Source organism: Raphanus sativus, chromosome 2, assembly GCF_000801105.2.
Source record: "Raphanus sativus cultivar WK10039 chromosome 2, ASM80110v3, whole genome shotgun sequence".
NCBI lineage: Eukaryota > Viridiplantae > Streptophyta > Magnoliopsida > Brassicales > Brassicaceae > Raphanus > Raphanus sativus.
The window spans coordinates 13,491,760-13,558,536 of NC_079512.1; the positions used below are offsets into that span (position 1 = coordinate 13,491,760).

Here is a 66,777-nt window from a genome sequence, read left to right on the forward strand (position 1 = left end):
AGATAACCATCACTGTTTCGCACGAAGAATCTAAGATATTCCTTCCCGTTGATATCTTACGAGTTTCCGAAGTGTTTCCGACGATCTTAGTTTGGAGTAAGAGCGGGAGTTTTGTACGCGGAATCTCAACGATTCGTTCCGCGAAAACTTGGAAAAGACGCAAAGTACAGACTTCTGACGGCAGGGGCCTAGAACTTATGCACGGAAGCTTGTCATCCGCCGACTCGAGCCAGCACGGGGCTAGCCGCCCGGCGGCCATGGCCAGAACGGGCGCTAGCCGCCAGCGGCCATGGCCAGCACGGGGCTAGCCGCCCGGCGGCCACGGCCAGCACGGGGCTAGCCGCCCGGCGGCCACGGCCAGCACGGGCGCTAGCCGCCGGCGGCCACGGCCAGCACGGGGCTAGCCGCCCGGCGGCCACGGCCAGCACTTGGCTAGCCGCCGGCGGCCACGGCCAGCACGGGGCTAGCCGCCCGGCGGCCACGGCCAGCACGGGGTTAGCCGCCCGGCGGCCACGGCCAGCACGGGCGCTAGCCGCCGGAGGCCACGGCCAGCACGGGGCTAGCCGCCCGGCGGCCACGGCCAGCACGGGCGCTTGCCGGCGGCGGCCACGGCCAGCACGGGGGCTAGCCGCCTGGCGGCTACAGACCAGCACGTGCGTCTTGACGAGGGCTTCGATTTGATATGTTGATCGTTTTCTGGGTCCTCACGGTTTGGGAGAACGGGCTCTTTGAAGTTTCAAGGCGGAGTCCTTGTCATCCGGCCTATCCAAACTTAGATCGCTTCCCGTTTCTTCCTTATACTTTCGTATGACAAATAGACTTAGCCGTTGATTTCGAGATAATCGTTTTTAACCCCAACAGTTAGCCCCCCAGCATGCAAGATGCGGGAGCGATTTTGTGTGCGGAAGATTTTGAAAATCGAAATTTTCGGCTAGGAATATTTTATTCCGAGAAACTCTACCACCTTTGATTTCTTATAAGTAGCACTCAGTCCCCCTCTCATTTTTCACTCACTCAAATTTCAGAAGATATGGCTTCCTCTCTAAATGAAAAGAAAGATTCCGATGTCGAAATGAGTGAAGCTAACCAAGCCTCGCCGGCGCAGGATGCTCCTGTCCTTACGCAGGCATTCGTTGAGGGGTTCAGTTCTTTTCAGGTCAAGATGGAGCGACGCCGTGCTGAGATGGAGTCTAGCGTGGCAGGCCCTAGTGCTACTTCTGTTCCGAATTTTGTGGCTCCGACTCTTGGATCCGATGTCGATTTAGCTCCGGATCCCGCGGTTCCGGCTCTTGGACCCGACGTTACCCCAGTCCCGAGCCCCACAATTCCAGCCTCTGGATCCGATGTCCCTTTGCCTGCTGGAGAAATCGTCGTTCTGGAGCAAGCATCCGATGTCCAGGCTCGTCCTGAGGGCTCCCTTTTTGCGCTGATAGTGGTTTCGGAGGACGCGGTGGAAGTCATGCCTCCTCCTCCAGAAAAGAAGAAGGAGATCGTCTTGGGACTTCCCGCGTCCAACGCTGTTCCACCATCGAAGGGACGTTCAAGAACTGGGGCTGCCGGATCAGCGAAGAGGAAAAGGTGCACTAAGAGTGAGGAAGGCGAGGTTTCGGTGAAACTATCGCAACATCGCTCCAAGGTATTTCGCGAAAACCCTTTTCTTTTGTTGACTCCTTGATTCTCACCTTCTCTCGTGTGATCAGTTTGTGTCGTTGATCGACGGGATGCTTGGCGATTGCGGACTGGAGGTCACACGTTTGTCCAAGGAGCTGGATTCGTCGCGGGAAACTTTGAAGCGTACCGAGGCTGTGCTTCAATCGATTGAGAGCACTCATGCTGCCCAGACGTTGACGCTTGAAGCTAGGATCAGCGATCTCGAGCGTGATCTGGGAAAGACTGTGAGCTCGCTGCTCAAGGCGAAGGAGGAGAAGAAGAGCAAGTCCTCGGAAGTTCGACGTCTTAAGAGGCGGATTCAGCGTTTTGAGGAGATGGGAGCTTGCACTGCGAAGGAGCTCGCCGGGCCCGTCATCCTCGGGTGCCCTGGTCCCGAGTTCGGAAATTCCAGAAGTCCAAGATGCTGGAATTGTTGCGGATAAAGGCGGTGAGGAGGCCGGCGAGGGCGACGGCGAGGCTCTTCCTACTTCGGGTGAGTCGGAGAATGAAGGCGGTGTCCCGGAGGACGTCTAGGTTGATCAATCCCCTGAGGGGATTTTTATTTTGATTGTATTTCGGCCGTTGGTTGGCCATTATGTATGATTTCGGGACTGGCCGTTGGTGGCTTTGAATCCCTGCCCTTTTTAGGGCGTTGTATTGAATTCGCGGTACGCGTTTATAAAATATTTTGCGTTTAGAGCTTCTGTTTATCGAAGTTAGAGGGGCAGGGTGTGAGTTGTCGTCTCATTCCTGCCTCCCTGACGATCACCGTATCCGTAGTTTGTACAAAGCGAGATTTTCCTGCGGTTTACGATTTACGCGAAAATTCGTGGAAACGTACAGACTTGAGTGAAGAGACAAGTTTTGGGATCTCGCGTCGTTGACGCTTTGCCTATGAGATGTTTAAGATACCAGCAAGGCTGGGTTTAGGGCAAGACCTAGGTTTACTCTCAGACTGAGGCTGTGCGATGACAAATCGGCTTTCGTTTTGCCTGTTTGTGATTTTAACTTGATTCGTACCGTTAAAATCCGCGAAGTGGTATCGGCTTATATGATTTGTATGGGCACGAATCGAGCTACTTCCTTTACGAAGTGCTGAACCAAATTTGGATTTTTTGTATAGCGCGCTATGGGATCCTTGTCGGATGTAAAAGCGCCTACCCTTAGGTGGCTTGTCTGTTTAGGGCGTTAGAGTTCGTTTGTTGTGATCAGCAACAACGATATGATGCCGTTTAGAAGGCGTATGAAGGTTTTAATCGAAAAACGAATGTTCAGGCACGAAGCGACGTCTCGCAGTGCTTTGAAGTTTGTTTTTCTTATGCCATAAAGGACTATGGGCTTTTAGAAATCGCGGAATGTTTCCGGGCGATAGTTTATGATTTATTTGGTGGATACTGGATCCATTGTTGAGGCCGTTAGGCGAATTGATTTGCGGAAAATTTTCGAAAGTTCAGTTTTTTCGAAAATTGTGGGAGCGAGAGGGTGTACGCACCCCACTCCCCCCTTTTAAATCGGGGGATAGCTGAACCCACCGGTTGGCGAGTTGCCTACGTACCTCTTTCGAGGATCAAGCCATCTCGTAGTTCTGTTGTCCACGTTTACGATCTAGTGGTAGTATTTCTTGAGATGCATCGCATTCCAAGTTCTCGGGATTTTTACGTCTTGCATGTTCACGATTTGATACGAACCTGGTCGGACGACTCTTATGATTTTGTATGGTCCTTCCCAGTTTGCTCCCAGTTTTCCTGCGTTTCGTTCGGCAGTGTTTTGGAAGACTTTTCGCAAGACCAGATCACCCTCTTTGAATCTTCGATGACGCACGTTCGCGTTGTAGTATTTTGCGGCGGCCTGCTGGTAATTTTGAATTCGGATGAGGGCTTGGTCGCGATGTTCGTTGACGAGGTCAAGATTATCCAGCAGCATGGCATTGTTCAGGTCTTCCCGTTCGGGAAGAAATCTCCCCCGTACGCCGGGGAATTCTACTTCCGCCGGAATCATGCATTCTGCTCCGTAAACGAGAGCGAACAGAGTTTCCCCCATTGCTCGTCTTGGAGTGGTTCGATGAGACCAAATGACCCCTTCGAGTTCTTCTGCCCATCGTCCATTTTTGGCTTCCAAGCGTTTTTTAAATCCGTCTAGGACGGTTTTGTTTATGGTTTCAGCCTGTCTGTTGCACTGCGGGTATCTGGGAGTAGACTTGTTAAGTCGTATTTTCCATTTTTCGCAGAATGCCTCGAATCGAGTGGAAATAAACTGAGACCCGTTGTCCGTTACGATTTCGTATGGGACACCGTGTCTGGTTATGATGTTTTTCCAGACGAAGTTCTCGACTTGCACGTCTTTGATACTTGCGTAGGATTCTGCTTCCACCCATTTCGAAAAGAAATCTGTGAGGACCAGCAGGAAACGTTTTTGTTTTGATTTGTGCAGCGGTCCGACGATGTCCATCGACCATCGCATGAAAGGGTACGGAGATGAGATAGAAGAGAGGATTTCAGCGGGCTGATGAATTGTCGGGGCGTGCCGCTGACAGTTCTCGCATTTCCGAGCGAACTTCTCGCAATCCTTTATCATAGTTGGCCAGTAGAATCCGTGGCGTTTTATTTTTGTTGCGAGAGACCTTCCGCCGGAGTGGTTTCCGCACGATCCGGAATGAACCTCTTCCATGATTTTTCTCGCCTTTTCTCCTTTCGCGCAAGTCATGAGAGGTCCGGAGAATCGCCATTTGTAGATTTCGCCTTCCACAGTTACGTATCGTGCTTCCTGGATTTTTATTTTCCGGGCTGCCCATTTCTCCGCGGGTAGGGTACCATCTACGATGTAGGCTTTGATAGGTTCTAACCAGGGAGTGTCGCATCCATAGTCTGTTTGGTCTGTGTCGTCTTCCGGTTGATCTTCGTTTTCTTCCGCGCCTTCGATCTGTGTTTTGATCAGGTTGGCGATTACCGGCGGTCCGATGCTTGGATGCTCTATGAATTTGACGGGAATTATTCTCTTAAGCCCTGGATCCGAGCTTGAGGCGAGAGCGGCTAAAGCGTCAGCTTGGACGTTTTCCGAGCGTGGAATCCTGGTTAGCGCAAATTGCTGAAAATCGTGGGCCAAGTCTTGGACGACCTTCAGATATGCGTTCATCGTTTCATCCCTTGCTTTGTATTCTCCGCTGAACTGGTTTGCGACTAACTGAGAGTCGCAGTAAGCATGAATGTTTCGAATCTTCAACCCCTGGGCCAGTCGTAGGCCCGCAATTAGCGCCTCATATTCTGCTTCGTTGTTCGATGCATGAAAATCCAAGCGGAATGATTGCTCGAGGATTTCTCCTGTCGGCGAAGTGAGTCGGATCCCGATTCCAGATCGTTGCTTGGTCGAAGATCCATCGACATGGAGATCCCATGTTGACCCAGGATCCTCGTTAGTTAAGTCTGTCGTGGGTAATTCTACCAAGAAGTCCGCGAGTACCTGTGATTTCGTGCAGGTTTTTGGACGATATTCGATATCGTACTCGCTTAGTTCAATCGCCCACTTCGCGAGTCTACCAGACTGGCTTGGACTGTGTAGAATCGTCCGTAACGGAAAAGTGGTAAGCACCACGATGGTATGAGATTGGAAATACGGCCTAAGTTTTCTTGCCGAAGTTATGACAGCGAGTGCCAATTTTTCCATTAGCGGATACCGAGTTTCGACATCTAGTAATGTTTTACTAATGTAGAAGACCGGTTTCTGTTCTCCGAATTCTTCTTGAATCAGGACGCCACTGACTGCTGATGCGAATACTGCGATGTAGAGGAACAAAGGCTCTCCGACTACGGGTTTTGCGAGGATAGGAGGGGTGGCCAGATACTGCTTCAGCTGTTGGAAAGCTTTCTCGCAATCCTCTGACCACTCGAACTTTTTGTTCCCCTTTAAGGTTTCGTAGAAAGGGAGACACTTATCCGTGGAGCGCGAGATGAATCGGTTTAAGGCCGCGACTCGTCCGGTCAGACTCTGGACTTCCCGCTTGGTTCTCGGGGAGGCCATTTCTATCAGTGCGTTGATTTGTTTCGGATTGGCCTCTATTCCGCGGAATGTTACAAGGTAACCGAGAAATTCTCCCGACGCCACGGCGAATCTGCATTTTGCTGGATTGAGTTTCATGTTGTGCTGGTTCAATCTCTCAAAGCATTCCTCCAGGTGGACTACGTGGTCGCGTTCGTCAAGAGATTTTACCAACATATCGTCGATATACAACTCCATGGTTTTTCTGAGTTGCTCGGCAAACATCCGATTGACGAGTCGCTGATACGTGGCGCCGGCGTTCTTAAGACCGAAAGGCATTACTTTGTAGCAATAGGTTCCTCGGTCGGTAATGAATGTTGTCTTCTCGCGGTCTTCGGGATTCATCATGATTTGATTGTAACCGGAGAACGCGTCCATGAACGATAGGAGTTTGTTTCCTGCGGTTGCCTCGACCAGACGGTCGATGTGCGGAAGCGGAAAACAATCCTTCGGGCACGCTTTGTTGAGATCGGTAAAGTCGACGCATACTCGCCATTTCCAGTTCTTCTTCTTGACGACGACGGGATTGGCGAGCCAGTCGGGATATCTTACTTCTGTTATTGACCCAACTTTGAGGAGTCTTTCGACTTCCTCATTAACCGCAGTCGCCCGTTCGGGGCCTAGCTTTCGCCTCTTTTGTTTTACGGGTTTATGAGTTGGATCGATGTTGAGTTCGTGACATGTTATGTTAATGTCGATTCCCGGCATATCTTCCGCAGCCCAAGCGAACGTGTTAAGGTTCTTCTTGAGACACGCAATGAGTTCTGCTTTCAACGGATCGCGGAGATTGGCTCCAATCTCCACGCACCGCTCTGGGTTAGTCTCGTCGAGGCAGACCGAAATTACCGGTTCGCAAGTGGGCTCACGTTTCCCTTCTAGGACCTCAGCTCTTTGCGATTGCCAGAAGATTTCTGGAGGGTCCTGCAATGCTGGTTCGTGGGTTGCTTGCTTTCTTGGTTTAATTTCGGGCTCGGATTTTTTCCGTTTTAACCCAGTGGCCAAGCAGACTTGCGGCGCTTTACGATCTCCTTGTATTGTTTCCACTCCAGAGAGGGTCGGAAATTTGAGGCACAGATGGAAAGTCGAGGGGATCGCTCGCACGGAATTTAACCACGGAGTCCCGACTACCAAAAATTCCACCGTCTTCGTGACGCTCCCGGCTCTGACCGAGAGATCGACCGAGCCGAGGGTCATCGTGATGTTTCCTGAGAGTCCGATTATCGGATTGGGATCGTCCGTGATAGCGTTTAGGTCGATTCCCATCCTCTCGAGGGTGTTTTTATATGTAATATTTGTCGAGCATCCGGTGTTGACAAATATTCTTGCTACGTCGATGTCCTGGATCGTTAGTCTGATAACGAGGAATTCGTCGTGAGGTTTGGCTTGACCAGCCGTTGCTCTATCCCCGAATGACACGATGTTGCGGACATGTGATGTGGCCATGCTGTTGTTATCAATCGTAGGTTTTTGAGTAAGAGAATCCGACCCCCCTCCTTCTAGCGCCAAACTGTGGGAACCGAAATTCGCACTGTCGATTTTAGTTAAGTTAATCGAAGGAAAACTAAGTAAACCTAGTTTTCCCTGAAGGCTCGGATTATCTGCGATAACCAAACGAAATTGATAGAATAAAGCAACGTAGCGGAAAAATTGCACTAAGGCGTTTTATTGAATAGATGGTACAATATTCTTCCGAAAAAGGGAAGTAGAGAAACGCTGAAGCGAAAAACGACGGAAATAAAGGAGACAAAACGTTCTAAGCTTTGCTCCGCTAGTCTAACTCCTAAGTCCTAAGCTAGCAGGAATTCTCTAAGTCCCTAAGTTTCGGATTTGCTCTCTCTCTGAGATTTTTTGCTCTGCCCTTCTTCCTCTCCCAAAGCTCCTTTATATGCTCCTTCTTATGACGGTCTATTCTCCTTCTGGGCCGCAGGGCGGGCTTTCTTTCCATTTTCGTCGGACTTCATGTTTATCGGGAAACTTGACATTTATCTTCGGGAAACTTGACATTTATCCTTCCGGAATTTTAACATTCATCTTGTTATGTACAGATAAACGTAAATCATCGTATCTATCTTAGATAATGGTAAACAGACTGTCCGATCGTGTTTGGTCCCTTTCGGGCTGTTTCTAGGACTTCCGTTGTTTTCTACGATTTCTTCGGAAGGTCTTCAATCCTTCGTAGAGTTGAGATGAGTGGTGTCTTAAGATAACCATCACTGTTTCGCACGAAGAATCTAAGATATTCCTTCCCGTTGATATCTTACGAGTTTCCAAAGTGTTTCCGACGATCTTAGTTTGGAGTAAGAGCAGGAGTTTTGTACGCGGAATCTCAACGATTCGTTCCGCGAAAACTTGGGAAAGACACAAAGTACAGACTTCTGACGGCCGGGGCCTAGAACTTATGCACGGAAGCTTGTCATCCGCCGACCCGAGCCAGCACGGGGCTAGCCGCCCGGCGGCCATGGCCAGAACGGGCGCTAGCCGCAGGCGGCCACGGCCAGCACGGGCTAGCCGCCCGGCGGCCACGGCCAGCATGGGCGCTAGCCGCCGGCTGCCACGGCCAGCACGGGGCTAGCCGCCCGGCGGCCACGGCCAGCACGGGCGCTAGCCGCCGGCGGCCACGGCCAGCACGGGGCTAGCCGCCCGGCGGCCACGGCCAGCACGGGCGCTAGCTGCCGGCGGCCACGGCCAGCACGGGGCTAGCCGCCCGGCGGCCACGGCCAGCACGGGCGCTAGCCGCCGGCGGCCACGGTTAGCACGGGGCTAGCCGCCCGGCGGCCACGGCCAGCACGTGCGCTAGCCGCCGGCGGCCACGGCCAGCACGGGGGCTAGCCGCCCGGCAGCTACGGACCAGCACGTGCGTCTTGACGAGGGCTTCGATTTGATATGTTGATCGTTTTCTGGGTCCTCACGGTTTGGGAGAACGGGCTCTTTCAAGTTTCAAGGCGGATTCCTTGTCGTCCGGCCTATCCAAACTTAGATCGCTTCCCGTTTCTTCCTTATACTTTCGTATGACAAATAGACTTAGCCATTGATTTCGAGATAACCGTTTTTGACCCCAACAAGTACTTCTCTTGGCAGCTGCACTGCTGATTCTACTTACTTCGGATCCGCCTGAGATGACATGGATCATTCGGTCTTTCTGTGGTGGCAATGCGGGAGCTGCTTCGGTAGGGATACCGGGACCTTCCTTATTTAGAAGGTTCTTGGCCTTGTACTTCCTGAGAGTGGTGAAAGCTTGTTGGAGGTGCGAGATATGGTCCTCAACGTCTAGGGACTTTACCAGCATATCATCAATGTAGACCTCCATGGTCTACCCTATCTGATCGGCGAACATCATGTTGAAAAGCCTTTGATAGGTCGAGCCTGCGTTCTTCAATCCGAAAGGAATGACCTTGTAACAGTAGATGCCCCTTGAGGTCATGAATGAAGTCTTCTCTTGGTCGTCAGGGTGCATTAGGATCTGGTTATATCCGGAGAATGCATCCATGAAATTCATCAGCTGATGACCAGCACTCGCGTCGACTAGCTTGTCGATGTGAGGCAAGGGGAAGGGATCTTTAGGCAGGATTTGTTAAGATCCATGAAGTCGATACAGACTCTCCACTTCCCGTTCTTCTTCCTAATGACCACTATGTAAGCTAACCATTCCAGATATTGCACATCTCGTATGAATCCGGCATCCAGTAGGTTCTTGACCTCTTCGTTGATTATCTCGTCCCTTTCAGGGGTGAACTTCCTCCTCTTCTGTCTGACAGGGGGATGCATCAGATCCACTTTGAGTTGATGCATGATGACGTCAGGATCAATTCCAGGCATGTCCTCGTGGGACCAGGCGAAGCAGTCGGAGTTGGATCTTAAGAAGTTGACCAATCTTCTTCTCAGGCCTTCCGGAAGCTTGGAGCCTATCTTTAAGTTTCGACCCAAGTTCCCTTCTGTGAGTGGAACCTCATCCATTTCCTCCACTTTCGGCTCTTCGGTATGTGGGACCGGAAGCCTCTTCTGTAATTGCTATAAGACTTGGGTCTTTCCCTTTAAAGTAGTCTGGTAGCAGGATCTAGCATTTTTCTGATCTCCCTTGATCGCCTTAATGCCCCAGGGGGTTGGGAACTTGACCAGCTGATGCAAAGTTGAAGGTACGGCTCCCATCTCATGGATCCAAGGCCTTCCAAGTATCACATTATATGATGAAGGGCAGTTGACGACGAGGAATTCCGTGGCTTGGTTTATCCCTTCGGCGTACATGGGGAGAAGGACCTTTCCTAAGGTTTGCTTGACCTCTCCACTGAAGCCTACAAGGGGAGTTGCCTTTCTAGTTAGAACTGTAGGTTCCAACCCTAGATAGGCGAAGGCCGAATGGAAGATTATGTTGCTGGAGCTCCCATTGTCTACTAGTATTCGCTTGACCAAGCAGTTTGCTATGGTAAGTGAAATGACAAGAGCGTCGTGGTGAGGAGCAAGGACCTTCTCCTGCTCCCTTGCAGTGAAACTGATCTCGTCTGTTCCGAGGAGTAGGCGCTTAGGACCCTCGGCCTCTTGGCCGTTCCTGGCGTTGCGAGTACTTTTCTTGGCAGCGGCACTACTGATTCCGCTTATCTTTGATCCGCCTGTGATAACATAAATCACCCGATCTTGTTGTGGCGGCAATGCGGGAGCTGCTTCGATAGGTAGACCGGAACATTCCTTATTTAGAAGGTTCTTGGCCTTATCCGAGAGGAACTCCCTTAGGTAGCCTTTCTTGAGGAGCTCTGTAGTGTGACCATGGTCACTATGGAACTCGCACAATCGCTTGTGGTTTCGATTAGCCTATGCGGGCTTCATCTTAGGAGGCCACTTGACTTGAGGACCCATTTGTCGTAGGACACCGATCAGTTCCGGTTTGGATATCGCAAGATGAGAGATATCAGGCCAAGTAGACACCATCATTCCCTCGGATCTAGGCAAAGGTCGATGTTGGTACCTGCCTCTGTTCGGGTTACTAGTCTCCTTAGCGGACTTGGGATGAGAGGGCTCATCGCGGTCATTCCTAGTAGGCTTTGATGACTTCTAATCGTACTTCGGACAGGCTTTGGCCCTGCTAGACACGTCTTCTTCCCACCTTACTTGAGCCCAAACACGAGAAAATACATCCTCCATAGTCCTGCACTTGTACTTGATCAGCTCCTTGTAGAGATCTCCTTCCAAGAGTAGGCCCCGCTTGAAGGCTGAGATAGCCGTATCAGCGTTGCACTCAGGGATAGCCACCTTCTCTTGGTTGAAGCGTGCTATGTAGGTACGAAGGGTTTGTTCCTATGCTGGAGGACTTCATAGAGGTCGTCTGAGTTCTTCTCCAGGTTGCGACTAGCTGCAAAGGACTTGATGGACTTGGTAGGAAGATTGATGTACCATTGGAGAGCAGGGCCAGTCAAGGTTGATCTGAATCCTTTGCACATGGTAGCTTCCCGTGCATCCCGAGGGATTGCTACTGCTAGCATGCGTTGCTTGTACTGGGCGATATGATTGTCAGGATCCCCCGTACCTTCATACATCTTTATGCTCGGGAAAGAGAACTTCCTTGGCATCTCCACCGAAGCAATCTCTTCCACGAAAGGTGTATCAGAGTAGGACCCCTGATTACTCCTTCGAATAGGAGGAGCTACCCCTAGGATTCTTTCTACCATAGATTGAATGGTGCCGAACCTTTCGCAGATAATCGTTGTCGGCGGATACGGGTCGATGAGGTGCTCCTTCACCATCGCGTGGAGTGTTGAGCGAAGCCATGGGTCGAACCCTAGTTCGGAACCGCTTTCGCTTGTTGCTAGTTTCACCGAGGGTTTGGTTCTCTTGTTGGAGGAAAAGATTTTTCGCTTCTATGGCGTTTAGCTTTTCGGCGCTCTGAAGTAGTTGCTTGGAGTGTGAAGGACTCTCCCAGCTCTATTGCCCATTTTGCTAGTCGTCCAGACACTTCCGGCTTGTGAAGGACTGCTTTGATGGGGAAAGAAGTGACCACCACGATTTGATGAGCCTGGAAGTAGGGGCGTAGCTTTCGAGCCGTGTTAACTAAGGCGAGGGCTAGCTTTTCAAGGTGACTATATCGGGTCTCCGCGTCTAGCAGTGATTTGCTCACGTAGTAGATAGGATGCTGTTTCCTTCCTTCTTCCCTTACCAAGACTGCACTGACTACATGCTCTGATACTGCCAGATAGAGCAATTGGACTTCTCCTTCCAAGGGCTTTGAGAGGAGAGGTGGAGTAGTGAGATAGTCCTTGAGATCGGATAGGGCTTGCTCACACTTACCGGTCCATTAGAAGTCCTTGGGGTCCTTCAAGGTTTCGAAGAAGGCACGCGACTTGTCGGACAGTCTATAAATGAACCTACTCAGGGCGGCCATCCTTCCTATCAGTCTTTTAACCTCCTTGACGTTACGAGGGGAAAATATCATTTGGATTGCTCTTACCTGCTCTGGATTTCCTTCGATGCCCCTGTGGGTGACTATGTACCCCAGGAACTTCCAGAGCTTACTCCGAATGAGCACTTTGAAGGGTTCAGCTTCATGTTGTACCTCCTGAGAGTGGTGAATGCTTGTTGAAGGTGTAAGATATGGTCCTCGGCGTCTAAGGATTTCACCAGCATATCATCAATATAGACCTCAATGGTCTGTCCTATCTTGTCGGCGAACATCATGTTGAAAAGCCTTTGATAGGTTGAACCGGTATTCTTTAATCCGAAAGGCATGACCTTGTAACAATAGATGCCCCTTGAGGTCATAAACGAGGTCTTCTCTTGATCATCAGGATGCATTAGGATCTGGTTATATCCGGAAAATGCGTCCATGAAACTCATCAGCTTATGACCAGCAGTTGCATCGACCAGCTTGTCGATGTGAGGCAAGGGGAAACGGTCTTTAGGACAAGATTTATTGAGGTCCGTGAAGTCGATACAGACTCTACACTTCCCATTCTTCTTTCTAACGACCACCACATTAGCTAGCCACTCCGGATATTTCATCTCTCGTATGAATCCGGCATCGAGTAGATTCTTGACCTCTTCGTTGATTATTTCATCCCTTTCAGGGGTGAACTTCCTTTTCTTCTGTCTAACAGGGGGATGCATTGGATCCACTTGGAGTTGATGCATGATTAAGTCGGGATCAATTCCAGGCATGTCCTCATGGGACCAGACGAAGAAGTCGGAGTTGGATCTCAAGAAGTCGACCAACCTCCTTCTTAGTCCTTCTGGAAGCTTGGAGCCTATCTTCAAGTTTCGAACCAAGTTCCTTCCACGAGTGGAACCTCATCCATCTCCTCCACTTCAGGCTCTTCGGTATGCGGGGCAGGAAGGTTCTTCTGTAATTGCTATAAGACCTGGGTCTTTCCTTTTAGGGTAGTCTGATAGCAGGACCTGGCATTTTCTTGGTCTCCCTTGACCCCCTTAATGCCCCAGGGAGTTGGAAACTTGATCAGTTGATGCAGAGTCGAAGGTACGCCTCCATGTCGTGAATCCACGGCCTTCCTAGTACACATTATACGATGAAGGGCAGTCGACAACTAGGAACTTTGTGGCCTGATTTATCCCCTCGGCATATACAGGGAGAAGAACTTCCCCTAAAGTTTGCTTTACCTCCCCACTGAAGCCTACAAGGGGAGTCGCCTTTCTAGTTAGGGCCGTAGGTTCCAACCCTAGGTCGGTGTAGGCTGAATGGAAGATAATGTTGCTGGAGATTCCATTGTCAACCAGTATTCGCTTGACCAAGCAGTTCGCTATGGTAAGTGAAATGACAAGGGCGTCGTGATGAGGAGAGAGGAACCTTTCCTGCTCCCTTGCGGTGAAACTGATCTCATCCGTTCCGAGGAGTAGGCGTTTAGGACCTTCGGCCTCTTGGCCGTTCCTGGTGTTGCGAGTACTTCTCTTGGCAGCTGCACTGCTGATTCTGCTTACTTCGGATCCGCCTGAGATGACATGGATCATTCGGTCTTTCTGTGGTGGCAAAGCGGGAGCTTCTTCGGTAGGGATACCGGAACTTCCTTATTTAGAAGGTTCTTGGCTTTGTCTGAAAGAAACTCCCTTAGGTGGCCTTTCTTGAGAAGCTCGGCGACTTCTATCTTCAAGGCTATGCAATCTTCCGTAGTGTGACCATGGTCACTATGGAACTCGCACCACCGCTTGGGGTTTCGATTAGCCTCTGAGGCCATCATCTTAGGGGGCCATTTGTCGCAAGACACCGATTAGTTCCGGCTTTGATATCGCAAGATGAGAGATATCGGGCCATGTGGATACCATCATTCCTTCGGATCTAGGCAAAGGGCGATGTTGATATCTGCCCCTGCTCGGGTTGCTAGTCTCCCAAGCGGACTTGGGATGAGAGGGCTCATCGCGATCGTTCCTAGTTGGCTTTGAGGACTTCTGACCATACTTTGGATAGGTCTTGGCCCTACATGCAACATCTTCTTCCCATCTTACTTGAGCCCAAGCACGGGATAATACGTCCTCCATAGTCCTGCACTTGTATTTAATTAGCTCCTTGTAGAGATCTCCTTCCGGGAGTAGACCCCGCTTGAAGGCCGAGATAGCCGTATCAGCGTTGCACTCAGGGATAGCCACCTTCTCTTGGTTGAAGTGTGCTATGTAGGAACGAATGGGTTCATTCCTATGCTGGAGGACTTCATAGAGGTCATCTGAGTTTTTCTCTAAGGGCTGCAAAGGACCTGATGTCGAGGGCCTATCCGGAAGCTGGAGAAAACTTATGTCTGTATATTTTTCCCCAATACTAAGGGCTGCAAAGGACCTGATGGACTTGGTAGGGAGATTGATGTACCATTAAAGAGCAGGACCAGTCAAGGTCGACCCGAATCCCTTGCACATGGTAGCTTCCCGTGCATCCCGGGGGATTGCTACGGCTAGAATACGTTGCTTGTACTGAGCCATGTGATTGTCGGGATCTCCTGTACCTTCATACATCTTTATGCTCGGGAAGAAGAACTTGTGAGGCATCTCTACCGAAGCAATCTCTTCCACGAAAGGTGTATCGGAATAGGATCCTGGATTGCTACTCCGGATAGGGGGAGCTACCCCTGAAAGCCTTTCTACCATAGATTGAATTGTGCAAAATCTTTGGGAAGCCACTCTTTCTAGAAAGGCGGCTAGAGCCGGGTCTAAGATCGCGGGATCGTCGGGTGAGTACTATTCGTCCTCCGCATTGGAATCGCTATCCACTTGCAACCGGGTGGCGTTGTGAGCGGCTTCTCGGCCTTCAGGTTCATCGTTGGTGGTGACGGGTCGATGAGACGTTCCTTCACCATCGCGAGGAGTATTGAGCGAAGCCATAGGTCAAACCTTAGTTCGGAACTGCTTTCTCTTGTTGTTAGCTTCGCCAAGGTTTTGGCTCTCTTGTCGAAGGACAAGATTCTCCGCTGCCATAGCGTTTAGCTTCTCGGTGCTTTACTGCAGCTGCTTGGAGTGTTCTCCAAGTTGATCTTTTAGGGTTTGAACTTCTAGAAGAAGTTTGTGACCTCCAGGTGTGGTCTCCCGAGCCTTGTGAAGGTCGATGACCTGACTTTGAAGGATCTCGAGCCGGTTGAGGAATTCGATCTCCCTCGGGGTCATCTCCGCTTGGTTAGTATCGTCCTCTAGTGCCATTGTTGTTGGGGAAAATATCCAGACATAAGTTTTCTTCAGCTTCCGGATAGGTCCTCGACTTCCGGACCCAACCTCAAGAAGAAACCAGGGACCGCCCCTGCCATAGGTCCGACCCCTTTAATCGGACCGACCCTTGAAGCAAAATAGAAGTTTTCCGCCTAAGGAGAAACTTCCATTTTCCGATTATCGAAGAGTTCTATTACTTGAAGCCGACATCTACAACTATAAAAGGGGAGCCCAAACCCTACAATAAGGGATCGACTATTCTGGACTAAGAGATTAGGGTTTAGCTGGCTAGAACAAAGGTGTATACACCAAATCATTGTAGTCCCCATACGCATAACTCAATAAAACATCTCTGCTAGTCTAATCTCTTACTTTCATACAAATTCTCTAGTGTTCCGTAGTGCTAAAACGATCCTACACAAAAATACTCTAACAGTTTGGCGCTAGAAGGAGGGGTGTGATCCAACTACGTGACGATGGCACTAGAGGACGATACTAACCAAAGCAGAGATGACCCCGAGGGAGATCGAGCTCCTCAACAAGCTCGAGTTTCTTCAAAGTCAGGTTACCGATCTTCACAAAGCTTGGGAGACCACACCCGGAGGTCCTGAACTTCTCCTCGACGTTCAAACCGTAAAAGATCAACTTGTAGAACGCTCCAAGCAACTGCAACAGAGCGCCGAGAAGCTAGACGCCATAGAAGCGGTGTATCTTGTCCTCCGACAAGAGAACCATACCCTCGGTGAAACTAGCAACAAGCGAAAGCGGTTCCGAACTAGGTTTCGACCCATGGCTTTGCTCAACACTCCACGCGATGGTGAAGAAGCACCTCATCGACCTGTCTCCGCCAACTTTGCCTTGTCCGATTTCGACCCCAACATTGCCCCGGTGCCATGGGAAATTTCCCCACGATGTCCATGCCCTAGTTTCAGAAGGGCCAAGGAGAGCTTAGAGATTTGAGGTTCTCCGGTGGAAGATTAGAGACTGGGGAATGCTTCTGGCATTGGCTACATAGTTTAGCTTGTCTGAGGGAATCCCTTGCCATGGTTGGCCAGTAGTACCCAGCCCTTCTGGCTCTGAGTACCAAGCTTCGACCACTGGAATGAGAACCACACTCTCCTTCATGGAGTTCTTCTTAGTATCCTGGCGGTTTCTCTAGGGGTATAATATCGTAGATAAGGTCCTGAGAAGTTCTTCGGTATAGTCTCCCTTCGGAAAAGCAGTACCTGCCGGCTTGCCTCCTTATCTTCCGACTTTCGTCTCGATCTGCAGGCAAGGTGTCGTATCTCAGGAAGCTAATGATGGGAGTCATCCAGGTCTCTCCTTCATCTACTACGGATGCTTCCTCAGGCTCCGTGTCCTTTTCTGTTGCGGGCCATTGGAGTACTAGTAGTGGGATGCTCATATGACTCGTGGTTTCTAGGGCGACCTTAAATTAGCTAGAGCGTCGGCTTGGGAATTGTGCTCCCTAGGGATCTGGGTGAGCTTACAGTGTCGGACCCTGTCGAGTAGTCGTTTAGCCATTGATAGGTACCTGATCATACTCGGATCTTTCGCCTAGTAGTCTCCTTGGACCTGGCTTATGATCAATTTTAGTCACTGAAGACCTGGATGTCTTCTACTACGATCTGTTTAGCGAGTGCCAGCCCTGCTATTAGAGCTTCGTACTCAGCCTCGTTGTTCGTTGCTTTGAAGTTGCATCGTACAGCCCTTGAGGCTGATTCCCCCGTAGGGGAAGTTAGGCTAGTCCCACGCCTGTGCCCCTTACGTTACTAGACCCATCAACGTAAAGCATCCATTCGCCTTTCTCTCCTTCGCTATCACGAAGCTTTACCTCTTGTTACAGGGCTGGAACCATGGCAGGAGAGAATTAGGCTACAAAATCTGCTAGGACTTGGGATTTGATAGCCATTGTAGGTCGGAAGATCACATCGTACTCTCCCAGCTCTATTGCCCATTTTCCTAGTCGTCCAGACACTTCCGGCTTATGAAGGACTGCTTTGATGGGGAAAGAAGTGACCACCACGATTTGATGAGCCTGGAAGTAGGGACGTAGCTTTTGAGCCGCGTTAACTAAGGCGAGGGTTAGCTTTTCAAGGTGACCATAGCGGGTCTCCGCGTCTAGCAGAGATTTGCTCACGTAGTAGATAGGATGTTGTTTCCTTCCTTCTTCCCTTACCAGGACCGCACTGACTGCATGCTTTGATACTGCCAGATAGAGCAATTGGACTTCCCCTTCCAAGGGCTTTGAGAGGAGAGGAGGAGTAGTGAGATAGTCCTTGAGATCGGATAGGGCTTGCTCACACTTATCGGTCCATTGGAAGTCCTTGGGGTCCTTCAAGGTTTCGAAGAAGGCATGCGACTTGTCGGACAGTCTAGAGATGAACCTACTCAGGGCGGCCATCCTTCCTATCAGTCTTTTAACCTCCTTGACGTTACGAGGGGAAGGTATCACTTGGATTGCTCTTACCTGCTCTGGATTTTCTTCAGTGCCCCTATGGGTGACTATGTACTCAGGAACTTCCCAGAGCTTACTCCGAATGAGCACTTTGAAGGGTTCAGCTTCATGTTGTACCTCCTGAGAGTAGTGAATGCTTGTTGAAGGTGTGAGATATGGTCCTCGGCGTCTAAAGATTTCACAAGCATATCATCAATATAGACCTCAATGGTATGTCCTATCTGGTCGGCGAATGGGAACCACACTCTCCTTCATGAAGCTCTTCTAGTATCCTGGCGGCTTCTCTAGGGGTAAGACATCGTAGATAGGGTCCTGAGAAGGATCTTTGATATAGTCTCCCCTCGGAAAAGCAATACCTCGCAGCTTGGCGCCTTATCTTTCGACTTTCGTCTCGATCTTCAGGCAAGGTGTCATAGCTTAGATAGTTAATGATGGGAGTCATCTAGGTCTCTCCTTCGTCTACCATGGATACTTCTTCAGGTTCCGTCTCCTTTTCGGTTGCGGACCATTGAAGTACCAGTAGTGGGATGCTCATATGACTTGTAGTTTCTAGGGCGGACCGTAGATTAGCTAGAGCGTCGGCCTGTGAGTTGTGCTCCCTAGGGATCTGGGTGAGCTTACAGTCTCGGAACCTGTCGAATAGTCGCTTAGCCACTGATAGGTACCTGATCATACTCGGATCTTTCGCCTGGTAGTCTCCTTGGACTTGGCTTATGATCAGTTGTGAGTCGCTGAAGACCTGGATGTCTTCTACTCCCATTTTTTTGGCGAGTGTCAGCCCTGCTAATAGAGCTTCATACTCAGCTTCGTTGTTCGTTGCTTTGAAGTTGCAACGTACGGCCCTTGAGGCTGATTCCCCTGTGGGGGAAGTTAGGACTAGTCCCACGCCTGCGCCCCTTATGTTACTAGACCCATCAACGTATAGTGCCCACTCGCCTTTCTCCCCTTCGCTATCACGAAGCTTTACCTCTTGTTCCAAGGATGGAAGCATGGCAGGACATAATTCGGCTACGAAATCTGCTAGGACTTGCGATTTGATGGCTGTTGCAGGCCGAAAGATGACATCGTACTCCCCCAGCTCTATACCCCATTTTGCTAGTCGTCCAGACACTTCCGGCTTATGAAGGACTGCCTTGATGGGGAAGGAGGTGACCACCACGACTTGATGAGCCTGGAAGTAGGGGCGTAGCTTTCGAGCAGTGTTAACTAAGGCAAGGGCCAGCTTCTCGAGGTGACTATAGCGGGTCTCCGCGTCTAGTAGAGATTTGCTCACGTAGTAGATAAGATGATGTTTCCTTCCTTCTTCCCTTACTAGGACCGCACTGACTGCATGCTCTGATACCGCCAGATAGAGCAATACGACCTCACCTTACAAGGGTTTTGAGAGGAGAGGTGGAGTAGTGAGATAGGCCTTGAGATCGGATAAGGCTCGCTCACATTTATCAGTCCATTGGAAGTCCTTGGGGTCCTTCAAGGTTTTGAAGAAGGCATGCGACTTGTCGGATAGCCTGAAGATGAACCTTCTCAGGGTGGCCATCCTCCCTGTCAGTCTTTGCACCTCCTTGATGTTGCGAGGGGAAGGGATCACCTGGATTGCTCTCACCTGGTCCGGATTTGCTTCGATGCCCCTGTGGGTGACTATGTACCCTAGGAACTTTCCAGAGCTTACTCCGAACAAGCACTTTGAAGGGTTTAGCTTCATGTTATACTTCCTAAGAGTGGTGAAGGCTTGTTGGAGGTGCGAGATATGGTCCTTAGCGTCCAGGGACTTTACCAGCATATCACAAATGTAGACCTCCATGGTCTGTCCTATCTGATCGGCGAACATCATGCTGACAATCCTTTGATAGGTCGAGCCTGCGTTCTTCAACCCGAAAGGCATGACCTTGTAACAGTAGATACCCTTTGAGGCCATGAATGAAGTCTTCTCTTGGTCGTCTGGATGCATTAAGATCTGGTTATATCCGGAGAATGCATCCATGAAACTCATCAGCTGATGACCAGCAGTCGCGTCGACTAGCTTGTCGATGTGAGGCAAGGGGAAAGGGTCTTTAGGACAGGATTTGTTAAGATCCGTGAAGTCGATACAGACTCTCCACTTTCCGTTCTTCTTCCTGACGACCACTACGTTAGTTAACCATTCCAGGTATTGCACCTCCCGTATGAATCCGGCATGACCTTCGTGTATTATCTCGTCCCTTTCAGGAGCGAACTTCCTCCTCTTCTGTATGACGGGAGGATGCATCGGATCCACTTTGAGTTGATGCATGATGACGTCAGGGTCGATTCCAGGCATGTCCTCATGGGACTAGGCAAAGCAATCGGAGTTGGATCTTAGGAAGTCGACCAATCTCCTTCTCAGGCCTTCCGGAAGCTTGGAGCCTATCTTTAAGTTTCGGCTCGAGTTCCCTTCTGTAAGTGGAACCTCATCCATTTCCTCTACTTCCGGCTCTTCGGTGTGTGGGGCCGGAAGCCTCTTCTGTAATTGCTATAAGACTTGAGTCTTTCCTTTAAGGGTCGTCTGACAGCAGGACCTGGCATTTTCATGATCTCCTTTCACCGCCTTAATGCCCCAGGGGGTTGGGAACTTGACCAGCTGATGCAAAGTTGAAGGTACGGCTCCCATGTCGTGGATCCAAGGCCTTCCTAGTATCACGTTGTATGATGAAGGGCAGTCGACAACTAGGAATTTAGTGGCCTGGTTTATCCCCTCGGCGTACACGGGGAGAAGAACCTCTCCTAAGGTTTGCTTGACCTCTCCGCTGAAGCCTACAAGGGGAGTCGCCTTTCTCGTTAGGGTTGTAGGTTCCAACCCTAGGTCGGCGAAGGCCGAATGGAAGATTATGTTGCTGGAGCTCCCATTGTCTACTAGTATTCGCTTGACCAAGCAGTTTGCTATGGTAAGTGAAATGACAAGAGCGTCGTGATGGGGGGCAAGGACCTTCTCCTGCTCCCTTGCAGTGAAGCTGATCTCGTCTGTTCCGAGGACTAGGCGCTTAGGACCCTCAGCCTCTTGGCCGTTCCTGGCGTTGCGAGTACTTCTCTTAGCGGTGGCACTGCTAATTCTGCTTACCTCTGATCCGCCTGAGTTGACATGGATCACCCGGTCTTGTTGTGGTGGCAATGCGGGAGCTGCCTCGATAGGGAGACCGGGACCTTCCTTATTTAGAAGGTTCTTGCCTTATCCGAGAGGAACTCCCTCAGGTAGCCTTTCTTGAGGAGCTCAGCGCCTTCCATCTTCAGGGCTATGCAATCCTCCGTAGTGTGACCGTGGTCACTATGGAATTCGCACCATCGCTTGGGGTTTCGATTAACCTCTGCGGCCTTCATCTTAGGAGGCCATTTGACTTGAGGACCCATTTTTCGGAGGACACCGATCAGTTCCGGTTTAGATATCGCGAGATGAGAGATATTAGGCCAAGTAGACACCATCTATAACGCCCGACCGTCCACGGCTAATGGGCCACCCACGCCCGCTCTCTCGGCCCGTGGGCCCCATCCCATCCAACAGTCGGTCGTTAATTTTCCAAAGCTAGAAATCATTATTTACTGACCCTGCAATCACCACCCGACCTTTCCCCGTGCTTTGGCCTCACTCGCACGCTATCGCGAATCACTTCCCGATAGGTCACCCATCTTTCCACTACTCCAGCTCAAGCACGCTTAACTCTGGAGTTCTTTCAGGATGTACTCCGGAAAAGGTAAGTCAACTTTGATGACATAGGTAGCCAAATCAATTCTCTTAAGCCTTTCCGTATATCACAACTCGGGATGTTACAATTCATCCCCTCTCAAAGAACGCAACGCCCTCGTTGCGCCCCACGACAGGTCTCAAGACGCCTCTCAGGTCAGAACTGAGACGGCTAACCAGCTCTGATACCACTTGTAACGCCCCGACCGCCCACGGCTAATGGGCCACCCACGCCCGCTCTCTCGGCCCGTGGGCCCCATCCCATCCGACGGTCGGTCGTTAATTTTCCAAAGCTAGAAATCATTATTTACTGACCCTGCAATCACCACCCGACCTTTCCCCGTGCTTTGGCCTCACTCGCACGCTATCGCGAATCACTTCCCGATAGGTCACCCATCTTTCCACTACTCCAGCTCAAGCACGCTTAACTCTGGAGTTCTTTCAGGATGTACTCCGGAAAAGGTAAGTCAACTTTGATGACATAGGTAGCCAAATCAATTCTCTTAAGCCTTTCCGTATATCACAACTCGGGGCGTTACACCATCATTCCCTCAGATATAGGCAAAGGTCGATGTTGGTACCTGCCCCTGCTCGGATTACTAGTCTCCCTAGCGGACTTGGGATGAGAGGGCTCGTCATGATCATTCCTAGTCGGCTTTGAGGACTTCTGATCGTACTCCGGACAGGCTTTGGCCCTACTAGCAACATCTTCTTCCCACCTTACTTCAGCCCAAGCATGAGACAATCCGTCCTCCATAGTCCTGCACTTGTACTTGATCAGCTCTTTATAGAGATCTCCTTCCGGGAGTAGGCTCTGCTTGAAGGCTGAGATAGCCGTATCAGCGTTGCACTCAGGAATAGCCACCTTCTCTTGGTTAAAGCGTGCTATGTAGGTATGAAGGGGTTCGTTCCTATGCTGGAGGACTTAATAGAGGTCGTTTGAGTTCTTCTCTAGGTTGCGACTACTAGCAAATTGCTCTACGAACTTGTTGCTAAGGGCTGCAAAGGACTTGATGGATTTGGTAGGAAGATTGATGTCCACTGGAGGGCAGGGCCAGTCAAGGTTGATCCGAATCCCTTGCACATGGTAGCTTCCTGTGCATCCCGGGGGATTGCTACTGCTAGTATGCATTGTTTATATTGGGCGATATGATTGTCGGGATCCCCGGTTCCTTCATACATCTTTATGCTTGGGAAAGAGAACTTTCGTGGCAACTCCACCGAAGCAATCTCTTCCACGAAAGGTGTATCGGAGTAGGACCCCTGATTACTCCTTCGAATAGGAGGAGCTACCCCTGGGAGCCTTTCTACCATAGATTGAATGGTGCCGAACCTTTCGGAGACCACCCTTTCTAAGTAGGCTGCTAGAGCCGGATCTGAGATCCATGATCATTGGGTGAGTATTCTTCGTCCTCCGTATCGAAATCGCTATCCACTTGCACTCGGGTCCCATTGTTCACAGCTTCTCGGCCTTCGGGTTCGTTGTCGGCGGAGACGGGTCGATGAGGTGCTCCTTCGCCATCGCGTGGAGTGTTGAGCGAAGCCATGGGTCGAACCCTAGTTCGGAACCGCTTTCACTTTTTGCTAGTTTCACCGAGGGTTTGGTTTTCTTGTCAGAGGACAAGATTCTCCGTTTCTATGGCGTCTAGCTTCTCGGCGCTATGCTGTAGTTGCTTGGAGTGTTCTCCAAGTTGGTCTTTTAGGGTTTGAACTTCGAGGAGAAGTTCAGGACCTCCGGGTGTGGTCTCCCGAGCTTTGTGAAGATCCGTAACCTGACTTTGAAGAAACTCGAGCTTGTTGAGGTGCTCATTCTCCCTCTGAGTCATCTCTGCTTGGTTAGTATCGTCCTCTAGTGCCATCGTCACGTAGTTGGATCACTCCCCTCCCTCTAGCGCCAAACTGTTAGGGTATTTTTGTGTAGGATCGTTTATGTACTACAGAACACTAGAGAATTTGTATAACAGAGTTGAATATCGAGAGCAAAGAGATGTTATTGAGTTATTGATCGGGACTACATCGTTTTGGTGGTGTATGAACCCTAGTTCTAATCGCCTAAACTCTAACCTCTAAGTCTCGAATTGTCGATCTCTTATTCTAGGGTTTAGGCTCCCCTTTTACAGTTGTAGATGCCAGCTTCAAGTAATAGAACTCTTCCATAATCGGAAAAATGGAAGTTTCCCCTTAGGTGGAAAACTTCTATTTTGCTCCAAGGGGTCGGTCCGACCTAGGGGGTCGGACCTAAGGCAGGGGTCGGTCCCTGGTTTATTCTTGAGAAAGGGTCCGGAAGTCGTGGATCTATCCGGAAGCTGGAGAAAACTTGTGTCTGAATAATTTTCCCCAACAGTCGTCGTCTTCCAGCTTATAGGCTCCTGCCCCTTGCACCTCTATTACCTTATAGGGACCCTCGCATCCAGGAGCGAGTTTTCCAGCTGATTTATCCCTTGTGTGGTCACAGACTCACCTTAGGACCCATTCCCCTTTCTGGAAGGTTCTGGATCTGACCTTCTTGTTGTAGCTCTTGGCTACTTTCAACTGGTAGTACGCATTTCTAAGGTGGGCCGCCTCCCTCTTTTCATCGAGTAGGTCTAGACTCTGGGACATTAGCTCGTTGTTCTCCTCCTGGGAGAGGAATTCAGAGACCGTGGTCCTTACGTGCACCTCTGTGGGTATCACCGCTTCAGCACCATAGACAAGCGAGAAGGGAGTCTCCTGGGTAGCCGTCTTCGGGGTTGTCCGATAGGCCCAGAGTACTCCATGTAGCGTCTTCTGCCCATCGCCCATGGGCGTCTTCTAGGCGTTTCTTGAGCATATTCACCACTGTCTTATTAGTGGAGTCGGCTTGACCGTTACATTGGGGATGTCTTGGTGCTGAATAGGAAAGCTTGATGTTCCAGTCCTTGCAGAACTTTCGAAAGTTGTAGCTCGTGAACTGGGGTCCGTTGTCTGTGACAATCTCATGGGGAGTTACGAAGTGTGTGATCACGTTGGTCCATAGGAATTTCCTGATCTGGAGATCCATTACCTTGGCTAGTGCTTCAGCTTCTACCCACTTCGTGAAGTAATCGGTCACGAGTAGGAGGAAGATATTTTGCCCCGGTGCCATAGGAAATTTCCCCACGATGTCCATGCCCCACTTTCGGAAGGGCCAAGGAGAACTTAGAGTTTGAGGTTCTCTGGTGAAAGGTTGGAGACTGGCGCGTGCTTCTGGCATTGGCTACAGAGTTTTGCTTGTTTGAGGGAGTCCTTCGCCATGTTTGGCCAGTAGTATCCAGCCCTTCTGGCTCTGAGTACTGTGGGAACCGAAATTCGCACTGTCGATTTTAGTCAAGTTTAAACGTAGGAAAACTAAGTTTACCTAGTTTTCCCCGAGGATCCCGGCTATCTGCTGGGCCACGCACGACGAAGTTAATACAAGTTTAGTTTGGGAATAAATGCGTAAAATAAAGAGAGCAAAAGAAAGAATCTTATTTCCGTCGCGGAGAGCGTTTGAACAACAGGTCGAGATCTCGGCCGCAAGAGCTGTTGATCGTCACTAGTCTTAAAACCTAGATATAACCTAGTTGAGTCGCAGCTCGCTAAAAAGGAAATAAAAGCCTAAGTTCTAAGTTGCTCTAGAGTGGTTTTTTTCTTCTGATTTCGGATCCCCTTCCTCTGCTCCTAGCCTTGCTTATATACTCCCATATGACGGTCTATTCTTGATGGGCTGAGTCTGCCGCGAGCTGGGCTTTTTCATTTTCGTCGGCCTTCGTGTTTATCGGGAAAGTTGACATTTATCCTTTTGGAAATTTGACATTTATCCTTTCGAAAGTTTAACATTTATCTTGTTATGTGAAGATAATTGTAAACCGTCGTATCTATCTTTTAGAAAATCGTAAATGGGCCGTCCGATCGGGTTTGGTCCCTTTCGGGCAGTCTTCCGGACTTCTGTTGTTTTCTACGATTTCTTTGAAAGGATGCTCCTACTTGGATGTCGAGTCTTTCGGAAGATCTTCGATCCATTGCTGAGGCGAATGGTGTTTTAAGATAACCATCACCGTTTTATACGAAGTCTTTCTGTCCGTTGACGTCTTACGGGTTCTCCGAAATCTTGGAGCAGGAAAAGGAGTTTTGTTTGCGGGATCTCGGAAAGTCGCAAAACACGGATTTCTGGCAACCCGGGGGCCTAGAACTTACGCACGAAGACTAGCCGCCCGATGACCCGAGCCATCACGGGGCTAGCCGCCCGGCGACCACGGCCGGCACGGGCGCTAGCCGGCGGCGGCTACGGCCAGCACGGGGGCTAGCCGCCCGGCGGCCACGGCCAGCACGGGCGCTAGCCGCCGGCGGCCACGGCCAGCACGGGGCTAGCCGCCCGGCGGCCACGGCCAGCACGGGGGCTAGCCGCCCGGCGACCACGGCCAGCACGGGAGCTAGTCGCCGGCGGCCACAGCCAGCACGGGGGCTAGCCGCCCGGCGGCCACGGCCAGCACGGGCGCTAGCCGGCGGCGGCTACGGCCAGCACGGGGGCTAGCCGCCCGGCGGCCACAGCCGCGACCGGAGTCGGCTGCTCGGTTCCTTCGGCTTGTGCGTGTTTTTGCGTTCTTTTTAGTTTTCCGTAGGTTTTTCCTCGTGTAGAAAACGTTTCTAGCCGTTGATTTCGAGATGATTAATCTCGAACTTAATATTTTTCCAAGGTTTCTCGATTAACAATTAGTCTCTCGAGGTTGCTCTAACATCTTTCATGTTTTTCCGAGACTTTCGGACATCGATTTCGTCTTGACCGATTTTGACCCCAACAGTTAGCCCCCCAGCTAGCTAGGAGCCGTAGGGTTTGTAGGTCCTAGCTTGCGGTATGGTTCGTGAGGAAAGTATGGAGACGAAATCGTGTCGAAGGTCGGGGTGAATAGTCAAATCCTTGCCTATAAAGACTTGTGAATTCTTTACCATTCTTATTTCACCCAAGAATCTTAAGTTAATCTCTCTCTTGCAAATTCTCTCTCTACCTTTAAGAAAAGAATGACTTCAAGATCAAAATCCTCGAGGAGGCAGTCTCACTCGTCTTCGGATAGTTTCCATGCCGAGGAGGAAGTTCCGAAACCCGAGGTTCCAGAGATTGACAGGAGCGCGTATTGCGACGCCGTCTTCGGTTCTGATGCTCCCCTTCCCGTGATCCCGATTCCCCGGCGACCTCTGAGGGCGCGTAAGGAAACTGACTCGCCGAGCGAAGTATCCCCTGAATATCTCGGAACTCTTCGAGAGTTTTATGAGGTTCCGAAGGGAGTCATGTTTCGCATTCCTCGTGGGAATGAGAGTTCGGAGCATCCTCCGAAGGGTTACTTTACTTGCTACGAGGCGTTCCTGACGCAATGCCGACTGTGGTTCCCAATCCCTGGGGTCATTGTTCAGGCTCTCGACCGTTTCGGAATCGTAATCAGCCAGCTGAACGTGCCGGCTTTGGAAAGCTGGCTTGGCGTTGTGATTTTGAGTTACGAGTTAGGGATGGACCTTAGCCCTGCTGACTTCGAAGGGTTGTGGAACTCCAAGACGACGAGCATCAATGGAGTATACTCCATGAAGGCGAGGACCAATTTTTCGGTAATCCATGGAGTCACCTCGCACGCCAAGGATTACGTTGACCGTTTCTTTTTCGTGAGGATAGATGGAGAGTCTGTCGAGGAAGGCTTTCTCCACCTATTCCCGACGGACTGGTTGTACCAACGAGGTAAGATTGTCGCATCCCCTTTCTTAGAATCCGAAAAGCGAGTACTGAACGTGTGTGTGTTTTTTTTTTTTTGTTCAGAGAACAGGTGTCTCGCGCATGTTCCTTCCGATCTTTCGACCAAGAGAGACATTTTTAGGACAATGCCTTGTTCCTGGAACTCCTTTACTCTTGACCGGATTCGAGGGGCGGTCGCGCTTCACCGATCGCGAGGCGGTACGCGGCCCTGTGTCAATGATGGATCCTACGTTTTTGCCCCTTCAAGGCGGAGGCGGAGATCTCGGAAGGATAAAGGGATTGCTTTCGAGGCCTCGTCGGGAAATGGTGAGCTGCCGAGATACGATCCTGACTTCACTACAGAGAATCAGGGTGTTCCTCCCCCGGGTGACTTCTTTGATGAACTCCCTCCGGCGTTTTCCCGTGACGAGTCTTTGGACAACGAGGAGAGGGACAAGGTGACTGCGGAGGGTGCTCGCTTGGTCAACGAGGTTTGTTTTCGAAACTTGAGTAAATCCCCTTTTCTTTTTATTTGACCTCGACTTCTTTGCAGGCCGTGAGAGTGTGGAACGCATCGATCGATGGAAGTTTCCGTACTGCCCGGCTGGCCCGTTTCAAAGCGGAGGAAACGGAAAGGGAATTCGCCAAGTATCGGTTGGAGGTGGAGGAGCAAAAACGCCGGCAAGCCGAGGTCCAGGCTCGAGCCCTCGTTCGTGCGGAAAGGAGCGGGCGGAGAAGAGCTGCCGCCGAGCTGAACCGAAGGGCCGAAATTTTCTCTACCGAATTCGAAGCGTACAAAGAGGCTCAGGACTTTGTAGGCGATTTTCGCGAGTGTCGTGGTTCGGTCGGTACTCTACACAAGATGCAGCGTGAGGGTTTCTCTCTTTCCGGCGAACTTGCCGCGATGGATGGCTCGATGAGAATATGCGCTAACGCCGAATCCTTTGTTCCTCCGATCGAAGGGAGAATTCGAGAGTTGTGGAATCCTATCCAAGTCTCGGAAGATACGGCGGATGTAGGCGCGGGTTTGAATGCAGGCGACGGGGGTGAAGAGGTCGACCAGCCCGACTCCTCGTTTGGAATATCTCTAACCGATTGTTATGCATTCGATTATAATTTGTGATAGGCCAAGTGTGGCTGTTTGTATGTATGTGTTGCGACCCTTAGGAGGTCGCGTGACTTTGTGTTTCTCGGGATTGGCCGTTGGTGGCTTTTGAATCCCTGCTATGAATGCTTTTATGAATTCTGCGTTTTGATTTATACTTTCGTCAAGTGTAGAGGGTTTGAATACGTGCAGTCACTTCGTATTCAATCTCTTTTTTTGTCGCTTGATCCGTAGGTTACTTTGTAGCGAACGTTAGGTTTGTAAGCGATAAGAGGCAAATTTTGGAATCTCGTATTCTGGATACTTATGCCTATGAGATGTCTTAGATACCAGCAAGGCCGGGTTTAGGGCAAGACCTAGGTCTACTTTCGGACTGAAGCTGTGCGATGACAAATCGGCTTTCGTTTTGCCTGTTTGCGATTTCGACCTGACTCGTACCGTTTTAGAATCTGCGAAGTGCTTATCGGCTTATATGATTCGTTTGGATACGAGTCGAGCTACTTCCTTTACGAAGAGCTAACCAAAATTTGGATTTTTTTGTATAGCGCGCTATGGTATCCTTGTCGGATGCAAGAGGACTTCGTTAGAAGCCAGACTACGAATTTGATTGAGTGAAACGTTTCTATGTTTTTCCGTCGGGGCCAATCGACGGAAATGAACTTTAGAGTCGCGGACAGACTGTTTGATAGAGTTTTTTAGAGTCGCGGATGGACTGTTTGGAGGAGAATGGAGAATCAAGACTTTTCGGGAACTAACGACGTCTCGCGTTCCTCAAAGATATGATTTTCGTTTTCCGTAATGTTTATGCGTTGAGTAAGCATTTGAATTAAAGACTTTATAATGTAGAGTACATGTGAAAAGTATTTTTGCGGGAGTACAAGGATGTTTGTCCCCATCTTCCCCCCCCCCCTTTTTGGTGAGGGGGATAGCTGAACTCGTCGGGTTGCGACGAGCTGCCTACGTACCTCTTGCGAGGATCAAGCCATCTCGTAGTTCTGTTTCTATCGCGGTTGCTATTACTCCACGATTTCCGGCGCCTTGACTGTTTCAGCTAAGTCGGTGGTCGCGTTGGGAGTTAGGTCATCCGTTCTTTCGGCGATGGACTCGAGGATTTTCCCGCTATCCTGAGTTGTGGCCTGTTCGGACAAATCCGAGCTGTTCTTTGCTGAGTTCTCGGAGATACTCAGATGCTTCTTAGTTCGCTTCGGGTTAGCTACTGGGGCGTTCCGATTGCTGCGCAATTTATGTTCGGCCAGGAAGCAGAGTCGCGACTGTTTTTGGCTTCCCCAGATTACCGCTGTTCCAGTCGGTGTTGGAAACTTGACGCTGAGATGGTAAGTGGACGGGACTGCCTTCATGGCGTTTATCCAAGGAGTTCCCATTATGGCGTTATAGATAGCCGGGTTATCCACTACCGCGAATTCGACGATCTTCGTGACTTCTTTAGCCATGACCGGGAGTCTGATTTTTCCGAGGGTCATGGACGTGACGCCCGAGAATCCAGTCAACGGTCTTGGTTCTGGGATGACTTCTCCGAGGGGTATGTTCATCCTCTGCAGAGTGTCGCGGAACATGATGTTGACCGTGCTTCCTGTGTCGATGAGGATGCGGCCGACTTCGAGATCCTGAATCACCAAGTCGATGACCAGAGGATCGTAGTGGGGTTTATCGAGTCCGGCCGTATCCTGTTCCTCGAAGATGATTGCGTGATTGGGAACGTCGTCCTCTGGACACCATCCGGGGCTTGTTTCGGCCCTCCGTCCGTAGGCTTTGATCGACGAAACGGAGTCCTGGTAAAAATGCGATCCTCCGATGATCATGTTGATCCTTTGGCGGTTGTTGTTGTTTCCTTCGCCGTCTTGTCTCCGTCCGCGTTTTTCGCCCGATTGAGTTCCAGGAGCGTTATTCTCGGGATTGGCTCCGTCGGTCTTCGGCGGACGGTCAGAATCTAGGAGCAGGTCTTTCACGCTCCTGACCGTTGCTAGTTCGCCGGCAAGCAGCTTCGTAATGAGTCTAGCGCCGAGGACTTTGCAGTTGGCGGTGGAGTGACCTCTCGTCTGATGGAACTCGCAGCTGGAATTGTCCTTGTACGAGTTCCGCGTCCAAGTGTTTCCGGCGGTCCTTCCTTGTTCGGAATTGACGGCGTAGTTATGTTCGCCTTGGACGTCTTCCCCTTCGTGATGGACGTACTTGTCGTTACGAGAGGTTTTCTTCTTGCCGGACGCTTTCTGCGGTCCATGCTTTTGCGCTAGGACTTTCATCTCTTCTTCCATGATGATGAAATCCGTCGCCTTGTGGAGAGTGTCCTGGATGGTGCGTGGCCTCTCCAAAGAAATCCACTTTCGGAATTTCGATTTGTACCAGAGGTTTTTTCTCAGGGCGTCGATGGCGACTCTGTCGCTGAGGCCTGTTACCCTGGACATCACGAGTTTGAACCTCCTTATGTAGTCGCGGAGCGGTTCATCTTCCTTTTGAATTAGACTCCAAAGGTCTACGTCGGAAGTTTCCCTGTCCATGAACATGGAGAATTGCTTCAGAAAAGCTGAAGCAAGCTGGCGGAAACTTCCGATGGAGTTTCTTTTCAAGTGTGAGAACCACTCGAGCGCAGCACCTCTGAGGTTCTCGACGAATAGGAGACAGCAGCCGACGTCCTTTTCCCGCTCCGGAAGTTTAGACCTCGCCATCGCAATCTGGAAGGACTGCAGATGTGCCTTCGGATCTGTGGTTCCGTCGTAGGTGGGAAGCTTTATTTTCCCGGGATCTGAGACTCGTGCGTCCGTGATTCGAGAGGTGAACGGAGTCTTTCTCGATTCCTCGAGGAGCAGGTCGATCTCGGGGGCAGTGCTGGTTGCGTGGTGAATCTGCGATTTTACCGCTTTCACCTCGGCTGCAGTTTTTGCGATGTACTCGCGCAAATCATGGATCTCGTTGGCGCCGTTCGCGCTCCTTTGTCTACGTTGGCTGCGATAGGCCCGAGTCTGGTCTTCAGCCAACCTCTCTTGCTCTGACCAGTAGAGGTCTTCTTCCTCTTCTGTCATGGGTTTTTCGAAGGCTGCCGCCAGTCGAGCTGACTGACTTCGGGTCCTTCTGTGGTGGATGTCGGCGTCTTCGTCGGACGGATCCGATTGATCGCTGATATCCAGATTGATTCTTTCGACGTCGTCTCCTTCGTTTTCCCTTGCGGGAGGTGGGAGGTTATCCGTCGTTTTCTTCTGCCCCGCCGGAGTGGTATCGTCAGGGATGAGTTCCGGGGATTTTCTCGGGGCATCTTTTTCTTGGTCTCCGGCAGTTCCGAAGTCGAGCCTCCTGACACGCCTCACCTTGGTGGATCCGCGCGGGAGTTTGCTTTTCGCTGTTAAGGTATTGAACTGTTTAGCGAGTGAAGCCATTAGTTTCTCTTGTTCTTCCGACCGTTTCTGGGCGGTGGCGAACAGTTCCTTCACCTGGTCCAGCATCGCGGTGTTTGCCTCGGCAGTGACCGTCGATACGTTTCCGGCAGGAGTCTTCTCAGCGTTGGCATCGGCGGCTGGTCCGTCGTGCGTTTGCTTGTCTTTTTCCGCGTTAGCAGACATGCTTAACTGGGCGTGCGTAGTTGCGAGAAAGATAAATCCGTGTATCCCCTCCTTCTAGCGCCAAACTGTGGGAACCGAAATTCGCACTGTCGATTTTAGTCAAGTTTAAACGTAGGAAAACTAAGTTGACCTAGTTTTCCCCGAGGATCCCGGCTATCTGCTGGGCCACGCACGACGAAGTTAATACGAGTTTAGTTTGGGAATAAATGCGTAAAATAAAGAGAGCAAAAGAAAGAATCTTATTTCCGAATTCGCGGAGAGCGTTTGAACAACAGGTCGAGATCTCGGCCGCAAGAGCTGTCGATCGTCACTAGTCTCAAAACCTAGATCTAACCTAGTTGAGTCGCAGCTCGCTAAAAAGGAAATAAAAGCCTAAGTTCTAAGTTGCTCTAGAGTGGTTTTTTTCTTCTGATTTCGGATCCCCTTCCTCTGCTCCTAGCCTTGCTTATATACTCCCATATGACGGTCTATTCTTGATGGGCTGAGTCTGCCGCGAGCTGGGCTTTTTCCATTTTCGTCGGCCTTCGTGTTTATCAGGAAAGTTGACATTTATCCTTTCGGAAATTTGACATTTATCCTTTCGGAAGTTTAACATTTATCTTGTTATGTGAAGATAATTGTAAACCGTCGTATCTATCTTTTAGAAAATCGTAAATGGGTCGTCCGATCGGGTTTGGTCCCTTTCGGGCCGTCTTCCGGACTTCCGTTGTTTTCTACGATTTCTTTGAAAGAATGCTCCTACTTGGATGTCGAGTCTTTCGGAAGATCTTCGATCCATTGCTGAGGCGAATGGTGTTTTAAGATAACCATCACCGTTTTATACGAAGTCTTTCTGTCCGTTGACGTCTTACGGGTTCTCCGAAATCTTGGAGCAGGAAAAGGAGTTTTGTTTGCGGGATCTCGGAAAGTCGCAAAACACGGATTTCTGGCAACCCGGGGGTCTAGAACTTACGCACGAAGACTAGCCGCCCGACGACCCGAGCTAGCACAGGGCTAGCCGCCCGGCGACCACGGCCGGCACGGGCGCTAGCCGCCGGCGGCTACGGCCAGCACGGGGGCTAGCTGCCCGGCGGCTATGGCCAGCACGAGCGCTAGCCGCCGGCGGCCACGGCCAGCACGGGGGCTAGCCGCCCGGCGGCCACGGCCAGCACGCGGGCTAGCCGCCCGGCGGCCACGGCCAGCACGGGCGCTAGCCGCCGGCGGCTACGGCCAGCACGGGGCTAGCCGCCCGGCGGCCACGGCCGCGATCGGAGTCGGATGCTCGGTTCCTTCGGCTTGTGCGTGTTTTTTGCGTTCTTTTTAGTTTTCCGTAGGTTTTTCCTCGTGTAGAAAACGTTTCTAGCCGTTGATTCGAGATGATTAATCTCGAACTTAATATTTTTCCAAGGTTTCTCGATTAACAATTAATCTCTCGAGGTTGCTCTAACATCTTTCATGTTTTTCCGAGACTTTCGGACATCGATTTCGTCTTGACCGATTTTGACCCCAACAAGTACCAAGCTCTGACCACTAGAATGGGAACCACACTCTCCCTCGTAAAGCTCTTCTAGTATCCTGGCGGCTTCTCTAGGGGTAAGACATCGTAGATAGGGTCCTGAAAAAGATCTTCGGTATAGTTTTCCCTCGGAAAAGCAGTACATGGCAGCTTGGCGCCTTATCTTCCGACTTTCGTCTCGATCTTCAGACAAGGTGTCTTACCTCAGATAGCTAATGATGGGAGTCATCCAGGTCTCTCCTTCGTCTACTACGGATACTTCTTCAGGCTCCGTCTCCTTTTCAGTTGCGCGCCATTGGAGTACTTGTAGTGGGATGCTCATATGACTTGTAGTTTCTAGGGCGGACCCTAGATTAGCTAGAGCGTCGGCCTGGGAGTTGTGCTCCCTAGGGATCTGGATGAGCTTACAGTGTCGGAACCTGTCGAGTAGTCGCTTAGCCACGGATAGGTACCTGATCATACTCGGATCTTTCGCCTGGTAGTCTCCTTGGACTTGGTTTATGATCAGTTGTGAGTCGCTGAAGACCTGGATGTCTTCTACTCCTATCTGTTTGGCGAATGTCAGCCCTGCTATTAGAGCTTCGTATTCAGCTTCGTTGTTCGTTGCTTTGAAGTTGCATCGTACGGCCCTTGAGGCTGATTCCCCCGTATGGGAAGTTAGGACTAGTCCCAGGCCTGCGCCACTTACGTACTAGACCCATTAACGTATAATGTCCATTCGCCTTTCTCCCCTTCACTATCACGAAGCTTTACCTCTTGTTCCAGGGATGGAAGCATGGCAGGAGAGAATTCGGCTATAAAATCTGCAAGGACTTGCGATTTGATGGCTGTTGCAGGCCGGAAGATCACATCGTACTCCCCCAACTATATAGCCCATTTTGCTAGTCGTCCAGACACTTCCGGCTTGTGGAGGACTGCTTTGATGGGAGAGATGTGACCACCACAATTGGATGAGCCTGGAAGTAGGGGTGTAGCTTTCGAGCCGCGTTAACTAAGGCGAGGGCCAGCTTCTCAAGGTGACTATAGCGAGTCTCCACGTCTAATAGAGACATGCTCACGTAGTAGATAGGATGCTGCTTCCTTCCTTCCTCTCTTACCAGGACCGCACTGACTGCGTGCTCTGATACCGCCACATAGAGCAATAGGACCTCACCTTCCAAGGGTTTTGAAAGGAGAGGTGGAGTAGTGAGATAGGTCTTGAGATCGGATAGGGATTTCTCACATTTATCGGTTCATTGGAAGTCCTTTGGGTCCTTCAAGGTTTCGAAGAAGGCATGCGACTTTTCGGACAGCCAGGAGATGAACCTGCTCAGGGCAGCCATCCTTCCTGTCAATCTTTATACCTCCTTGACGTTGCGAGGGGAAGGTATCACCTGGATTGCTCTCACCTGTTCTGGGTTTGCTTCAATGCCCCTATGGGTGACTATATACCCTAGGAACTTTCCAGAGCTTACCCCGAACGAGCACTTTGAAGGGTTTAGCTTCATGTTGTATCTCCTGAGAGTGGTGAAGGCCTGTTGAAGGCGCGAGATATGGTCCTCAGCGTCCAGGGACTTTACCAGCATATCATCAATGTAGACCACCATGGTCTGCCCTATCTGATCGGCGAACATCATGTTAACAAGCTTTTGATAGGTCGAGCCTGCATTCTTTAATCCGAAAGGCATGACCTTGTAACAGTAGATGCCCATTGAGGTCATGAATGAGGTCTTCTCTTGGTCGTCAGGATGCATTAGGATCTGGTTATATCCAGAAAATGCATCCATGAAACTCATCAGCTGATGACCAGCAGTCGCGTCGACTAGCTTGTTGATGTAAGGCAAGGGGAAGGGATCTTTAGGACAAGATTTATTAAGATCCGTGAAGTCGATACAGACTCTCCACTTTTCGTTCTTCTTCCTGACGACCACCACGTTAGCTAACCATTCCAGGTATTGCACCTCTCGTATGAATCCGGCATCTAGTAGGTTCTTGACCTCTTCGTTGATTATCTCGTCCCTTTTAGAAGCGAACTTCCTCCTCTTATGTCTGACGGGAGGATGCATCGGATCCACTTTGAGTTGTTGCATGATGACGTCGGGATCAATTCCAGGCATGTCCTCGTGGGACCAGGCGAAGCAATCAGAGTTGGATCTCAAGAAGTCGACCAATCTCTTTCTTAGACCTTCTGGAAGCTTGGAGCCTATCTTTAAGTTTCGACCCAATTTCCCTTCTGCAAGTGGAACCTCATCCATTCCTTCCACTTCTGGCTCTTCGGTATTCGGGGCTGGAAGCTTCTTCTGTAATTGCTATAAGACTTGGGTCTTTCCCTTCAAGGTAGTCTGGTAGCAGGACCTGGCATTCTCCTGATCTCCCTTGACCGCCTTAATGCCCCAGGGAGTTGGGAACTTGACCAGCTGATGCAAAGTCGAAGGTACGGCTCCCATGTCGTGGATCCAAGGCCTTCCTAGTATCACATTATACGATGAAGGGCAGTCGACGACTAGGAATTTTGTGGCCTGGTTTATCCCCTCGGCGTACACGGGGAGAAGGACCTCTCCTAAGATTTGCTTGACCTCTCCGCTGAAGCCTACAAAAGGAGTCGCCTTTCTAGTTAGGGCCATGGGTTCCAACCCTAGGTCGGCGAAGGCCGAATGGAAGATTATGTTGCCGGAGCTCCCGTTATTCACTAGTATTCGCTTGACCAAGCAGTTTGCTATGGTAAGCGAAATGACAAGGGCGTCATGATGAGGAGCAAGGCCCTTCTCCTGCTCCCTTGCAGTGAAGCTGATCTCATCTGTTCCGAGGAGCAGGCACATAGGACCCTCGGCCTCTTGACCGCTCCTGGCGTTGCGAGTACTTCTCTTGGCAGCAGCACTACTAATTCCGCTTACCTCCGATCCGCCTGTGATGACATGGATCACTCGGTCTTGTTGTGGTGGCAATGCGGGAGCTGATTCGGTAGGGAGACCGGGACCTTCCTTGTTTAGAAGGTTCTTGGCCTTATCTGAGAGGAACTCCCTTAGGTAGCCTTTCTTGAGGAGATCGGCGACTTCCATCTTCAAGGCTATTCAATCTTCCGTGGTGTGACCATGGTCACTATGGAACTCGCACCACCGCTTGGGGTTTCGATTAGCCTCTGCAGCCTTCATCTTAGGAGGCCACTTAACTTGTGAACCCATTTCTCGTAGGACGCCGATCAGTTCCGATTTGGATATCGTAAGATGAGAGATATCAGGCCAAGTAGACACCATCATCCCCTCGGATCCAGGCAAAGGTCGATGTTATTATCTGACCCTGCTTGGATTGCTTGTCTCCCTCGCGGTATTGGGATGAGAGGGCTTATCGCGGTCATTCCTAGTTGGCTTTTGAGGACTTCTGATCGTACTTCGGACAGGCTTTGGCCCTACTAGCAACATCTTCTTCCCACCTTACTTGAGCCCAAGCACGAGACAATACGTCCTCCATAGTCCTGCACTTGTATTTGATCAGCTCCTTGTAGAGATCTTCCTCCGGGAGGAGACCCCGCTTGAAGGCTGAAATAGCCGTATCAGCGTTGCACTCAGGGATAGCCACCTTCTCTTGGTTGAAGCGTGCTATGTAGGAGCGAAGGTGTTCATTCCTATGCTGGAGGATTTCATAGAGGTCGTCTGAGTTCTTCTCTAGATTGTGGGAACCGAAATTCGCACTGTCGATTTTAGTTAAGTTAAAACGTAGGAAAACTAAGTTGACCTAGTTTTCCCCGAGGATCCCGGCTATCTGCTGGGCCACGCACGACAAAGTTAAAACAAGTCTAATTCGAGAATAAATGCGTAAAATGAATAGAGCAAAAAGAAAGAATCTTATTTCCGAATCTGCGGAGAACGTTTGGACAACAGGTCGAGATCTCGGCCACGAGAGCTGTCGATTGTCGCTAGTCTTAGAACCTAGATCTAACCTAGTTGAGTCGCAGCTCGCTAAAAAAGGAAATAAGCGCCTAAGTTCTAAATTGCTCTGGAGTAGTTTCTTTCTTCTGATTTCGGATCCCCCTTCCTCTGCTCCTAGCATTGCTTATATACTCCCATATGACGGTCTATCCTTGGTGGGCTGAGTCTGCCGTGGGCTGGACTTTTTCCATTTTCGTCGGCTTTCGTGTTTATCGGGAAAGTTGACATTTATCTTTTCGGAAAGTTGACATTTATCTTTTCGGAAGTTTATCATTTATCTTGTCATGCGAAGATAATTGTAAACCGTCGCACCTATCCCTTTAGAAAATCGTAAACTGGTCGTCCGATCGGAGTTGGTCCCTTTCGGGCCGTATTCCGGGCTTCCGCTGTTTTTCTACGATTTCTCTGAAAGGATGCTCCTACTTGGATGTCGAGTCTTTCGGAAGATCTTCGATCCATTGCTGAGGTGAATGGTGTTGTACGATAACCATCACCGTTTTATACGAAGTCTTCCTATCCGTTGACGTCTTAGGGGTTTTCAGAAATCCCGGAGCAGAAAAAGGAGTTTTATTTATAAGGACTCGGAAAGTCGTGAAATACGGATTTCTGGCGACCCGGAGGCTTGGAACTTATGCACGAAGACTAGCCGTCCGACGACCCGAGCGAGCACGGGGCTAGCCGCCCGGCGACCACGGCCAGCACGGGCGCTAGCCGCCGGCGGCCACGGCCAGCACGGGGCTAGCCGCCCGGCGGCCACGGCCAGCACGGGCGCTAGCCGCCGGCGGCCACGGCCAGCACGGGGCTAACCGCCCGGCGGCCACGGCCAGCACGGGCGCTAGCCGCCGGCGGCCACGGCCAGCACGGGGCTAGCCGCCCGGCGGCCACGGCCAGCACGGGCGCTAGCCGCCGGCGGCCACGGCCAGCACGGGGCTAGCCGCCCGGCGGCCACGGCCAGCACGGGCGCTAGCCGCCGGCGGCCACGGCCAGCACGGGGCTAGCCGCCCGGCGGCCACGGCCACGTCTGGTGTTGGCTGCTCGGTTCCTTCGGCGCGTTTGCGTTTTTAGTTTTCCGTAGGTTTTTTCCTTGTGTAGAAAATGTTTCTAGCAGTTGATTTCGAGACGATGAATCTCGAACTTAATTTTTTCTTAAGGTTTCTCGATTAACAATTAGTCTCTCGAGGTTGCTTTAACATTTTTCATGTTTTTCCGAGATTTTCGGACATCGATTTCGTCTTGACCGATTTTGACCCCAACAGTTAGCCCCCCAGCTAGTTAGGAGCCGTAGGTCCTAGCTTGCGGTATGGTTCATGAGGAAAGTATGGAGATGAAATCGTGCCGAAGGTCGGGGTAAATAGTAAAACCTTTGCCTATAAAGACTTGTGAATTCTTTACCATTCTTACTTCACCCAAGATTCTCAAGTTAATCTCTCTCTTGCAAATTCTCTCTCTGCTTTCAAGAAAAGAATGACTTTAAGATCAAAAACCTCGAGGAGGCAGTCTCACTCGTCCTCGGATAGTTTTCACGCTGAGGAAGAGAATCCGAAGCCCGAGGTTTCAGAGATCAACAGGAGCGCGTACTGCGACGCCGTCTTTGGCACTGATGCTCCCCTTCCCGTGATCCCGATTCCCCGGCGACCTCTGAGGGCGCGTGGAGAAATTGACTCACCGAGCGAAGTATCCCCCGAGTATCTCGAAACTCTTCGAGAGTTTTATGGGTTCCGGAGGGAGTCGTGTTTCGCATTCCCCGCGGGAATGAGAGTTCGGAGCATCCTCCGGAAGGTTACTTTACTTGTTACGAGGCGTTCTTGACGCAATGCCGACTGTGGTTCCCAATCCCTGGGGTCATTGTTCAGGCTCTTGACCGTTTTGGAATCGCAATCAGCCAGCTGAACGTGTCAGCTTTAGAGAGCTGGCTCGGCGTTGTGATTCTGAGTTACGAGTTAGGGATAGACCTTAGCCCTGCCGATTTCGAAGGGTTATGGAACTCCAAGGCGACGAGCATCAATGGAGTTTACTCCATGAAGGCGAGGACCAACTTTTCGGTAATCAATGGAGTCACCTCGCACGCCAAGGATTATGTTGATCGTTTCTTTTTTGTGAGGATAGACGGAGAGTCTGTTGAGGAAGGCTTTCTCCACCTATTCCCGACGGACTGGTTGTACCAGCGAGGTAAGATTATCGCAATCCCTCTTTTAGAATTCGAAAGGCGAGTACTGAACGTGCGTTTTTTTTTTTTAGAGAATAGGTGTCTCGCGCATGTTCCTTCCGATCTTTCGGTCAGGAGGGATCTTTTTAGGTCGAGGCCTTGTTCCTGGAATTCCTTTACTCTCGACCGGATTCGAGGGGCGGTCGCGCTTCACCGATCACGAGGTGGTACACGTCCCTGCGTCAACGATAGGTCCTACGTTTTTTCCCCTTTAAGGCAGAGGCGGAGACCTCGCAAAGATAAAGGGATCGCTTTTGGGACCTCGTCGGGAGATGGCGCGACGCCGAGATATGATCCTGGCTTTACCTCAGAGAATCGGGATGTTCCTCCCCCGGGTGACTTCTTTGACGAACTCCCTCCGGCGTTTTCCCGTAACGAGTCTTTGGACAACGAGGAGAGGGACAAGGTGACTGCAGAGGGTGCTCGCTTGGTCAACGAGGTTTGTTTTTGAAACTTGAGTAACTCCTCTTTTCTTTTTATTTGACCTCGGCTTCTTTTCAGGCCGTGAGAGTGTGGAATGCATCGATCGATGGGAGTTTCCGCACTGCCCGGCTGGCCCGTTTCAAAGCGGAGGAAACGGAAAGGGAATTTGCTAAGTATCGGTTGGAGGTGGAGGAGCAAAATCGGCGGCAAGCCAAGGTCCAGGCTCGAGCCCTCGCTCGTGCGGAAAGGAGCGGACGGAGAAGAGCTGCCGCCGAGATGAACCGAAGGGCCGAAATTTTTTCTACTGAGTTCGAAGCATACAAAGAGGCTCAGGACTTTGTAGGTGATTTTCGCGAGTGCCGTGGTTCGGTCGGTACCCTCAGCAAGATGCAGCGTGAGGACTTCTCTCTTTCCGGCGAACTTGCCACGATGGATGGCTCGATGAGGATATGTGCCAGCGCCGAATCCTTTGTTCCTCCGATTGAAGGGAGAATTCGAGAACTGTGGAATCCTATCCAAGTCTCGGAGGATACGGCGGATGTAGGCGAGGGTTCAAACGCAGGCGACGGGGTTGAGGAGGTCGACCAGCCCGACTCTTCGTTCGGAATATCTCTAACCGACTGCTATGCATTTGATTATAATTTATGATAGGCCAAGTGTGGCCGTTTGTATGTATGTGTCGCGACCCCTAGGAGGTCGCGTGACTTTATGTTTTTCGGGATCGGCCGTTGGTGGCTTTCGAATCCCTGTTATAAATGCCTTTTATGAACTATGCGTTTTGATTTATACTTTCGTCAAGTGTAGAGGGTTTGAATACGCGTAGTCACTTCGCATTCAATCTCTTTTTTTTTGTCGCTAGGTCCGTAGGTCACTTCGTAGCGAACGTTAGGTTTGTAAGCGATAAGAGGCAAATTTTGGGATCTCGTATTCTGGATACTTATGCCTATGAGATGTCTTAGATACCAGCAAGGCCGGGTTTAGGGCAAGACCTAGGTCTACTTTCGGACTGAAGCTGTGCGATGACAAATCGGCTTTCGTTTTGCTTGTTTGCGATTTTGACCTGACTCGTACCGTTCTAGAATCTGCGAAGTGCTTATCGGCTTATACGATTCGTTTGGGTACGAGTCGAGCTACTTCCTTTACGAAGAGCTAACCAAAATTTGGATTTTTTGTATAGCGCGCTATGATATCCTTGTCGGATGCAAAAGGACTTCGTTAGAAGCCGGACTACGAATTTGATTGAGTGAAACGTTTCTGTATTTTTCCGTCGGGGCCAATCGACGGAAACGGATTTTAGAGTCGCGGATGGACTGTTTAGTGGAGTTTTTAGAGTCGCGGATGGACTGTTTGGAGGAAAATGGAGAATCGAGACCTTTTGGGAACTAACGACGTCTCGCGTTCCTTAAAGATATGATTTTCGTTTTCCTTGATGTTTATGCGTTGAGTAAGCATTTGAATCAAAAGGATTTATCATTTATAATGTAGACTACATGCGAAAAGTGTTTTTGCGGGAGTACAAGGATATCCGTCCCCATCTCCCCCCCCTTTTGGCGAGGGGGATAGCTGAACTCGTCGGGTTGCGACGAGCTGCCTACGTACCTCTTGCGAGGATCAAGCCATCTCGTAGTTCTGCTTCTATCACGGTTGTTATTACTCCACGATTTCTGGCGCCTTGACTGTTTCAGCTAAGTCGGCGGTCGCGTCGGGAGTTGGATCATCCGTTTTTTCGGCGACGGACTCAAGGATTTTTCCAGTATCCTGAGTTGTGGCCTGTTCGGACAAATCCGAGTTGCTTTTTGCTGAGTTCTCGGAGGTACTCAGGTTCTTCTTGGTTCGCTTCGGGTTAGCTACTGGGGCGTTCCGATTGCTGCGAAGTTTATGTTCGGCTAGGAAGCAAAGTCGCGACTGTTTTTGGCTTCCCCAGATTACCGCTGTTCCAGTTGGTGTTGGAAATTTGACGCCGAGATGGTAAGTGGACGGGACTGCCTTCATGGCATTTATCCAAGGAGTTCCCATTATGGCGTTATAGATAGCCGGGTTATCCACTACCGCGAATTCGACGATCTTCGTGACTTCTTTCGCCATGACCGGGAGTCTGATTCTTCCGAGGGTCATGGATGTGACGCCCGAGAATCCAGTTAGTGGTCTTGGCTCTGGAATAACTTCTCCAGGGGTATGTTCATCCTCTGCAGAGTGTCGCGGAACATGATGTTGACCGTGCTCCCGTGTCGATGAGGATGCGGCCGACTTCGAGATCCTGAATCACCAAGTCGATGACCAGAGGATCGTAGTGGGGTTTATCGAGTCCGGCCGTATCCTGTTCTTCGAAGATGATTGCATGATTGGGAACGTCATCTTCTGGAGACCATCCGGGGCCTGTTTCAGCCCTCCGCCCGTAGGCTTTTATTGACGAGACAGAGTCCTGGAAAAAGTGCGATCCTCCGATGATCATATTGACCCTTTGGCGGTTGTTGTTGTTTCCTTCGCCGTCTTGTCTCCGTTCGCGTTTTTCGCCCGATTGAGTCCCAGGAGCGTTATTCTCATGATTGGCTCCGTCGGTCTTCGGCGGACGGTCAGAATCTAGGATCAGGTCTTTCACGCTCTTGACCGTTGCTAGTTTGCCGTCAAGCAGTTTCATAATGAGCCTAGCGCCGAGGACTTTGCAGTTGGCGGTGGAGTGACCTCTCGTCTGATGGAACTCGCAGCTGGAATTGTCCTTGTACGAGTTCCGCGTCCAGGTGTTTCCGTTGGTCTTTCCTTGTTCGGAATTAACGGCGTAGTTATGTTCGCCTTGGACGTCTTCCCCCTCGTGATGGACGTACTTGTCGTTACGAGAGGTTCTCTTCTTGCCAGACGCTTTTGGCGGTCCATGCTTTTGCGCTAGGATTTTCATCTCTTCTTCCATGATGATGAAATCCGTTGCTTTGTGAAGAGTGTCCTGGATGGTGCGTGGCCTTTCCAGAGAGATCCACTTTCGGAATTTTGACTTGTACCAGAGGTTCTTCCTCAGGGCGTCGATGGCGACTCTATCGCTGAGGCCTGTTACCCTGGACATCACGAGTTTGAACCTCTTTATGTAGTCGCGGAGCGGTTCGTCTTCTTTTTGAATTAGACTCCAAAGGTCTACGTCGGAAGTTTCCCTGTCCATGAACATGGAGAATTGCTTCAGAAAAGCCGAAGCAAGCTGGCGGAAACTTCCGATGGAGTTTCTTTTCAAGTGTGAGAACCACTCGAGTGCAGCACCTCTGAGGTTCTCGACGAATAGGAGACAGCAGCCGACATCCTTTTCCCGCTCCGGAAGTTTAGACCTTGCCATTGCAATCTGGAAAGACTGCAGATGTGCCTTTGGGTCTGTGGTTCCATCGTAGGTGGGAAGCTTTATTTTCCCAGGATCCGAGACTCGTGCCTCCGTGATTCGAAGAGGTGAACGGGGTTTTTCTCGACTCCTCGAGGAGCAGGTCGATCTCGGGGGCAGTACTGGTTGCGTGGTGAATCTGTGATTTTACCGCTTTCACCTCGGCTGCAGTTTTGGCGATGTACTCGCGGAGATCGTGAATCTCGTTGGCGCCGTTCACGCTCTTCTGTCTACGCTGGCGGCGATAGGCCCGAGTCTGATCCTCAGCCAACCTTTCTTGCTCTGACCAGTAGAGGTCTTCTTCCTCTTCTGTCATGGGTTTTTCGAAGGCTGCCGCTAGTCGAGCTGACTGACTTCGGGTCCTTCTGTGGTGGACGTCGGCGTCTTCGTCGGACGGATCCGACTGATCGCTGACATCCAGATTGATTCTTTCGACGTCGTCTCCTTCGTTGTCCCTTATGGGGGGTGGAAGGTTGTCCGTCGTTTTCTTCTGTCCCGTCGGAGTGGTATCATCGGGGATGAGTTCCGAGGATTTTCTGGTAGCATCTTTTTCTTGATCTCCGGGAGTTCCGAAGTCAAGCCTCCTGACACGCCTCACCTTGGTGGATCCGCGCGGGAGTTTGCTTTTCGCTGTTAAGGTATCGACCTGTTTAGCGAGTGAAGTCATTAGTTTCTCCTGTTCTTCTGACCGTTTCTGGGCGGTGGCGAACAGTTCCTTCATCTGGTCCAGCATCGCGGTGTTTGCCTCGGCAGTGACCGTTGATACGTTTCCAGCAGGAGTTTTCTCAGCGTTGACATCGACGGCTGGTCCGTCGTGTGTTTGCTTGTCTTTTTCCGCGTCAACAGACATGCTTAACTGGGCGTGCGTAGTTTGCGAGAAAGATAAAGCCGTGAATGCCCCTCCTTCTAGCGCCAAACTGTGGGAACCGAAATTCGCACTGTCGATTTTAGTTAAGTTAAAACGTAGGAAAACTAAGTTGACCTAGTTTTCCCCGAGGATCCCGGCTATCTGCTGGGCCACGCACGACAAAGTTAAAACAAGTCTAATTCGAGAATAAATGCGTAAAATGAATAGAGCAAAAAGAAAGAATCTTATTTCCGAATCTGCGGAGAACGTTTGGACAACAGGTCGAGATCTCGGCCACGAGAGCTGTCGATTGTCGCTAGTCTTAGAACCTAGATCTAACCTAGTTGAGTCGCAGCTCGCTAAAAAAGGAAATAAGCGCCTAAGTTCTAAATTGCTCTGGAGTAGTTTCTTTCTTCTGATTTCGGATCCCCCTTCCTCTGCTCCTAGCATTGCTTATATACTCCCATATGACGGTCTATCCTTGGTGGGCTGAGTCTGCCGTGGGCTGGACTTTTTCCATTTTCGTCGGCTTTCGTGTTTATCGGGAAAGTTGACATTTATCTTTTTGGAAAGTTGACATTTATCTTTTCGGAAGTTTATCATTTATCTTGTCATGCGAAGATAATTGTAAACCGTCGCACCTATCCCTTTAGAAAATCGTAAACTGGTCGTCCGATCGGAGTTGGTCCCTTTCGGGCCGTATTCCGGGCTTCCGCTGTTTTTCTACGATTTCTCTGAAAGGATGCTCCTACTTGGATGTCGAGTCTTTCGGAAGATCTTCGATCCATTGCTGAGGTGAATGGTGTTGTACGATAACCATCACCGTTTTGTACGAAGTCTTCCTATCCGTTGACGTCTTAGGGGTTTTCAGAAATCCCGGAGCAGAAAAAGGAGTTTTATTTATAAGGACTCGGAAAGTCGTGAAATACGGATTTCTGGCGACCCGGAGGCTTGGAACTTATGCACGAAGACTAGCCGTCCGACGACCCGAGCGAGCACGGGGCTAGCCACCCGGCGACCACGGCCAGCACGGGCGCTAGCCGCCGGCGGCCACGGCCAGCACGGGGCTAGCCGCCCGGCGGCCACGGCCAGCACGGGCGCTAGCCGCCGGCGGCCACGGCCAGCACGGGGCTAGCCGCCCGGCGGCCACGGCCAGCACGGGCGCTAGCCGCCGGCGGCCACGGCCAGCACGGGGCTAGCCGCCCGGCGGCCACGGCCACCACGGGCGCTAGCCGCCGGCGGCCACGGCCAGCACGGGGCTAGCCGCCCGGCGGCCACGGCCACGTCTGGTGTTGGCTGCTCGGTTCCTTCGGCGCGTTTGCGTTTTTAGTTTTCCGTAGGTTTTTTCCTTGTGTAGAAAATGTTTCTAGCAGTTGATTTCGAGACGATGAATCTCGAATTTAATTTTTTCTTAAGGTTTCTCGATTAACAATTAGTCTCTCGAGGTTGCTATTACATTTTTCATGTTTTTCCGAGATTTTCGGACATCGATTTCGTCTTGACCGATTTTGACCCCAACATAGATTGCGATTACTAGCAAATTGCTCTACGAACTTATGGCTAAGGACTGCAAAAGACTTGATGGACTTGGTAGGAAGAATGATGTACCACTAGACAGCAGGGCCGGTCAAGGTTGATCTGAATCCCTTGCACATGGTAGCTTCCCGTGTGTGAGGGATTAAACTCACCTCCTGATTTTAAGGTCAGGTTAAAGTTCAGGAAAAGGTTAGGGAAAAATAACGTGGGCTGAATCCCGTAAGAACTTATAGAATGAATGATGATTTTATTGATGATTTTTGTAAAGAACTGTTTACAATAGATGTTTTTGATGATTACAAAGAAAGTAAAATATTTTGAGAGCTTCTGCGTAAGAAGTTGAATTGTGGATCCTCTAATCATTGTTTGATGTATTCTTTAAATAGCCTCAAGCTCCTTTTGGTCGCTACCAACTGGTTCCCGAGATCTTCTCCGTGATTTGAGGGATTTGTAACAGCTCCCCTTTGACTGGGTCCTGCGCAAATTTATTTGTCCACGAGTTACCTCTTTGACCGGGTCATGTGCCTAATTATTTGTCCACGGGCTGCCTCTTTTTCTCGACCTCTCTAATGAACATCTTCAGCTCACAGCCTCCGGCTCTGTCTTAGCTGCTTCTGAGGATTTAATCCATGATGGGCCTATCGCGGCCCGTTATCATTTCTTGTTTTTTATTACTAGGTAGAGGGTCATATTTGGGCCCAACAGTTGCCCCCAGCTTTCGAGATAAGATTCCTTATCTCGGAAGCTAGACCTAGCCGCCGAGCATCAATCTTTTTGTTGAGATCTCGAGAAACAGTTATCTTTATTGAAGATTTCCTTTGCTTAATCTGATGGCTACGATTGCGTATGAAAAGGCGCAAGTATCCGATTTCTCGGCCAGCAAGCTTCCCATTCCTCAATTCTCAGAGAGTTCAGGTACTTTCGAGATTAACATGTTTAATATATCCTTTTCCGGAGAGTATGGTTCTAACTTAGGTTTGGTGGACCCTGATTCAGCTCCAGTCGAGACGTCCCATATGGGCGATGACAAGGAGACAGATGAGGGAGATCCAGCCAAAGAAAGTGATCCAGTTGAGGAAGACAAGGATGTCGGGATGAGCTCCCGTGATAATGATGTCTAAGAGCTGCGGCTCTTTTTGAATTATAATGTTGCTTTTCATGACTTTTGCCCAATGGGCTTTGTTTACGTTTCAGACTTATAGTCTGAGGAGGCTTTTAAACCTTGACTTGTTTTAGGGTCTTCTGAACCCTCGTTAGCCTGGGGAGGATTTTAAACCCTTTTATTCAAATTTCTGTTTTGATTTTCGTATTAAGTCATTTGACTTGGTTTGATCGTTTCTTGGATGAGATTAACTTTTGTCAAGTGGAAGTTTCGGTTAGGACATGTATCGTGATTATTAGATACAATTTCCAATGACTTATCAGATCTCGAAGATTTCGAGTGTATTCGATTACGAGGATTCTTAGAAGGAGTTCCTGAAATATTGAGATTAGCTCCGGGTTTTTAGGAACCTGAGCTACCCTGAAGACCTTAGGAGGGGGTTCATGGGAACCTGAATTCGTTTGTGGGATTTTAAGACCCATTGAAGTTTGCTTAGGATTTTAAGACCTTTTGAGATTTGATAAGGATTTTAAGACCTTTTGAGATTTGATAAGGATTTTAAGACCTTTTGAGATTTGATAAGGATTTTAAGACCTTTTGGGATTTGATAAGGATTTTAAGACCTTTAGTGGTTTCTAAGAATTTTTAAGACCTTAGATTTAGGTTTGTCGAAATTTTATTTCGCCTGAAGGATTTTAAGACCTTCAAGGTTACTACGGATTTTAAGACCTTAGGTCCAGGTTCGTGGAGACCTGAGTTTGTTGGAAGGATTTTAAGACCTTCGAGATTACTGAGGATTTTAAGACTCTAGGTTCAGGTTGACGGAGACCTGAATTTGTTTGAAGGTTTTTAAGACCTTAGGTTCAGGTTCACGGAGACCTGAATTTGTTTGAAGGTTTTTAAGACCTTAGGCTCAGGTTCATTGAGACCTGAATTTGTTTGAAGGGTTTTAAGACCTTTGGTTCAGGTTCATTGAGACCTGAATTTGTTCGAAGGATTTTAAGACCTTAGGTTCAGGTTCATTGAAACCTGAATTTGTTCGAAGGGTTTTAAGACCTTAGGTTCAGGTTCATTGAGACCTGAATTTGTTCGAAGGATTTTAAGACCTTAGGTTCAGGTTCGTAGAGACCTGAATTTGTTAAAAAGTCAAGGTATCGAAGATAATTGCTTTATTGATAATAGGATACATGGTATCACAATAATCATACAATCGCTGTTTGGTCTATATGTTCTCAAACATATGCCCCCTTTCGCCATCGTGGAAAGATTGTTAAAATGAGATTGGGGTTACACTCATAACACAATTGCCTACGTACCCAGTCAAGGGGTCAAGCCTAACGTAATTCGAGGAATTTAAGTACCTAATGATAGTATTTCTTCAGATTTGTGGCATTCCACGATCTGATTTCAGGTACCTCGGTTCGTAACTTTAGGAGCTTATAGACGCCAGGTCGTACCACGTGGATAATCCGGTAAGGACCTTCCCAATTGGTCCCTAGTTTCCCAGCATCTGGTTCCTTGGTTCCTTCGAAAACTTTCCTAAGTACTAGGTCACCTACAACGAATTATTGGGGCCTGACTTTGGAATCGTAATGTCGGGCCATTGTGTGCTGATAGTTTTGAATCCGAAGCAAAACTCGGTCTCGTCGTTCCTCGATTAAATCGAAGCAGTCTGATAAGAGCTGGTCGTTAGCTTCGGTATCAGACGTACAGAGCTCTCGACGGAGGCTCCCAGTGGAGGTTTCCGCCGGAACAACAGCTTCCATTTCGTAGGCTAAAGGGAAAGAGGTTTCCTCTGTAGCCTTTCTCGGGGTGGTTCGTCATGCCCAAAGTATTTCAGGTATCTTTCCAGACCAGGTTTTCTTGTTGGTTCTGAGGCGTTTCTTGAGGTTTGCTAATATTGACTTATTAGCAGCCTCCGCCTGACCGTTACCTTGAGGTCGTCGAGGTGTTGAGAAGGTAAGGCGGATATTCCACTTGTCGCAAAATGCTTTGAAGTCGCGAGAAATGAACTGTCCTCCATTGTCGGTTACGATCTCATACGGGACGCCGTGGCGGCATACAATGTCTTTCCACACAAATCCTTCGACTTCGAATCTAGTTATCTGTTGGAAAGCTTCAGCTTCTATCCACTTCGTAAAGTAGTCTGTCAAGACCAAGAGGAAGCGTAGCTTCTGCCTTCCTCTTCCTGACGTTATGAGTGGTCCTACGATGTCCATGGACCACCTCATGAACGGGTACGGAGCGGATATTGAGGATAATTTTTCCGCAGGCTGATGTATAATCGGTGCATGCCTTTGGCATTTATCACATGAAGAGGAGTAAACCTCGCAGTCAGCGATAATGGTGGGCCAGAAATAGCCCTGTCTTTTGATTCGGATAGCTAGAGCTCTGCCCCCAGAGTGGTTTCCTCAGGAGCATGCGTGCATTTCTTTCATAAGATTGATAGCATCGAGGCCATGGACGCATTTTAGGTAAGGTCCGGAAATGCTTCGTTTATGGAGGGCTGACTCGATTATGCAGTATCTTGCGCTTAATGCTTTGAGTTTTCGGGCCTCCCACTTATTGGGGGGATCTTACCCTACAAAATGTACTGCATGATTGGTATTCTCCAATCCTCTCTCCCAATGATTTTGTCATGAAGAGATGAAGGCGGTTCTTGTTCAGGTCCCTGAGTGTCTTGACCTGATGTCATATTGCCCCCGGAGATATTGGTCGGATTAGGCTCAAAGGAGTCTGAATTCTGAGGAATATCTCTAGTTCTGGTGTTTTTCTCTGGAGTCTGGGTCGTTTCTTCGGATGCGCTTTCAAAAGTAGAGCGACTCCTGGTCCTAGCTGCGCAGACAGGTGAATCCGAGGTCTGGATCTTGCCCCCGGAGGTATGCTTTTTAAAGCTACGAATTCTGGTTTTCGGGAATCAGTACGTTGTGAGAACTTGGGTCGCTACCGTCTGGGGGTAGCTACCTTCCGTTTGCTCTTTCGGCTTGATATCGATCTCAGCTTTGGTAGCTATGTCGATACTTGGTTTTTCGATTCCCTCTACGGGTATGATCCGTTTTATGAGGGGGTCTGATGTTAACGCTAGAGCAGCCAACGCGTCTGCTGAGGAGTTCTCTCCTCATGGGATACTTGTTAGTTCAAATCTGTTGAACTGCTTAGTGAGGTTCCAAACAACTTCGAGGTATGCCCCCATTCTTTCGTCCCTTGTTTCATACTCGCCGTGGAACTGGCTAGCTACTAGCTGTGAATCATTATAAGCGTTCAGCTCTGGAATTCCGAGGCTTAGGGGGAGTTCTAATACTGCAATTAATGCTTCGTATTCAGCCTCGTTATTAGAAGCCCTGAATCCGAGCCGGTAGGATTGTTCGATGGTTTCTCCAGCTGAGGAGGTCAGCCTTAGACCGATGCCGGAACCTTGTCTTGACGAGGCTCCGTCAACGTACAGACTCCACTTCGGAGCTTCCGTTTCCAAGTCTAGTTGTTCGGAAGCTAGCTCGATTATGAAATCGGCAAGGACCTGAGCTTTTGCTGCTGCTCGAGGTCTATACTCGATATCGTATTCACTGAGTTCTATTGCCCATTTAGCTAATCGTCCTGATTGGCTAGGGCTGTGCAAAATTGTTCGCAATGGTTGTGAAGTCATTACGACGATTGAGTGCGATTGGAAATAAGGTCGCAATTTTCTGGCAGCTGTTACGACATCTAGAGCTAGTTTTTTCATAGTAGAGTATCTAGTTTCGGCGTCTATCAGACTCTTGCTGTATAATAGACAGTTCTTTGCTCGTTTTGCTCTTCTCGTACCAGCACACCACTAACTGCAGCGGTTGACACAACGATGTACAGATACAGTGGTTCTCCCATTACTTGTTTGGCCAAGATGGGAGGTTCGGAGAGGTAAGCTTTCAATTGCTTGAAGGCTTCCTCGCACTTCTCGTCTCATAAGAACTTCTTATTATTTTTTAGAAGTTTGTAGAATGGGAGGCACTTATCGTGGACCTGGATATGAATCGATTTAATGCTGCGATTTGTCCAGTCAATCTCTGTACCTCTCTGGTTGTCTTAGGTGACGGCATTTCCAGAAAGGTAGCTATCTGTTTCGGGTTGGCTTCGATGCCTCTTTCGGTTACGAGGTAGTCGAGAAACTCGCCTGAAGGTACCCCGAAGGTGCACTTGGCAGGGTTGAGCTTCATATCGTATTTGTTGAGGATATCGAAGCGTTCCCTTAGGTGGGAAATGTGATTTTCTCCAACTGAGGATTTGACTAGTGTATCGTCAATATAGACCTCCATGGTTTTCCCGAGCTGGCCAGCGAACATTTTATTCACTAGCCTTTGATAGGTAGCTCTTGCGTTCTTTAACCCGAATGGCATGACCTTATAGCAATAGGTCCTTCGTTCAGTTATGAATGCGGTTTTCTCTTGATCGTCGGGATCCATCATGATTTGATTGTACCCTAAAAAGGCATCCATGAAGGACATGAGCTGGTGGCCAGCAGTGGCCTCGACCAAACGATCGATGTGAGGTCCCGGGAAGCTGAATTTAGGTCGGTGAAATCTACGCAGATTCTCCATTTCCCGTTCTTCTTTTTTACTACTACTGGATTAGCTAGCCAGTCGGGGTAATGTACCTCTCGAATGGACCCAGCTTTCGTAAGTCGGTCGACCTCGTCGTTAACAGCTTGTGCCTTTTCTAGGCCTAGCTTGCGACGCTTTTGTTTTATCGGTTTGAAAGTGGGGTCTACATTAAGCTTGTGAGTAGTGACGTCGGCGTTTATACCCTTCATGTCAGTAGTGGTCCATGCAAAGGTTCCGACAATGTTTTTTTAGAAAGTCAATTAGCTCCTTCTTAGTCTCGAGAGGTAGCTCAGATCCGATACTCACTTGTTTTTCAGGATCTGAGTCGTCGATACTAACTTGCTCGGTGAGGATTTTAGGAGGACCTCAAATATTCTGTTGCATCTCACGAACCTCCTGGATCTGTAATTGCTATTGGGGCGATTCTTTAAGAATTTCGAATCCTCCCAGGTAACTGATCCTGGAGATCTTTTGGATACCGTGCACGGTAGCTATCCCTTCAGGTGTCGGGAACTTCACACATTGGTGGTAAGTTGAAGCTACTGCTTTCATCTTGTGGATCCAAGGTCTTCCTAGGATCGCATGGAACGAGGGAGGGTCTGTCGATGACTACGAAGTTCGTCATTTTCATGATTCCGCCTGCTATAATTGGGAGTTTGATAGTTCCCAATGAGGTAGCTGTTTCTCCGGAAAAGCCTATGAGACTAGCCTTCTGGTCGACGATTTCGTACTCGTCTATTTCTATCCCCTTCAGGGCGCTGTAGAAAATGAGGTCGACGGAGCTCCCGGTGTCTACCATGAGCTTGGGTACTTTGTACCCTGCGATGTTCAGGGTGACGATCAGGGCATCGTCGTGAGATCTGTCAAGGTTTGACATCTCACTTTCCCAAAAGGAAATCTTAGTGTTAGACTCGGGGTTAGAAGGCTTAGTTTGAGTGTTAGACACAGCCTTCCGTACATGAGTTTTAATAGAATTAACAGAGTCTCGAAACATATCGGATCCTCCGAGGATGTAGTCTACCCTCGAACCGGGGCTCGACTGAGGTAAAAGTGTGCTCAGGAGGGCCTCGATTTGTAGGCTTTTCCCTTTGGGGAGCTTCCCAAGGATCATGTCGACCCTTTTCTCAGGAGCTGGGGGTGGTGAATCGGTCTCTTTTTCCGGAGACCTTTCTCGTTTTGGTGAGGTGTCTCTGGGACCTCTTTTCTGGTAGGGTTGTGGTTTTTTGAGGTCCACGCCCTTTATTTCTCCGGCTGTGAATTTAGCTGCCAGTTGTCGTTGGAGGTCCCAACATTCCTCAATTGAGTGCCCTTTCCGATCGTGATAAGAGCAGTGTTTGTTCTCATCATATCCTTTTGACCAGGGGGTTTTGTTTGCTGCGGCGATAGTTTTTTCTTCCTTATCTTCCTCGATTGCATAGGAATGTCCTCCCTAGGTCTGATTGTTTCGAGAGTTCCCTTTTTTATTAGGTTCTTTTGTTTCTGAGGCTTCACCTTTCGGGGGATTCTGGGGTTTCTTGTGGAGTTTATCCAGTGCAGCTGTTTCCTCTTCCAAGGTGACGTATCTAGACGCTTTATGAAGAGCATCGTCGATAGTTGGGGGAGGATTGAGCGTTAGCTCCGACCAAAGTCCCGATTTATACCAGAGACCTCTTCTGAGAGCCTCGATGGCGACCTGGTCGTTGGAGTTTGAGAGCTTAGTTCTCACTGCTCTGCATTTTTCGATGTAGGCTCGTAGTGAGTCTCCCACTCCCTATCTATTTTTCCAGAGGTCAGCCTCGGATGTTTGCTTCAGGATATGAGTCGAGTATTGCTTCATGAAAGCGTTGCTTAACTTGTCGAAGCTATCTATCGAATTTGGTTCGAGACCAGAGAACCATTCGAGGGCTGTTCCGACTAGATTTTCGGTGAATGTCCTGCAGTAACCTGCTTCGCATTCTTCTTTCATAAAGTGAGCTTTCACGATAGCTAACCGGAAGGCTCTCAGGTAAGCCTTTAGGTCTGAGGTCCCGTCGTATTCGGGGATCCTAATTTTTCGGGTGTCTCTTATGTAAGAGTTGGCAATTCTGTCAGTGAATGGAGTTTCACAGGTCTCTTCGATCAAGCTCTCGATTTCGGGAGCTGAGCTCGTTGCCTTGTGGACTTGAGCTCCCAATTATTGGAGAGCTGCGTGAGTTCGTTCCATATATCTGCGAATAGCCTCAGGTCCCTCTAGAGGAAGGACAATCAGGTCATCATAGGTACCTGTCGAACATGCCCCTGATGGAATCGTGTTCGATCATTTTCCCAAGTGCCAGGTGGGCTGATTTGCTCACTGGCCATTGTGTTATTTTGACGAGTTAAGTTAGTGGGGCGAGTTATAGGATCAGCATCCGTCCTTTGATGTTCATCCGGATTCGTGTTTAGGTTTCTGGCCTGAAACACTGAAGCTGACGTTCTGCCCCCGGACGGATTGGATAGTCCTTCTCCTGACCTAAGAATAGGTGGTGGAGGAGGTAAGCGAGTGCTCTGACCAGTAATCTGCTCTGGTACAGAGCTGGTTGATGCTAGGTTACTTCCCATAGCACTGGTGAGAGGCGGGCTAAACACAGGAGTTGTCCTAGTGTGAGGCGTTTGGAAAGTAGGTGCCTGTTCTCCCGAACCAGTGTTATCAAGGGAAAAATCTAGACGTCCTCGAGGGAACGAGGGGTCGGTTATTTGATCTCGGAAGGTAACTCCCGAGCCCTTACGTTGCGGTGGTTGGGTTGTTGCGATTAGAGATCTAGTGATCGAATCGTTGCTGCCGAGCGGCTAGCTGTTGCATGGTAAGCTCGCTTTCCTGAGCTTTATCTACCAACGCATCATCATGCAACGGATCTCAGAGTGCTGAGCCTCCGTTTGGTTCGGAGCAGATTGATGCTGAGGGGTAACAAGGGCTGGGAGCCCTGGATCGATCTCACTGGAGGTTCTCGTGTTGGCTGCTCCAGCACTGTTCATCGAGATACTGTTCATCGAGATACTGTTCATCGAAATACTGTTCTCCCAGTACTGTTCATCCGAGTACTGTTCATCGGGATACTGTTCATCGGGATACTGTTCATCGAGATACTGTTCATCGAGATACTGTTCATCCGAGTACTGTTCATCGAGATACTGTTCATCGTGACACTATTCAGTGGTTTGATGGATTTGTCTGATCGACTAGATTCATCCTTAAGTTGGAGTAAGGGATTCCATTGTTTCTTCCCCACAAACGGCGCCAATTGTGAGGGATTAAACTCACCCTCCTGATTTTAAGGTCAGGTTAAAGTTTAGGAAAAGGTTAGGAAAAGATAACGTGGGCTGAATCCCGTAAGAACTTATAGAATGAATGATGATTTTATTGATGATTTTTGTAAAGAACTGTTTACAATAGATGTTTTTGATGATTACAAAGAAAGTAAAGTATTTTGAGAGCTTATGCGTAAGAAGTTGAATTGTGGATCCTCTGATCATTTTTTGATGTATTCTTTAAATAGCCTCAGGCCCCTTTTGGTCGCTACCAACTGGTTCCCGAGATCTTCTCCGTGATTTGAGGGATTTGTAACAGCTCCCCTTTGACCGGGTCCTGCGCCTATTTATTTGTCCACGAGCTACCTCTTTGACCGGGTCCTCCGGCTCTGTCATAGCTGCTTCTGAGGATTTAATCCATGATGGGCCTATCGCGGCCCGTTATCATTTCTTGTTGTTTATTACTAGCTAGAGGGTCATATTTGGGCGCAACACCGTGCATCCCGGGGGATTTCTACTGCTAGCATGCGTTGTTTGTACTGGGCGATATGATTGTCAAGATCCCCAGTACCTTCATACATCTTTATGCTCGGGAAAGAGAACTTTCGTGGCATCTCCACCGAAACAATCTCTTCCACGAAAGGTGTATCGGAGTAGGACCTCTGATTACTCCTTCGAATAGGAGGAGCTACCCCTGGGAGCCTTTCTACCATAGATTGAATGGTGCCAAACCTTTCGGAGACCACCCTTTCTAAGTAGGCTGCTAGAGCCGGATATGAGATCCCGGGATCATCGGGTGAGTAGTCTTCGTCCTCCGTATTGGAATCGCTATCCACTTGCACTCGGGTCCCATCGTTTTCAGTTTCTCGGCCTTCGGGTTCGTTGTCGGCGGAGACAGGTCGATGAGGTGCTTCTTCACCATCGCTTGGAGTGTTGAGCGAAGAAATGGGTCGAACCCTAGTTCGGAACCTCTTTCGCTTGTTGCTAGTTTCACTGTGGGTATGGTTTTCTTGTCGGAGGACAAGATTTTCCGCTTCTATGGCGTCTAGCTTCTCGGCGCTCTGTTGTAGTTGCTTGGAGTATTCTCCAACTTGGTCTTTTAGGGTTTGAACTTCGAGGAGAAGTTCAGGACCTCCGTGTGTGGTCTCCCGATCTTTGTGAAGATCGGTAACCTGAATTTGAAGAAACTCGAGCTTGTTGAGGAGCTCGATCTCCCTCGGGGTCATCTCTGCTTGGTTAGTATCGTCCTCTAGTGCCATTGTCACGTAGTTGGATCACTCCCCTCCTTCTAGCGCCAAACTGGTAGGGTATTTTTGTGTAGGATCGTTTTAACACTACGGAACACTAGAGAATTTGTATGAAATCAAGAGATTGGACTAGAAGAGATGTTTTATTGAGTTATGCGTATGGGGACTACAACGATTTGGTGTATAGACCTTTGTTCTAGCCACCTAAACCCTAATCTCTTAGTCTAGAATAGTCAATCCCTTATTCTAGGGTTTGGGCTCCCCTTTTGTAATTGTATATGTCGGCTTCAAGTAATAGAACTCTTCCATAACCGGAAAAATGGAAGTTTCTCCTTAGGCGGAAAACTTCTATTTTGCTTCAAGGGTCGGTCCGATCAAGGGAGTCAGACCTAAGGCAGGGGTCTGTCCCTGGTTTCTTCTTGGGCAAGGGTCCGGAATTCGAGGACCTATCCGGAAGCTGGAGAAAACTTATGCCTGGATATTTTTCCCCAACAAGTGGAAAACTGCCTTTAAAACTAAGCTAGGATTGTATGAATGGCTTGTGATGCCTTTTGGTCTTACTAATGCACCTAATACTTTTATGAGGTTAATGAATAATGTCTTGAGAGCTTTGATTGGGCGATTTGTAGTAGTTTATTTTGATGATATATTGATCTATAGTAAGACCATGAAAGAGCATGTTAATCATTTGAAACAAGTTCTAGATGTTCTTAGGAAAGAAAACATGTATGCTAACTATAAGAAGTGTTCTTTTGGAACAGATAACCTTGTTTTCCTAGGTTTTGTTGTGACATCACAGGGCATACAGGTTGATGAGGAGAAGGTGAAGGCTATCAAGGAGTGGCTGACTCCTAAGACCATTGGAGAGGTCATGAGTTTTCATGGACTTGCTGGCTTCTATAGGAGGTTTGTGAGAGACTTCAGTACAGTTGCTGCCCCACTCACTGAAGTAATCAAAAAGAGTGTAGGTTTCACTTGGGGGCAAGCCCAAGAAGATGCATTCCATATGGTGAAAGAGAAGTTAACAAGTTCTCCTTTACTTGTACTCCCTGAATTTTCTAAAACTTTTGAGATTGAATGTGATGCATCTGGTATTGGGATATGAGTTGTGTTGATGCAGGAAAAGAGGCCTATAGCTTATTTCAGTGAGAAGCTAGGAGGTGCCACCTTGAACTATCCAACCTATGACAAGGAGATGTATGCCTTGGTGAGAGCCTTGCAAGTATGGCAACACTACTTGTGACCAAAAGAGTTTGTGATTCATACAGATCATGAATCTCTTAAGCATCTTAAAGGGCAACAGAAGCTGAACAAGAGGCATGCTAGGTGGGTGGAGTTCATTGAGACATTTCCTTATGTCATCCACTACAAGCAAGGTAAGGAGAATGTAGTTGCTGATGCACTCTCCAGGAGGTATGTTTTGTTGTCTTCAATGGAAACTAAACTCTTAGGTTTTGAACATATCAAATCTTGCTATGCTAATGATCCTGAGTTTCAAGAGGTCTTTAGGATGTCTGAGAAACATGCTAGTGGTAAATTTTATCAAGTGAAAGGATTTCTTTTCTATGATAACCGCATGTGTGTTCCTTGTGGTTCTTTAAGAGAGTTGTATGTCAGGGAAGCTCATGGAGGAGGGTTGATGGGCCACTTTGGGGTCGCCAAGACACTCTCAACCTTACAAGAACACTTCTACTGGCCGAGCGTGAAGAAAGAAGTGGAGAGGGTGTGTGCTAGGTGTGTCGTGTGCAAGCAGGCCAAGTCTAAAGGTCAAACCTACGGGTTTGTACACACCTCTTCATATCCCTACTGAACCATGGGTTGAGATCTCTATGGACTTTGTTTTAGGATTGCCTAGAACCAGGAAAGGTAGAGATAGTATCTTTGTGGTTGTTGACAGGTTTTCTAAAATGGCACACTTTATACCTTTCCATAAGACTGATGATGCATCTCTAGTAGCTGATCTTTTCTTTAGAGAGGTTGTTAGATTGCATGGCATGCCTAGGACTATAGTTTCTGATAGGGATTCTAAGTTCCTTAGCTATTTTTGGAAAACTCTGTGGGGAAAGTTGAGAACTAAGCTATTGTTTTCAACTACTTGTCATCCCCAAACTGATGGACAAACTGAAACAGTCAATAGGACCTTGTCTACTCTTCTGCGTGCCATCATTAAGAGTAACATTAGGACTTGGGGAAGATTGTTTACCTCATGTAGAGTTTGCATACAATAGGGCAATGCATTCAGCTACCAAGCTCACCCCTTTTCGAGTTGTTTATGGATTCAATCCATTGTCTCCTCTTGATTTGTTTGCTTTACCTTTGAAAGAACAAACTAACCTTGATGGCAAGCAAAAGGCCGATTTTGTCAAGTCTTTACATGCGTAGGTCAGGAAGAACATATAGGAGAGGACAAAGATGTATGAGTGTGATTGTGCTCAAATTACCCTGTAGAGCTTACTCTCTCAAATAAGAGGTTCAGTTGTAGTACTTAGGGATCAAATCACGAGGAGCTAGGGAACCAATTAAATCTAATCAACTAATCAATCCTAGGTGAAGTTGGTTTTAATGATGAAATGTAAATAACAATTCCTAAAATGAGCAAGGTAGTTGCTCTAACTAACAATATGATGGTTGTTTAAATGATAATGAAGAGTGCTAGACTTAGGGCTTTTATTCAGGAATGAAGATTATAATATATATAAATGCTTAACAAGTTCCTTGCATGATACTATAGAACTCAGCCGCTTAACTCTCAGTGATGTCTCAATGGTTAAATAATCTAGATCTCTGGACTCAACTGTCTTATGTTGACACAGAAAAAGAGTCGATCGATATCCTTTAGGGATATCGAACGATACACCTTTCACTCGGCGATCGATTCACCTGTCGGGATATCGATCGACGGTTTCTAGATATGCCTAGGCGCGAGCCGATAATGAACACTAGATCTCAAGGAGGGCGGTTAGATCTTCTCGAAGGAGACACTAGTTAAAACAGATAATTCAAGATATCAAAGATCCTAGTGATATGTGCTCTAGTTAGCTACTCTAGAACAAGCTTAGGGTGCAATCTATTTGATGAATATCTCAACTTAGCAATTATAGTTTGGGGCTAATCCCAAAAACCTATTTAAACCCTAGATCAAACAAGTAGACTACTCAGACATAGCTAAGCAATTCATAATAATAGATAGATAAAATAATTGCATAGATAAGGAGTAGAAAAAAAATGGAGTTCACAAATCTCTCCAATCTCTCAAAAAATATAAAACTCTATAGTCTCTCTCTCACACTCTCTGCTTTGCCTCTCAAGACTTGTGCTTCTTAGACTTGTCAAAAGCTTGCTTGCTGTCAAAAACACTAAGCAGGAATATTTAAGCATTTCCATTAAGTTAAAAACTCGTCAGGGGCAATCTCGTAATTTGGTGAAGTGTTGGTGAAGTAGTCGGCTAAACCATTTTGTCCTCGATAACGATCGACAACACTAGTTGTGTATCGATCAATTATAATCTTCTAGTACGCGGATCTTCTCAGCTACATCGATCGACAACTCTGGATGAGTATCGATCAATTCTTATCACAATGTTGACTTCCGACTTGGTCTTGAATGGTCACTCGGGTGTATTATCTCTTGTACTCCAAAATGCTCCAAAAACATCACTTTATCATGAAACGCTCCTGAACTTGAAAACATACCTAATAGGCTAGAAAACACATTAATTATATAATAAAATACTAGTATACCATGGTAGAAAATGCGTGAAATCCATGGTAAATCAACTCCCCCAGACTTACTCCTTTGCTTGTCCTCAGGCAAAAACCAGTAGTCTTTGGAAAAGGTTTGAAAACAGTAGGAACTCAAAGATTCAAAATATTGAAGTCATCACTCTATGGGTTTGCAATTCATATCTAAACATCCTAATCACAGAAGTTCTTTATGCCTTATCCTAGCTTAGCAACCAAATTCATCTAGTCCACAACTTAGCAAATCTTATCTGACATTCCCCTCTACTGACCTCATTTCTTAACATAAAATAAAAGTGCAGGCTTTACCTTGGGAGTATCGATCAAAGTACACATGGATTCAACTCAGACAAGTATCTGAACACACATGTAGTCTTCTCTGATCCCTTTCTCCCCTCATCTCTCTTCTCTAAATCTCTTATTAGTTTCAATTTCAACAGGTTTCGATGCCACAAAGTTCATCTAGTCTATCTCTTTTAAATTTGCATTTGTAACTCATACATTTTTGACAAAATGTAGCGAATACTGGGGTCGCAGGTAATTTACCTATCCCTCGTTTCCACAATGTGTGATCATCCCTGAGATTTAGAATATTGGGCTCACAGGAGACACTCCTACCCCTCTGCCTCTCAAGAAATCATTTCAATCTTTTATAACATAAAACTTAGATCTTTGAGATACCGAAGAGAGAGAAGGAAGGGCACCAGAAACACACAGAATTTTTACCTTCCAGACTTGTAAGAGGATTCCGATCCAGTGATTTCCAAGCCCCAAGACAAGAAAATAAAGTCAGTATTAGTGTTGGAGGTCAGCTTTGGTTCCTTCAAACAATCCCAGCTAGTGTATATAGGTGACATGTTGATCCACTTTAGCATCTTTAGTACTATCTGCAATCAGTAAATCTAGAATGGTGCTAAAGAGTGGTTAGACAATCAAATATAAATCTATATCAATGTTCCCATTTAATACTTATGTGAAAAATAATTTTGAAAAATATTTTAAATAAAAACCAAAATAAAAACACATATTAGTAAACTCCCCCCAGACTTAAATTACACTGTCCCAGTGTAACACAGCCGGAGTGAAGTGAATAAATAAATCATAAGAACTGAATGTAACAAGATCGAACGACTAAACCTGACCGACATGGTGTCGATCGATACGTAGAGATGTACGTCGATCGTTAGTAATGGTCGTGTGGTGTCGAGCGATGTGAATGGTATGTGTCTGTCGACGGAATCATCATTCTACTTGGATCTTTAAAAACTGCAAAAAATAAATGCGAAAAAATAAATGTAAAAATGTAAAAATGACTTTAAAAGAAAATAAAAGAAAACCTAATAGTGGGTTGCCTCCCACTCAGCTCTTTGTTATAGTCATTTAGCTTGACTTTGGTGGGTGTGTGACTCAGTTGTGGTGGGAGCAGTTGTTTGCTGGTGGGCAAACGTCTCCCTCATCTTTGGACTCAGTAGCAGTGAAACTTCTTGTGGCATCATCTGATCTTGTCAATCCTTGATGTATATTTTCTAAATCGGCTTTGATGACTTGTAACCTTCTGTCTAAATCTTCCATGTCGAACTGATGTTGATAGAAATCAAATGTTGAATGCTCGGACAGTTCTTCATGTTGTAATGTTTCATGCTGGGCATGAGTCTGTTGATCTCGGTCTGCCAAGGAATTGGTGTCGATCGATGCGACAACATGTGCGTCGGTCGTTTCGCTGGGCATTTTGTCGGTCGATCCAGTGTTAACCGTGTCGATCGATTCTGAAGGTTGTCCTTGGTACTGTATAGCACGTATCTTGTTCTTCAGCTGTCGAGTAGCTCTGCATAGGCTGTTTACTCGTTCGTTGACAGTGTCGTCAATGTCATCACTTCTCCCGTTGAGTCTCTCCTCCATAGCATTTATAGCTTCGTATAGCTCATGTTTGATCTGATCAACTTCTGCTGCTGTGCATGCTCTTTTTGCTGGTTGTGGCTCGATGTCGATCAATATGGGTCTAGGCCTGTCGATCGATGTCGCGTTTCTGTCACGAAGACCAAGACGATCTTGAACTATGCCAATGTCTTGTTGCAACTCGTTCAGCTGTTGTGACAGTGTATCCAGGTATCGCATGATAGGTGAACTGAAATGATCGTGCCTTTCCTCGTATGATCTCATCCTATCCTCCATTGCTGCGAACCTTGTGTCGATCGATGGTGAAGATGTTGTTTTGATCGACGGAATAGTAGCATTCTGAACCTGACCTTTCTTGCGAATTGTTGCCAACTCTTTCTGTAGAAGATCAATCCTCTTGCTTAACCATTCGACATTGTTGTTGAGAGGGTTGTAGACGTCTCCAATTCGTGTATTGACGTAAGCAATCTCCCATTCATCTCTCTTAGGTGATGAACATTCTTGTTGGTCCTTGGATGTAGTCTTGCCGATGTCGATCGATGGTGCAGGTGCTGTGTCGATCGATACTTGTGGCGTAGCTTCCTTCTCAAGCATGGTTCTAATTCTCTCAATCTCCATTCATAGCACTGCCATATCATCTATCTCCTCTCTGCTGTAGGGTACTCGTGGTGGTTTGTATGCATGGTAAGAGCGTGTATGTTCTGGAAGGCGTAAGAAACCTCTGTGAAAAAGAGATGCTCTCTCCAGGATGCTCTTGCAAAGTCATCTGTGTCCCTGAAAATACCAAATTCATCAGGTGTTAGTGAAACATTCCTGATATCATATGGATCATGAAATCGAGATTGAGCTCTGGTAAGGGCATCGATCGATGGTGCAGTGATGGTGGTGATCGATGGTGATCGTCTAGCTGCAGGGTTGGATCGATTTTTCATGGTGTTGCAGTCCTCCATGGTTATGTTGCTAGTTGCTGGAAGATGCTGGGTAAAAGTTGTTGAAGTTTGAAATTTCGTGGCTGGTGTTGACAACCTTATATACCCATATGTTGTCCTAATCGGTGAAATTCTGATTTTGTCCTTTAAGTCGTCTGGGTTAATATCGATCGATGTGATGCTGTCGATGTCGATCGATGGACGATGTCGTTTTGCTGGATGAAGTAGATAATCGATCAATGGTGGACGGTGGATGTCGATCGATTTTGGGGAAACGATTTGCAAATCTATCATTCTCCATGTAGTTTTCCCAAGCTCTTTCTTCCCAATAATCTTCATCATATTCTTCAATGTGGTTTCCACAGTGGGAAGATCTGGCTATATCTACTGCAAAACTTTCATGAAATCCGCTATCTGCCCAACTTCTTACTGAGTAATCATCTTCTTTTATGTTGGGTGGGATGGGGAAATTTGGGTAGCAATGATCTGGTAAGTCGAGTTTATCATCTGGTGTGCATCTGGCGATGGATGGTCCATGGTTGGTGTCGATCTCTTCTAACTCGCTGGTGTCGATCGACGATGTAGAGATGTTGTTGATCGCTCCCGAGTACTCTGTCTCATACTCTACTTCACAATGACAAACTGCAATGATACCAAGATCATCTTCTTCACGGTTTTGGCTGGTGGTTTGCCAAGTTTGACAGGGTCGTAGTGGATATCTTGATCTATCATACTCAAGCACATCCTGTTGGTGTTCATGTCACATATAACTTCTACTGTAGCCATAAATGCTCTTCCAAGTAAGAGGGAAGAGTTCCAATTTAACTTGATGTCTAGGACATGAAAATCCACAGGGACAATGGCATTACCAATCTGCACTTCCAGGTCTCTGATCAAGCCTCCATAATTTTTCTGAGTGTAGTCCACAAATGTGAAGATCTTTGGTGAAGGCTCTACTTTCAGACCCAGATGGTCTGCCATAACCTTTGGTAAAATGCTGACTGATGAACCAGTGTCACATAATGCATGAGGAAACTAAATCCCTTGTACTACACAGGGTATTGCAAACTTCCTAGGATCGCTCTTCTTCTTCAAAGTAATCTTTTTCCTCATATCTTCTCTGACATTGTCAAACCTTCTCCTAATGTCATTTTCAGTCTCCCTTGTTTCTCTGAAGAACATCCACAATCTACTTGTGAAGTAGACCTCCTCAAAGGGTTTCTCTAGTGGGATTCTGTTAACTCTCTTAGTGAAACCATCAATCTCCTTCTCATTAGCTTCCCTCTTAAGGTTCTTAGGAGTTTTCTCATTCCTACTCCTTAACCTTCTTCCTTCAGTTCCCTCTGATGTTGGTGTAGTGTCTGAAGGGTTACTAGTAGTTTCTGCAGGGTTAGCTTGTGGTTTCGGTGTTGGTCGCAGTGCATTGATTCGGTTGCTGTCAATCGATGGTAGTTGCACTCGGTATGTGAGAGGTGCATGTCGATCGATAGGTGGAGAAAAGGGTAGGTAGGGGTGGGTGGATGAGGATGCGAAGCCGTGAATTCAGCATGTGTCAAGATCCTAACCGCGTTGCAATCTGCAGTCGTATCTGGAAATGAGATCGTTGGTGTCGATCGATGTGGACTAGTTGGTGTCGATCGACACCATTGTGATCCTCCGAAACTTAGTGAACTTTCCACTTCAAAGTCTCCTTCTTGTAGCTTCTCATGCTTCATCACTTGCCAGAAATCATCATCTATAATGGCATTCACGTGGTGTTTCATGCTTCCTTCTCATACTTCCTTAGAGGTTCCAATTCTCCTGATAGAGTCTTCAGTTTGGACAATTTGGGTCTCAAGCTTCCTAACTTGAGTACAAATGGTGTCTATCCTTGTCTTCAGATTGTTGAAGACAAAGTCAATCTTTCCATTGAAATCTACTGTAAGCTTCTGCTGTCCTTGAAGAACTATATCAATCATGGCATCAAACTTACTCTCCTGGGTGGGTGGTGGTGGGTTTTGATAAGCTGAGTTGCCGCAGTTCCTGGTGTTGGTGAAGGGTTTCTGATACTGTGAACTTTGGTTGTAGTTACTCTTCTGACCATTGCCAAAAAAGTTTATATTTCCACTCTGGTTTCCATATTTCTGAAATCCAGTACCTCCAATGTAGTTCACATCTTCCTCTGTATCATCTTCTCTAGCCTCTTCTTCTTCAGCTGAGCAGACTGGTTGCCCCAGAAATGCATGTAAAGCATCTATCTTGGCTCTGACTTTATTCATCTGGTTCTCCCCGATGGCTGCAACCAATTTCTTCTTGTCAGAGTCAGTGTTCTTGGTGCTGCTGCTGTTGGCTAGGTGGTTCTCAATAAGTCTCACATCCTCTATTGGATTCCTGGTTTTGAAGTTCCCCTCGCTAGCAGTATCAAGAGCCATCTGATACCTCAAGGTGATACCTCTGTAGAAAGTGCTTAGCAGCTGTACTTCATTGAATCCATGGTGTGGACAGTTTCGCTGGAAGAACTTAAATCTTATCCACGCGTCTTTAAAAGTCTCACCAGGATTTTGCACGAAAGTGGCGATTTTGCTTCTTAAGTCTTCAGCACGTGCCTCATCAAAGAAATTACGCCGGAAGACGTTTTTGATGTCGGCCCAGGATGTCAGTGATCCTGTAGGTAGCTGCTTGAGCCATTGTGAAGCTTCTCCAATCAGTGAATAATTGAAGAGCTTGCAGAGTAAGTAGTCCTCAGGGACTCTATCCATACGAATAGCAGCTATAAGATCCTCGAACCTCTCTAGATGGTCCATAGGATGCTTGTGTGATAACCCAGAGTAAGGTATCTGTGACACGAGAGAGTAGTACTGAGGCTTGAGCTCGAAGTTCGGCTTCTGAATCTCCGGAAGTCGAATAGCAGATCTGTTGGTGTAGTACTCATCAGGATGATTGTAGTCTGCCAACGATCGTGTTTGAGCTTCTCCTGTAGCCTCAGCTTCAGGCTCAGGGATTATGTTTCCCTGTGCATCTAGCTTCTGACCTGTTGTATTACGTAGATGACCATATTGGTCATACATGTTTCCATTCTCGCCCTGCGTGAGAATAACAATCGCAACCATGCCTTGCGGGTTAGTATCGATCGACGTACGGTGGGTAGTGTCGAACGATGTGGATCGGCGAACGGTATCGGTCGACGGTGCTGTCTTAGTGTCGGTCGATGGTTGAACGTGAATATCAGTCGACGGTACTTTCGTTCTGTCGATCGATGTCGAGCGTAGGTCTTTGCGGATTGAACGTTCCAAGTGTGCAGGATCTTCTGAGAATAGTATTTGATTTCCCTTATTGCTTCTGGTACTGCTGGGCATGTACCTGAAAAGACAAGAAAAATTATAATCAGAAAGGGGGTAAAAAGAGAAACCTAAGATTAATAAAATTAAATCTAATGGCGATCAAAGCTCCCCGGCAACGGCGTCAAATTTGATAGTGCTCAAATTACCCTGTAGAGCTTACTCTCTCAAATAAGAGGTTCAGCTGCAGTACTTAGGGATCGAATCACGAGAAGCTAGGGAACCAATTAAATCTAATCAATTAATCAATCCTAGGTGAAGTTGGTTTTAATGATGAAATGTAAATAACAATTCCTAAAATGAGTAAGGTAGTTGCTCTAACTAACAATATGATGGTTGTTTAAATGATAATGAAGAGTGCTAGACTTAGGGCTTTTATTCAGGAATGGAGATTATAATATCTATAAATGCTTAACAAGTTGCTTGCATGATACTATATAACTCAGCCGCTTAACTCTCACTGATGTCTCACTGGTTAAACAATCTAGATCTTTGGCCTCAACTGTCGTATGTTGACACAGAAAAAGAGTCGATCGATATCTTTTAGAGATATCGAGCAATACACCTTTCGCTCGGCTATCGATTCACCTGTCGGGACATCGATTGGCGGCTTCTAGATATTCCTAGGCGCGAGCCGATAATGAACACTAGATCTCAAGGAGGGTGGTTAGCTCTTCTCCAAGGAGACACTAGTTCAAACAGATAATTCAAGATATCAAAGATCCTAGTGATCTATGCTCTAGTTAGCTACTCTAGAACAAGCTTAGGGTGCAATCTATTTGATGAATATCACAACTTAGCAATTATAGTTTGGGGCTAATCCCACAAACATATTTAAACCCTAGATCTAACAAGTAGACTACTCAGACATAGCTAAGCAATTCATAATAATAGATTGATAAAAGAATTGCATAGATAAGGAGTAGAAAACAAATGGAGTTCACAAATCTCTCCAATCTCTCAAACATATAAACTCTCTAGTCTCTCTCTAACACTATCTGCTTTGCCTCTCAAGACTTGTGCTTCTTAGACTTGTCAAAAGCTTGCTTGCCGTCAAAAACACTTAGCAGGAATATTTAAGCATTTCCATTAGGTTAAAAACTCGTCAGGGGCAATCTCGTAATTTGGTGAAGTCTTG

The 66,777-nt window shown here is 48.3% G+C and overlaps 2 protein-coding genes and 1 non-coding gene across 3 annotated transcripts; 2 read left to right on the forward strand and 1 right to left on the reverse strand.

Moving 5' to 3' along the window:
* The first annotated feature begins 25,983 nt into the window (after positions 1 to 25,983).
* On the forward strand, positions 25,984 to 29,094 carry LOC130504887 (uncharacterized). The gene is made up of 2 exons (XM_056999498.1): positions 25,984 to 27,635; positions 27,698 to 29,094. Exons 1-2 carry the CDS (start codon positions 26,445 to 26,447, stop codon positions 28,265 to 28,267), a joined length of 1,761 nt encoding a protein of 586 aa, XP_056855478.1. The 5' UTR covers positions 25,984 to 26,444; the 3' UTR covers positions 28,268 to 29,094.
* Positions 29,095 to 35,604: 6,510 nt separating this feature from the next.
* On the reverse strand, positions 35,605 to 36,354 carry LOC130508551 (uncharacterized). Its single transcript, XM_057004116.1, has one exon. The coding sequence runs from the start codon at positions 36,352 to 36,354 to the stop codon at positions 35,605 to 35,607; it is 750 nt and encodes a 249-aa protein (XP_056860096.1).
* A 28,434-nt stretch (positions 36,355 to 64,788) lies between these two features.
* On the forward strand, positions 64,789 to 64,896 carry LOC130508835 (small nucleolar RNA R71). The gene has a single exon (XR_008943018.1). It is a non-coding gene; the product is annotated as a small nucleolar RNA R71 (small nucleolar RNA).
* The last annotated feature ends 1,881 nt before the right edge of the window (positions 64,897 to 66,777 follow it).

Bases quoted from the DNA above. Each gene is read 5' to 3' on its own strand.
- LOC130504887 (XM_056999498.1), top strand. From the start codon at position 26,445: ATGACTTCAAGATCAAAATCCTCGAGGAGGCAGTCTCACTCGTCTTCG. The intron at 27,636-27,697 runs GTTTGTTTTCGA...ACTTCTTTGCAG, and splicing joins GTGCTCGCTTGGTCAACGAG to GCCGTGAGAGTGTGGAACGC.
- LOC130508551 (XM_057004116.1), bottom strand. From the start codon at position 36,354: ATGGAAGTCGCCGATCTCCTCAAGAAAGGCTACCTAAGGGAGTTCCTC.